We start from the raw sequence: 60,948 nt of genomic DNA, 5'->3' as shown, positions 1-60,948 counted from the left end.
GGCAGGTGGCTAGTGGGGAGCACATACCAGCCAAATGTCATGGAAAAAACAGGACATCCCCTTTTTCTCACAAGATCACAAAGGCCATTTTGGGTGCCACGCTCTTGCCCGAGAAAGTGCTTTTGGGGGGAGTGAGATCGCGGCGCAGGTCACATGACTCACCCGGGAGCGCATCCCAGAAGATGCATGTCCCAAAGTGGGACGGCCATTTTGTGTTGTGGCATTTCACTATGGCAGCCATTTGATGACTGGCACCCACAATTTTTCAGAGTACCAAATGTGCCCTGGTCCCAAAAAGTTGGCTTATGATTTGACACCCTGTACCCACTTAAGTTGCATACCAGCACACTGAGGGAAGCAGTACTCTATCAATGTGGGTGTACATTCTAGGTGATTCAAGGACCCAGGGCTTTTATAAGCTTCTAGTTACAAATGCTTTTACACACCTGTTCAATGACTTAGACTCAGGTTACCCAAGTAAAACTACTATCATATGAAAGCAAAGTGCTCTGCTTCTGGAAAACCACGTTAAAAGTTTTCACCAAACTCCTAGAGGAAGAGGCCGCTTTTGAAATGAAGTTACATTTAATTGTCAGAGTATTTGACTACTTTTTACAATGTAACACAATCCAAAAATTCCTACATTTCCAGTCAGAGACAAATACATATAAATTGATAGCTTTGTTTTGCATTACAGGAAAAGTGCAGTAGAATATGTACAGAGCCGTTTGCATAACTCACCGGCAGAACAGGTCACTACAGACAAAGTGTTTACTAGAAAGCAGATCTCCCATTATGCATTTATCTAGCCATTTAAACATGGATACCATTTTCAAGTTTGCGCTGATAAATGCTGTAAAGGAGACACACACAATGCTCTTGCATCAGTTCTGCTCAGTTTGTTATTAAGCCCCTTGTTTTAATGTATTATCACTCTGCATAGAATTCTAGCTATACTATACCTTGATTGCCATGATTGCAATTTTTGCCTGCTCCAAGTACAGTTGCTTTTCAATTTTTACAAGTGATAGTACATTCACAGGACCCACCCCCTTCTTTAAAGGACACCCATCTATTTCTGCATCCATCCTTTTTCAACCCTGGTTTGAAGAATCTTGCTAGAGGGTTAATGGTCAACACACTAGATGCATTTTTTTAAAAAAAATCACTTCCAAGGTGTTGCTTGTGTGTCTCTCGGCTATGACCACAGCCAGCCTGCATGGACATTAAGAGTCAGTCATTACACTTTTGGAACCTCCCCATAACAAGTCAAAGATGGTTTTGAATGATCTTCATAACAATTCAAACATGCTTTCACTTTGACATTGCTGGAGGCGTGTGAAAATGAGTTCTGTCCGGTTTTAAAGCTTGCAGGCTGGGAGATGTACAAGAGACCATTTTATGTTCTAGGTGACTCAGTGCTGTGAATTCATATCCCGGTTCTTTCCCCTTGTGTGGAGGTGAATACTAGTCTGTGCAGTTTCTCATCCTAGAAGGAAGTTCAGTAAAAGCCCCATTTACAGCCAAGGTTCATCCAAGCCTTGACAAAATGTGAACTTGGCTGAAGGCCTAAGAGACACCACAGTGTTCAGTTAGTTAAATCCACTTGGGCTGAAGTTCGCCACCCAATTCCAGTTTGGTCTCTGGCAGATTCCTTCCTCAGCTTTCGATGGCTACAATCCAAGGACTCATTGCACCATACTGCAATCCAAAAGTGGATGGCGAATGAGGCAGATAATGCATGCAGAGTGAAGACAGTAACAGGGGAGGGTATCCAGTTATTCATCACATCCTTGCACCATGGGCAGTCCAGTTATTCCTCTGCTGGTTTGCACTCATTCCTGGGTCAAGAGAACAAGAGGGAGATGGTTAGCACTACTGGGCTGAGTCACATGAAACTTGCTCTCTTGGGGTTTGTTGTGTGGAACTACTGAAAAGTAATGGGTTAAGAATGGGATGTACAAACGGGAGTAGATATAGCAGCAGCAGCATGCAAAAAGTCAATCTTTACCATCACTTTTTTTTCACTATGTGGCTCAGAATATGGTAGTCCTGTAAATGGCTGGTATGAAGATAGCACTGAATGTTGTTGTAACTGTACCTGGTATGTAGGTAGCTACTTAAGCAGCTGGACTGGTGACTGGGCGTAGTTGCCGAGACCATATAACACCGGTCCTGAAAGACCTACATTGGCTCCCAGTACATTTCCGAGCACAATTCAAAGTGTTGGTGCTGACCTTTAAAGCCCTAAACGGCCTCAGCCCAGTATACCTGAAGGAGCATCTCCACCCCCATCATTCAGCTCCGAGGGCCTTCTGGCGGTTCCCTCACTGCGAGAAGTGAGGTTACAGGGAACCAGGCAGAGGGCCTTCTCGGTAGTGGCGCCCGCCCTGTGGAACGTCCTCCCACCAGATGTCAAGGAAATAAACAACTATCCGACTTTTAGAAGACATCTGAAGGCAGCCCTGTTTAGGGAAGTTTGATGTTTTATCATGTTTTTAATATTCTGTTCCCCAGAGTGGCTGGGAAAACCCAGCCAGATGGGCAGGGTATAAATAAATTATTATTAATAATTATTTATTATTATTATTATTATTAATTAATTAATCCATTGGTCCAGATAGTGCAGTATATTCTACACAGTCTGGCAGCTGCCCTCTAGGTTTCCAGGAAGGAATCTTTTCCAAGCCTACATAAAGATGCTGGGGACTGAACCAAAGACCATTCACATGCGAACCAGATCTTTTGAGCTAATAGCCATCTCCTTACTTAGCACCATATCTATATTGAGCAACATTAAGGGCCAAAACTGGTGTCCATCCTGCTCTGGGCAAGGTTTACTTCCCACCAAAGCAGTATGCATATTTTGTTCTGGGTGCTTCTTGATCCTTTACCAGCTTGCCTGCTACCACCATTTGTGGATGTAACCTAAACCAAAGCTCCATGCTCCGATGACCTCACAGCTGGTTTTCTATCATGCTTTGGGACTGCCCCTTAGTGCAGGACTCAACCACTAGAATGTCCATTGGTACAGCCAGGGTTGTGACTTTGGTAGCCTGTTCACATCTGTGTGCAATGTAAGGAGCTCACAGTCCCAACTTTTATAAAGCCCTAAATGACACAACACCAATTGTGGTGGTTTGAATCCTGGTCTCCCAGATCCTAGCTCAAGACTCTTAACCACTAACCCACATTGACTCTCCACACAGTTGCCTCTTTTACCTCCTAGCATGGCCCCTGTTTTGCCTTTTTTAGATCGTGTCAGGTTCAGGATCAACAGCCACCCCTCTAAGAGACACTTACCTATCAAGCTTACGCAAACGGGTTTCCAAAAGGATCGCCAAATGGAGCAGAAGCCAGCTGGTTTGGTACGGCAGTCTAGAAAGGAGGAGACTGCTTTATTTATGCACAATTGGGAAGTCTTTTTGCAGGAAAGTTGCAAATACTTGAATACCCTATGCTTGCCAGTTGTGTCGAGTTGGCAAATATCTTGTTTGATCTGCAGGATCTAAGCTTCTCACATCCAGCAAGGTTGCAGCAGCTTGTTCAGAGGCAGTTCATGCTTCTTAAGTGAGAGTTGTGGTTGGGACATCAACTCCCATCACCAGCTGCAATATCTAGAGTACAGATCTCTTGCAGGTGACGGGCGATGCAAGCAACAGTTCCATTCAAGGCACCTTCAGAAACTGGGTGTTGGGTATTGTGTTATTGTGTTTGTGTGTGTGTGTGTGTGTGTGTGTGTGTGTGAGAGAGAGAGAGAGAGAGAGAGAGAGCCAGCCCACACCCTCCAAGGTGAAGGGCCTGTTGGGTATTGTGTTATTGTGTGTGTGTGTGTGTGTGTGTGTGTGTGTGTGTGTGTGTGTGTACACACAGAGAGAGAGATAGGGGAGGTGGAGGAGGAAAAAGAATGCACAGTGCTTCCAATATGACACCATATACTATGGTGGTTTGGTCTTACAGCAAAGTGTTGCTCATGCCACTGAATTATGCAAACATACAACCCCTGCCAATTATGTTGGTCAAGGATCAGTGCAGTCTGCTGGCTGTTGGCTAACAAGCACGTTGCTTGAGTATGCCTTCCATTCTAACCACGGGTCGAAGGGTGCTTGATTATTCTTACATCTATCCTCTTTTTTAAAAAAAATAAATGCATGGAGCCTTCAATGAATAAGCCATAGCGGTTGGTGTTAACACACTCTTATCTGTACAGACTGCCAGCTTTAAGCTACACTATAAACACCTTTGATCATGCTGTCATGGTCGAATAGCAAGGGCCAAGACAGATAATTTTACAGTTATCCTGCCACCTGCACTTGGGTTAACTGGGGACAATGCCAGCTTTTGTTAGAAGGCAATAGGACCCCAGGGGTGCTTCAACTCTGGAGAAAGAAGTGGTCCATAATTTACAGCCAACAGAAGTACAGCCATGGATAGATAGAAGTGGAGTTTGCTCTGCCACTTACCGAGTTTAGCGATGGAACAGCGAAAGGGTCTGTCTTGAAAGGGTTTTCAAATAGGTCTTCAGCAGGCTTGGCAGTTGGCACAGCATTTGGCCTGAGAACAGGATTTGGTGGCACTGCAATGCAGAACAGACTTATTTTTAAACCACAAGAAACTGTAAGCCACCCATTTCACATAACACAGCAAACACAGCCACACTTGGCACCAAGTGCTGTGTTTTTCTGCTGAGGGCACACATTGCAGGTGTATCAGTGTACATCACCATTTAGTTTACACAGCCAATATGGCACCTGGGGGGATGGACTGTGCCCACAGAGGCCTTCTCTGGGGCCCATAAAGTCCTCTTACCATCATCACCCTGAAATTGGTCACTGAAGCAAGCTTTCTACTTCAGTTGTGGTGTAGCATGGCACCCACAATTGTTCCTCCAGTTTTCAAACATGCCCACAAGCCTAAAAAGATCATGCTAACCATCTGCCCATCCCAGGTTAAAGCACACATCCACCTGCCCCAGAGACTACTTAAAAATATGCATCATGTCCACTAAAATACAGTGGAACCTTGGTTTTTGAGCACCTCAGAAGCCAAACGTTTGGGAAGCCGAATGCCGAAAATACGGAAGTAAATGCTTCCGTTTTCGAACATGCCTTGGAAGCCAAACAGCTTCCGCTGCATGTTTTTCAATTTTCTCAATGGAAATTCCCAACAGCCCTTTGCGCCTCAGTTGTCAGATGTTTCAGAAGTAGAACGGTCTTCCAGAACGGATTACGTTCGACAACCAAGGTTCCACTGTATGCGTATTCTGTGAGGGGAGGAGAAAGGTCACTTCTTTAAAGGTTCCCTCAAGGAATATAGCAGATTTACCACCAGTTTTTGTAGCCAGCCAGCTAGCTTCAAAGTCATCGTGGTCAGCCAACTCTTGAGGAACCCCCACTTTGTTACTGAAATAACTGGCAAAGGCTCCAGAAGCTTCCGACAGACCTTGTTGTTGCTGCTGCTCTGCCCTCCTCGCAGGCACGGCGGGCAGTTTCGCCAGCTGGAAGTCTTTGAACATGGCTTTTACATCCTTTATTTCCTTATCACCGAGTGGATCCAAAGCAGTGAAGGCGTCACTTTCCTTCTTGGGCAACTCCTTCTGAGGTGCAGTTCTGGGAGGCAACTGAGGAGGGCTTCTAGCAGGCAACAGAGAGGGGCCCTGGGATGCGAGCGGAGGTGGGAATATGGCGGGCTGGAAAGGGTTGCCAGTGCTGGAGGGCTGGACCCACGCATTAGGAGGAGGACCCCGTACAGGCTGACCCCAGAGATCGGGAGCTGGAGCCTGGATCGGGGCTCCCAAGGACAATGGTGGCTGACTCCAGCTGGGAGCTTGTGGAGCAGCGTCAAAGCCAAGAGGCTGAGGGAAGCTTGCTGGCTGAACACCCAGAACAGATCCAGGAAAGGCTGAAGAAGGCTGGTTGAAGATTGCAGGTTGGGGACCCCAGGCTGGTGTTGGAGAAGCAGTTGTGGGAAGGCCACCTGGGGAGAAAAAGCCCACACATTGATTAAGTTATGCTGCTCTCTCATCAGGCAACTCCACAAACACCTTAGTTGGGGGGGGGGAGTACGTTTCCGAGCACAATTCAAAGTGTTGGTGCTGACCTTTAAAGCCCTAAACAGCCTCGGCCCAGTATACCTGAAGGAGCATCTCCATCCCCATCGTTCAGCCCAGACACTGAGGTCCAGCTCTGAGGGCCTTCTGTTGGTTCTCTACCTGAGAGAAGTGAGGTTACAGGGAACCATGCAGAGGGCCTTCTCGGTGGTGGTACCTAACCTGTGGAAGGCCCTCCCATCAGATGTCAAGGAAATAAACAACTACATGACTTTTATAAGACATCTGAAGGCAGCCCTGCTTTGTTGTTGGTTTAGCTGTGTCTGCCTCTTTGTGACCCCATGGACCAGAGCACGCCAGGCACTCCTGTCTTCCACTGCCTCCCGCAGCTTGGTCAAACTCATGTTCGTAGCTTCAAGAACACTATCCAAGCATCTCGTCCTCTGTCGTCCCCTTCTCCTTGTGCCCTCCATCTTTCCCAACATCAGGGTCTTTTCCAGGGAGTCTTCTCTTCTCAAGAGGTGGCCAAAGTATTGGAGCCTCAGCTTCAGGATCTGAAGCTTAGGGAAGTTTAAAATGTTTGATGTTTTATTGTGTTTTTAATATTCTGTTTGGAGCCATCCAGAGTGTCTGGGATACCTGGCCAGATGGGCAGGGTATAAGTAATAAATTATTATTATTGTACATACCAGCACAAAGTTTATATTTATCTGTATTAAAGACACAAGAGCCCCGCTAGATCAGGGCATAGGCCTATCTAGGCCAGCATACTTCTCACAGTGGCCAATCAGATGGGAAACCTGCAAACCTGTTTGATGTATTACAGTATTTTAATATTTTTTTTGGAAGCCACCCAGAGTGGCTGGGGAAGCCCAGCCCGATGGGCGGGGTATAAATAAATTATTATTATTATTATTATTATTATTATTATTATTATTATTAGCGCCTGAGCAGCTACAGTGTTCTCCCCACTTGAAATTCCCAGAAAACTGAAGACATTAAATTGCTTTGCAATGAAGGTACACACAGATCCATCAACATGGCCTTGCAGATGTTGGGAGCACAACCCCACAACCCATTGGCCACACTGACTGGTGCTCATGGGACTTGTAGTCCAAGAACAGGATTCCCCATCCCTGCCTCAAGGAAAGAACAGACTTCACTAACCTAGTACAGGCATGGGTGCTGCTACAGGAGCACTAGTGTTGAAGAGGTCTAGAGGATTGGTCTGTGCAGGTGGAGGCGGCACTGCAGTTGTCAGAGTGCTTGTTGCAGGAGCAAAGATGCCTGAGCCAAACAGGTCACTACTGGCTGAACCCTGGAAATGTGTTGGTGGGGAAGACACATCAGGCATAATGGTTATATATGTACAGGAAGTTAAACATTGCCCAGATTGCTATTACAAGCACTACAACCCCACCAAACTGTCCTATAGGCTGAATGGCTGAAGAATCCTATAGCGTGCATCTAAGTTAAATCAATTATTATTAAAGGTGAGTGTGGGCTCCCATCTGCAGCAGAGATGGAGAACCTGACGTTTTAGACTCCAGTACCCATCAGGCCCAGCCAGCATGGTCAACGGTCAGGGACAATGGGTTTTGTAGTCCAGCGACTTCTGGAGGGCAGCAAGTTACCCACCTTTGATCAACAATATTCTCTTGTCAATTCTGTATGGTAGCAACCAAGAAGGGCTGCAGCCAAATAGAGATATTTTATGCAAGGCTGATGCAATACCTTGACACCTTGTTACTGAACTACACCAATGATCTCCCCAAAACTACATTCAACACATGCATTAGGAGTTTAAGCGTCTTACTTACCAGAGCTACAGAGACATGGCAGCATTAGGAGGAGAGAGGAAAGTTAGGATTAGAAAGAATGATTGATGTACACAGAAAGCCAAGCCACAGAGTTTAAGGTTTGCTATGGCTATGACCGACAGCTTATAAGAGGACCGAAGGCAAGCTAGTTCTCTGCCAGCAGAGGTTTTGTTGAGGAAAGGGGAGGGAAATCCCTTCACCTAGTCCAAGTAGGAAAACATGCATGTCACCACTCTGTGCATGCACCATTGTTCACCTTAACAGTCCTCCTTCCTCTTCCTGGCTTGGTGCTTTGGGGAGGTGGGCTAATCGTGATAGAGTCATGCGACATCAATTGGCCGTTGCTATCGGAGTCTAGCCGTAATCCATTTTGCACCGGTAATCCTTTGGAAGAGCTCTCCAGAAAGACATTTACTGGAGATGTGGCAGGGAAGCCGTTCTGTTCTCTCTCCGGCACCCCATTTGGAGTCCTCGCGGCTAGTTGGGCAGGCTTACTCTCAAGCAGCCACTGGCTGGCCGGCATTTCCTGCTTGCCAGTTCGGTTGGAGATCTGGTCAAACTCTTGCCCAAAGTAGTCTACATCCCCATTCATACCACTGCTCCCCATGGGGCTAGTCACAACACTTCCCATCTTCTGGCTGGGAGGCTTCAGAGAAGAATCGATTGGGGGCTGCGCCAATTGGTCGGGTTGCGTGAAAGGGTCATCCCTGAAAGGGTCGGGATTTGGGGTGGGGAAGAAGCTGAGATTTGCAGAGAAAGCATTGTCAGGCAAGAAAGGTGGCTGCAGCTTGGACAGTGGTAGGGGAGGCGCGATGTCATTCAAGAAAATATCCTCCTCTTTGAGAGAAGTCGGAGGGGCCTCAATTTCAGAATTTAAATCCACTAACAGGATCTCTTTATCCTCCTCCTATTAGGTTTGAGAGAGAAGACTGATTAGCAGAAGAGACACTGTAGACAATGTGCAAGAGAGTCTCATGTGCTTATTAAAAATCACAGAGCAAGCAGAATGGCAATGGACTCCAGCAATTCTTAAAATAAGAAACCTATGACCTACACACTCCCGTGCCCTCGCATTTGATAGGTAACCCTATAGTGAATTTTGTGCACTTATTGGACAATCAACCAGGAGATTTGAAGATCAGGAGCATCAATTTTGAAATTGTGGTAAAGGAAGAATGCTTACACAATGTTGAGTGGAGTCTGGTTCATTAGGGCAAATGGAAACCACTAACCTCAGTCTGCTCTGGGCCAACCCCCATGGGCCTACCTTTGTATTTAGGTTCAGCCCAGGGGGTATCCCCAGATATCAACTTCTTCCTCCTCATGGATAGGACCCCTAATGCCATGGTGGCCTGTCTGGAAAAACCACAAGTACTTGCTCCCAAGAGCTGCAATCTTCCCAAAGGCATCTGACTAGGAAGCCTGAACATGGCGGAAATTGTGGTCACAGAAATCCAACCAGGATTCTCAGTGCTTCGTACTTCTAGTTTCCTTCTCAACCCTTGCTCGGAATATCAGAGAAGCACATTGTACTTTTGCATATATTCCCTGTCCCAGTGCATCCAGCTACATGTATGTAGGGATTTGAAAATACTGATTCACAGCTTTGATTCTGGTGGCAGTGTTTGAATCCCTGAATAGTGCATTTAGTATGGCTGAGCCAATCTCTAAAGCATATTCTCTTCCACTAAGCTAAGGTAACATGTATGGTGCCCTCCAGGTACTCCCCACCAGTTGCAGTGAGCATGGCCAATGGCCAGGGATGATGGGAGTTGAAGGGCACCATTTTAGCTACCCCTCTACTAAGCCAATGCCATCTTGCCAACATGGCAATTCCTAATAGGTACAAATGGCCAATGGGCCTAATTTCAAGCACCTTACTCTTGGGGGTGAGACTGTGTTCACATTTCTATATGGAAAAGTTCAATCATATGGGTAGGTAGTCAACTGCTCATCTGAAACCACCCCTAAGCATCCAAGACAGGCCAGTTCTTAGAAGATTCCTCCTACCATTAAGTCATTTAAAAAGCTAGCAACAGTACAAAGCCAATTCTACTCACTGAGGGGCTGTTCAGGTCAGGTGGTGTAGACATGTCTCCAAACAGATCCATCTGCTCCACACCCTTTAAGAACAAAATGGTCAGAAAATTAAAATCTATCATACACTTCAGCCTGCAAGGTCATTTGAGTCTAACCAAGAGCATGCTTGGAAGCCTAAGTCTCTGTGGTCTACTTCTCTGTAGTAGTTCAGTTTGCTGAGTCAATCAACTGGCTGCTCATCTGTGAAACCTCTCTTGAAACCTTGGGTGTGGTCTCAAAGCAGAAGAGGCCACTATTTTGTTGAAGTCAACCAGGGCTGGTCAGTGCTTGGGGGGGGAGGGGGAGGCATGATACAGAAGAAAAAAGGAATCACATACCAGCTTTATTTTGTCGGCTCGTTCAGTAGCTGTTTCATCACTGCCATTCTGAAACAAAGGAGATGGGGGGGGGAGAGTGAGTGAGTGTGTGTTTTGGTCTCAGATACTCAATAAGAATAAGCTTTCCCCATTTTCACACATTAAGCAGCAAATGTACTTAAGAGCCTAACAGGCAATTGCATTTGATTTTCAGGCCTAAAGACTTTTTTGTTTATTACCTCAACAGGTTTATTGGCCTCTTCGTTCTGAAAAAAAGAAGAAGAAGACATCACGCCATCAACATTTATAGAAAGCTTTATATATTTGCCCATGTTTACTCTGATGGGCGGGACACGGGTGGCGCTGTGGGTAAAACCTCAGTGCCTAGGACTTGTCGATCGTATGGTTGGCAGTTCGAATCCCCGTAGCAGGGTGAGCTCCCATCTTTCGGTCCCAGCTCCTGCCCACCTAGCAGTTCGAAAGCACCTCTAAGTGCAAGTAGATAAATAGGTACCGCTTTATAGTGGGAAGGTAAATGGCGTTTCCGTGTGCTGCACTGGAGCTGGCTCGCCAGAGCAGCTTCGTCACGCTGGCCACGTGACCCGGAAGTGTCTCCAGACAGCGCTGGCCCCCGGCCTCTTAAGTGAGATGAGCGCACAACCCTAGAGTCGGACACGACTGGCCCGTACGGGCAGGGGTACCTTTACCTTTACCTTTACCTTACTCTGATGGGCAGCAGTTGCCCAGACACTGTCCAAGGCCAATGTCTGCCCCATCACCTGCTACCTGAACTAGAGCATGCACAACTTATGGATGGGATCTGCTTGGTGCAAGGTATGTTCTACAGCTCTGTCTGCATGGGAAGGAGCAGACTGAGGAACCTCCAAGCTTCCTAGTCTGTCCTTTAACCTGTGCTCAATTTCCTTCAGGCTAGACTGATACTTTTAGGGTTGCTGACCTTGTTTCCTACTTCCTTTTTTACACCCTCACCCTGGAACAGATGTTCCAACCCAAATAGATGAATTCATTTTCCTTTTTACCCCATTACCTTGTTGAGTGGACTTATCTGGGAGTAAGTAGTATTGCCAAGTTTAGACAGGCTCCTTCCAGCCGTGTCAGATTTATCTTAGATCAACCAAGTTCATGGTTCAGTCACTGCCACTTTAGATCAATAGCAGGTTTCATTTATCTTAGGTATGGCTACTGAGCAGCATAAAAATCTGAAAACTTAACAACAGGCAGCATTACCTTTTGCTTGTCACCCTCTTCTTTTTTCTTCATGTTATAGATTACTTGGAATAGATCCTTCAAATCTACTACTAGAGGTTCAGCCTAGAAGAGAGTAACAGGCAGTGAGTGAGTGAATGGACAGGACTTAGATTTCCACTTTGTGGCAGAATTCACAATTCAGCTCATTTCCAAATGGAGTGGAATAGAATTCAAGGAACAGAATTCAAGGCCTATACTAGTGGCATTTTCTCCCAGTGTTCCATTTCCCTGCTGTGATTAGAGTTCCCTAGATTTTACTTTCTTGGGCTCCATGATCACTGCAGGTGGTGACAGCAGTCACAAAATTAAAAGATGCCTTCTTCTTGGGAGAAAAGTGATGCCAAACCTAGATAGCACCTTAAAAAGCAGAGACATCACCTTGCTGACAAAGATCCATATAGTTAAAGCTATGGTTCGCCCTGTAGTGATGTATGGCAATGAGAGCTGGACCATAAATAAGGCTGATCACCAAAGAATTGATGCTTTTGAATTATGGTGCTGGAGGAGACTCTTGAGAGTCCCATGGACTGCAAGAAGATCAAATGCATCCATTCTGAAGGAAATCAGCCCTGAGTGCTCACTGGAAGGACAGATCCTGAAGCTGAGGCTCCAATACTTTGGCCACCTCATGAGAAGAGAAGACTCCCTGGAAAAGACCCTGATGTTGGGAAAGATTGAGGGCACAAGGAGAAGGGGACGACAGAAGACGAGATGGCTGGACAGTGTTCTCGAAGCTACCAGCATGAGTCTGACCAAACTGCGGGAGGCAGTGGAAGACAGGAGTGCCTGGCGTGCTCTGGTCCATGGGGTCACGACGAGTCGGACATGACTAAATGACTAAACAACAACAAATGCCCAAACAGGCTGAGAGTTGGTGATTGGCCCATGGCTCCCCAATGAGCTTCATGACCGAGTGGGGATTTAAACCCTGGTCTCCCAGGTCTTAGTCCCTAACCACTACACCACACTGGTCTTGCTCAACATTTCTCTAACCCTTGCAACCTATTACAGTGGTGCCCCGCAAGACAAATGCCTCGCAAGACGGAAAACCCGCTAGACGAAAGGGTTTTCCGTTTTGGAGGTGCTTCGCAAAACGAATTTCCTATGGGCTTGCTTCGCAAGACGAAAATGTCTTGCAAGTTCTTGCGGGGTTTTTTCCCTTCCCCCCTTTATCTAAGCCGCTAAGCCGCTAATAGCGCTAATCCGCTAAGCCGTCAATTTGCTTGCTTCGCAAGACGAAAAAACCGCTAGACGAAGAGACTCGCGGAACGGATTAATTTCGTCTTGCGAGGCACCACTGTAGATATGTAGCAAATGCCAAGCCTCAGAGATAAGCAATTTAATAGTACATCTAAGCTTCCAAGTTGGTAGCCAAAACACTTGTGGCAACCGATTCCCCAGTTTTAACCACACTTGAAAATTTTGTCAATCCTGCAATTTAAGTAGAGAGCGACAGCTTCCATTTGCAATTTTGTACTGTGCAGCATTGAACATGCACCCAGAATGCTACTTTGAAGAGCAGCACATCGGCACCCCTGGTCCCACGATGTAAAGTTTTACCTGCTGTGCTGTTTTGATGGCGAAGAACTGGTGCTGCCCTTCTCCTCCACAAACGTAGCCAAAGGCACGGTTGTCAGTCACATCCCGGGCTATAAAGGATATTTTGTTGACTGGATGCTCATGCTCAATAACCTGGAATCAAAGTGGATGACATGGTGCCAGACTTTTAACTCTTGAAAATGTGTAAACCTTGCACTGGTGGTCTTGTAGGCCACCCTTTACTCAACCCAGAGGCAGAGCATCCCCCAACAGGTGCCTATTCTTCTTCTGTTTGAAGATCTACAGCAGAGATCACTACCCTTTTATGTCATTGGTCCCACTGAACTGCTCTTACACAAGTCAAGAATCCTCCACCCCAAGTCCAAAGTCAACCTTCCAAGCCCATGATTCTAGTCCTGTTCTATGGTGCAGCAGGGAGCACTGATATGAGAACAACTTGTTCATGTTTGAAATTTGACTTCCCCATAAAGACTGCTGCCAGTCCAGATCGCTTTTGTTTCAGCACTCCCCATTCAACCAAGTATTCAGCATCATTAGAGCTCAAGTATTTTAGGCTCTCTGTGTGAGGCGTGCAACTCTGGACCGTATCTCAGAACTGGGAAGATTCTAACAATAGCACAGATATTGTTAGGAGTAGTTTGTGCTTTATGGTAAAGTTTTACTCTTCGGCTTAGAAGTAAACACTAAGTCATGGACACACACACAAACACATACACTCCAGTTTTGACTGGAAGCTGCCTGTTTCCTACATAGCCTTTAGCCCAAGAAAAACAGAATGCCCCAATTAAAATTTTCACTTGGTGTTCATCAGCCAGAATTTCCTAGATAGGGCTGAAATGACCTGTGAGATGAGTCAAGGTTTGCTAGAAAAGCTGCAGCGGTCCCCACACTAGAGGTTTGGCACTAGAGTTTGGTCCATTATGCGATACTTCACCTGGATGGGTAATTAACTAAATGGATAACTTAACTGGCCTGGGCCAGTTTCTGCATTTCTTTGAAATGTTTCCAGTGGGAAAGCTGCTGTTTGGTTCAGTGTGTTTTTAGAAATTTCTTCACCCCAACAAGTTTTAGGTTAGATTGGCACCACTTCTTTTTGTTTGTTTGTTTGCTTAGAGAGAATGGACAGTTTCTCCTAATGGATTCAAGCTTGACCTCCTCTGAACTTACCCCTGTCTTCTCATCTATGACTTTGATCCCAGCAAGAGAGATGTTCACCCATATTTTCTGTTTGTGCTGTCCTTGAGAACGGGCTGCTACCGCCATTCCCTACAATTGGAACAGCAAAGACACTTTGGTATTCAAGTCGTACTGTCAATATAAACTTCTTGCAGCTTACGGCTATCACTTAGGGTCAGGGATGGAGAATCCATTTCCCTCCCAGATGTTTGACTCCAACTCTCCATTAGCCAACATGGCCACTGACCAGTGGATAATGCAATCTTCATTTCAGCATATCTGAATTTCCCTATATCTGAGTTATGAAAATGCCAAGTCGAATACCAGCTATATACTGCTCCCCAGTTCCCTCACATTTTAGGATTTACTGCATGATTGGGTGGGTGGGGGATTGTCTTGCAACTGTTGTCTTGCATTCCAGGTCAGTAAAACTTAGAAACTCAAAAGTGTTTGTTGACAAGCAGCCCCCAGGCATTACCACCACACCTAGAGGTTATTCAGAGGGTCATTCAGTACATGAATTTACCAGCACTGTTACAATACATAAGCAAGAACTCATTTGTCTTAATGAAGTTGTTCTGCAGGAGGAAATGAACAAAATTCCGACATGAGGTGGTGGCATTCCACCTAAGAAGCTAAATGGAACAAACCTGAGCCCCAAAACAGCATGCAAGTTCCATCTACAGCACAATGTTCTAGCAATGTTTCCACTTAACCTGAATTTTTCGACTTTGCCACTTTATAGATATTGTTATCTAAATCGGCACTATAAGCAACCTGCAGGTATGTGCTTGGATCCATTCTCCACTAGTTTAAGATACCTGAGGAAAGGTTGTATAATTGTCATTGCTAAAATAACTTCTAGGAACTGCAGTTTTGCAAGGATGCCATTAGTAATCCCTAGCCCCCATGAAGCTACAGTCATCATCTGGCACCATAAAAAAATGAAGAAGCAGGAAATACGAGAGACTCACCTTCAGCTTCATCATTGAATCCTGACTCATCTTGTCTCCCCTTGCTTCTGGGACATCATCAATACCAATCAGTTTGGCCTTGTATCTTACACCATCACCTTGAAATCTGGCCAAGAGAAATTCTTCTGTCTTTTCCGGTCCTGAAAAACCAGTTTTATGGTCATGTGCTTTTGTTTGACCTGCACAGGCTATTAAAAAATCAGAACCTGCATCTCTGTTCATTCCTAACAATGCAATTTAATATAGTGCTATGTTTCACCATCAGCTATACCAACATTCAGTGTGTAACCATCGTTTCATCTCCACACTGGCAGTGGAATGCTCTTGGGTAAGAGTAGGGTCGATCAACTCACAAACATTTTAGGTGTAAAGAGCCAGAGTTAGCGGCAGATTCCTTGCCCACTGTCTGCTTACTCACGGATCCGTCTGTGACTTTGCAATCCAAGGCAAAGCCCCTAGGTGGCAGCCTTCTGCCAAACTCCTGCTTGTCAGCTTATTTCAATGCTCTGGTTTATGACTCCTTTTAAATCAAAAACCAGTTGGGCAGGTGGGAGTCTCCACGATTTTGTGTACTAACCCATCAGAAGGACTAATGATGGACAGGCTTTGTGAATGTAAGGTTGCAAGGTTGAGAACTAATTGACTAAATTGCCTGTCATCGAGTATTTACCACAGCAACTGCTGCTTGTTTTCAGCAACTCTTAATTATTGGCAACTCCTTAGGAACAGGGGTCAGCAAACTTTTCCAGGAGGGGGCGGGTCCACTGTCCGTCAGACCTTGTGGGGGGCTGGACCCACTGCCTCCCGAAAGCACCCCCCCTCCCGAAAGGTCCCCCCACCTACGGCACTCACGCTGCAGCCAATGCTGCCTCTTATTTGGCAGCGTCAGTGTCCTCTGTCTCGGCGGGGCACAGAGCCCATGCCAGTGCTGCTTCCTTGCCGCTCAGCCGCTTCCTTCTGCTTGGCCACCTTAGTGGGAAAGGAAGGGATGGTACCCAGATGCCGCTGGCCTGGGTGGCAGAGGCAGCCTCCGCGCTGCTGCCACTTCCTTCCCACTTGGCCACTTCCTCCTGCTTGGCCGCCTCAGCGGGAAGGAAGGGGCAGCATCCAGAGGCGTCCATGGCTTCTGAATCAGAAACTGTGCCAGTGTCACTGCCCACCCAGAGGCATCCACGGCTTTTGATTGGCTGCAGGAGCTTCCTACAGCCAATCAGAAGCCGTGCTGCGGAAGTCAGTCTCCGCGCAGCAAGGCCTCTGCACCACGCCTGTTTAGCGTGGGGACTGACCGCAAGGTTTGCGGGCTAGATTAGCAAGCCCGGTGGGCCGTATCTGGCCCGCGGGCCTTAGTTTGACAACCTCTGCCTTAGGAGCTGCAGAGCTGTCCTGCCTCCTGGTGCCACTCCTGCCTTACCTTTCTTCTTCTCCTTTTTGAAAGGCTGTGTTTTTGGTGGTGCCTGTTGCTGGGCAGGCGGACTGTTTCCACTAGTTGCTTCCACTTCATTCGACATGGTGAGAGAGGCCAGTCTCAACTCCAGGAGCAAATTGGTAACGTGACTGGAATCCAGCTAGCAGCGGACAGGCATACTAATCTGACCTTCAGGAGACAAAAATTGGGATTCAATTCAGTGTTGCCACTGTGTTGCACTGAAGAGTTACAAGGCATAATTTTCAAGAATAAAATGATACTTTATATCAGGACTATTTGTTTATTCAGCACAGCACTACAGAAGGCGGTCCTTATCTGTTACTTGAGCCTTTTGAACTGGAGTTGCACAGTGACTAAAACTGGACCTATTATATGCAAAACATATACATATATGCAAAACATATACATATATGCAAAACATATACATAGATAATTTTTTTTTAAATTCTTTTGCTTTTATATATTTTTTCTGGAAGCCACCCAGTCAGAAGGGCAACATATAATTTTTTTATTATTCTGTTCTCTGCCACTGAGCTTATGTTCCTTCAACAATAAGTTTAGGATGCAGTGAAGAATTACTCATGAAGACTTGATGTGATTCAGTTACAAAGATCCTGGCATGCCGTATAACAAACGCCTTCATTTTGCAGAATGATGGTTGCATCCACGATATGGGTACAAACCTGGGGAGCTTAGCAGGCCCCATTCAGAGTTTACAGTAGTGGTAGAATTTAGATTAAGTGGGGACACCTGTTGAGGCTGGGAATGTGTGTACAATCTAGCCCCACCAATACGAAAGGACATGGCACTTTAAGACCATCACACATGGACCAAGGACTCTTGCACACTCCCCGCCATCCTGCCGCTGGGTAAATAGAGGTTCTCAAAGGTATTTCTTATGAAACACATCCGCCAATCACTTCATTTGACTGTGGATCACAGTCTGCAGCCGATATGCTGAAGGGAGATATTCCAGACATTCTGCTGCACAAACGAAGCATGTGCCTTTGCCTAGTATTAGCTTGCATAGGAATGAACGTGGGTGGAATCAATGATGCTGGCCCTTCCATCTCCTGTTTGTTGCCATCTGTTAGCAGAATAACATCATGCTAACAGATTTGCTAGCAAGCAACTAACCTACCCAAGGCACAAACATTGCAAGCTATAATCTTGTCTTTCATTCACTTTTGAGACTCCACTGGTTTTGAGGGGGGGTGGGGGGCTTTCTCCAAGTGAATTGAAGACAGGGGTCTGTTGCAGAGGAGAGATCAAACAGCAGTAAACCAGTCATCAAGACACATGTTTCAAGTAGTTACTGAGGTTGCACATTCCTGCGTATAGGGACCTCATTCTGGTTTGTGCAAAGGAGTTCATTAAGCTTCCCTAGGGCTCTTCAGAATGCTACCTTTAGCCATTAGTTTAGGGAAACTTTGTAAGTTATGGCACACAAATGCAGCAGATCCCAATTCCTTAGAAGTCATGGACGGGGAATAATATTACGCAGTCCTAGGATAGCTACACCATTTTAAAACATGGAATGGTCATCTGTACACTCCTTGAGAACTCTTATCCCCTAGCTACCACCCCCACTGTTTTTTACACAATGGGAGTGTTATTTGAATGTGGTAGGTGGATTGGGCTTTCAGTGGTACAGCCCCAGAAAGGCTCCACTAGTTCTACAGGCATTGAACATGACTAGTTCTACAGGCATTGAACAGCTGCAAGCCTTTGGACACCTACAGTTTTCAGGCCAGGAAGGTCACTATTAGCTATGCAATGTCCATATGCACAAGACCTGGCCTTCATTCCTGTTACAGGTATTTGGTTCAGCTTTGAAATGCCGGCTGGTGTTGGCAGAGCTACTTTTGCTGAGCTTGACCTCCTAGAAATTCTAGTTGAGGCTGTATTTCAAAGTATTTAGGGCATGGGATGCAGGCATCACATGCTTGTGGTCTTGGGGGGGGGGTGTTTACTTTTGAGTAGCCCCGCTCTGCAGACTTGCAATACAGCAAAACTGCAATACAGCACTGCATCAGTGGACCAGAGAGTCACTTGTTCAGCCATTTGTGGAAGATGTTTCAACTGATAACATACAGCCTCAAACAGTCCAAAGCCTTCACAAGACACTTCAAGCCCTGCACCTTAAGATTCAAGTGTTATGGAGAATATAATTCAGTGTTTTACTATGCAGTCTATTCTTACTACACAGCACTGGGAATCTGATGCAAGGCAGGTACCCTATCAACATACTGGTAGCTATACTGAGTAAGGGACACATTTGTTTTAAGCACCAGACAGCTGCATGCTCAAGTTAGGACAATCAATGGCAGCAGCAGGGCCATCCACATGCTTTTGCACAGAGGTGGACCAATTCCAAGCCTAAGGGTGGGATTTGGAAGGGATTCTGGACTTGTCAGTATCTGTACAAGCCCCTCCTTGCTCCAGAATACCACAAAGGCTACACTTCCATCTGCTCCATAGTCTACTTTCCACAGCCCCCATTTTAATCTAGAAAAACAAGCCTATTCATTTGTTTTAAATCTTCAAGACGCACCGCCAGTTTTATAATTAGGTATGTTACGGCATTTTATTATGTGTGCAATTTTTGTTGCATGCCACGTGAATATTTTATATGAGGGAGCCACCTATAAATATTTGTAGAAACAAATAAAATTAAATGAACAGCTTCATTTATTTTTCTAGAGACCCATTTTCTCTTCAAGATGGAATGCTTACTTCTTGCTTGCTGTTTGTTATCACTCAACTGAAGCAAGCGGAATGCTGACCAGGTTGTTTAGGGGTACAAAGGTTGCCGTTTCACAAAGTTAATATTTTAGTGATTGAGATTCCTTTGATACTCTTCAGCCAAGTAGATAGAGACCAAGAAACACAGTTTCCCTCCTAGGTAGAGCTCTCAGGCTCCTTTAATTTCAGCTGAAGGAACTCATTGCACCAGCAGGCACCATGAGATTAGCGGGAAATGGTCAGAGGCCAGGCAGCCTGAAGATCTGCGTTGAGGTGGCACAAATATGGTCCATACCTTTGCACTCTTTTGCTTGGCCATGGCACCCAAGTCCCTCATCATCTTTGCAACTGAAATGTTGCAAAGATGTAAAACTACTACCTGTCTTAACACCTTTGTAAATACTACAATTGCTAAGGTGAGAGAACCTGTTTTTTGTTGTTGTTTTTTTAAGGTGTGGCGGTATGGAGTTCACAAAATGGGCTTAAATCCACTTGGGATGTACCTTAACAGTGTTTTTTTTAAAAAAATTAATAAGCAGTTCTGCTTTGTGCCATGTGTTAACAGGGCACAAGGCAGAGGTTCAAAAGGTGATTTGACATCATGTGACCACTCCTTAGAATGTAGCTGTACCTGAGCAAGTTCTCAATCCTGTTACTCTCCATTCTTCTATTAAGCACAAATTCTGATCTTTTGTCTCATGACCACATGCATGCTAACGGCTGTATGAGTCAAGGAAAGAACACAGATGTTATTCAACTGGTTGCTTCTACATTTGGAGGAATAGCAGGGGAAGGGCCCCCCCCAACTCCCCCCCCCAACTGCTTCTTCAGTTGGAGTAAACACTACTGGGAGAAGCAGCCAGAAGGCTGCCAGCTACTTTCAGTAGGTTGCAGGGGGGCATCACATGGGTCCATGGCCTAGAACCGTAACATGTTCTAGATCAGTGTCTTGTGACTGTTTTCTTCTCAAAACAGATGCAGCTATGTTAAGCGTGCTCATTTAAAACACTGTCATCCGTTTAGCAGTTTTAAACGACTATGGATGCCTAGGTGATAAACTACCCAAAGTCAGTGTTCTGTCTAGTTCTACCCAACATCTCCCTCAAGGTCCCAAAGGATCTCCTCTTTTGAAGGCATGTCCACTGGCATTTGAACAAATGCTCCTACGAATGGAGAAGTGAAGCAGAATAGAAGCAAAACTGATCTTCCAGGACAACATTTTGTAGATTCAGACTCCAAAGGTAGTCTTAAAACCATGATTGCTAGGTCTGTATGTTTTGCTTCCCCTTTCTTGGTACAATTACAATCAGCAGGCCTGCTCATGTTCGCAGCCTACATGCTCGCAGCTCACCCAGCACACTGCAAGCCTGTTACACTTTTTGAAGAGGCACAATACTTTTTGGGAATCCCCCAATAAATCCCAAGCACAAATTGCTTATGGGCTGCACCAGCGTTGGAAAATAAAGCCACGCAACATTTGCCTTGGCACTTCCTTTGGTGAGCAGATCAAGAAAATGCACCAGCGCCAACCAATAGCTGAGTGCCAAAGTATGTTTTTCCAGTTTTATCTGGGCAGGTCAGTCAACAGCTTTCAGGTAGTTTTTTTGCCAGTTTCCAGATGCAAAGCTATCCTGAGTCTAGGACAAGTAGATTTCTATGTCCTAAGGAGCCTCTTTTGCCTGAGACACAGATGATAAATAGGTTTCAATACATTGGGATTTAGAGATGCAGTTATATACCAGCCCCACATTTCTCAAAACCCTTTTGGAGAAAAGAGACAACCCTAATGTTCTTCCTAGGGAGGGGGAGAAATTCGATTCAGTTTGTATTTCAGTCTGCATTTGGAAAGGTGGACTTTCTCAACTGACACTTCCTGAAGCGAAGCAATATGCAAAGAATACACACAGCTGTCCTGCAAAATTTGCACTTCTGAATTTTTCATTGCAACTACTCTAGTCAGCTAAAGGGAACAGACACATATGTACAGTATAAGCGCTCCAATGTCTGGAAAAAACTGGATCCAGAAGGTGGCATTCCTGAAAGTGTTATTTATTCATTTTAGATGCATACCCCATATTTCAAACACTCAAAGAAGCTTAATACACAAGCACACAGAGGATCTTGCCAAATACAAAGTCAAGCCATGGACCTGCCTATACCAATACTGTGGTATCCTGAGATACCAGAGGTTGAAATAGTGGCCTTTTCACACATGGAAAGCATGTGCTCTGCCACTGAGCCAAGAGATCCTTCACTGAAGAATGAGCAGCTGAACCTGACAGGATGAAGACGACTCACCTCACCTCCATTCTATACCACTTTGAGCAAGCTGTAACTGTGGGGGCTTGTTTGCCCCTTGAAAAGTCTGCACAAAGCTTAGTTTTCCATAGGAATGCTCCTATGAAACACCGACTTTACCCACAGCCTGGGACTCAGCAAAAAGCACTGTAACTTTTGAAGGTAGAAGCTACCCAAAAATCCCTCTTTCCTTTGGAAGAGGAAAGGGAGCAGCCCAATATTGTCCATAGCAGCTTCTTAAGAGAAAGTTGCTTGGGGGACGTAGAAGCTACTAGCTCACCCTACCCAACAGTCAGCCCTTAATACTGTTCGAAGGAGTCTCAACACACAGCAAGGAATGTTATTTACACTATTCCTAATCCCAGCTACATATATTTTTTATTGTGTTTGGAGTAGGGCTGAAGCACCACGTTGCAAAACCATGCCCAAAGAGCTGTGATTTTGTATGAAGCCTAGCCGAGTTGGATCTGCAGCACAATAGCACATTCATGTGCCTTGACCTGCTAGGACACTTACAAATACAAATTCTGCTGAAAACTCAGCCTTGAGTAGGGCAAACCCCCTTCAGAGTGTGCAGCAGGGAAATGCAGCAAGCTGCCAGTGGCAGAGGAAGAGCAATATCTTCCATTGCCAGCTCAGCCCCATTCCTCTGCAGTCCCCTTTGCCTCTCACCAGTGCTGCACAAGTGGCCACAGATGCCAGTACAAACATGGAAGGAATGGAACAAGAACAGTGAGTTGGAGAAAGGAAGCTTGGTGTGGGTCTGTAGTGAGTGCCAGGGGTTAGACTGAGGCCTGTATTTGGCTTTAGGCTGGAGCTGGGGGTAGCTGCTGAGATGCCCTCCAGATGCTGTGGACTACGACTCTTGAGCACTGGCCAAACTGGCAGGGGTCAATGGAAGTTGTAGACTTCTGGAGGATGCCATGTTTGCTATTCCTGGGCCAGAGGCTCCACATAACTAGGCTGTATTAACCTTGCTACTGTTAGCAAAGCCACTTAAATAATGCAGGTGGTGTCCTGGGAGCCGGTGTGGTGTAGTGGATAAGAGCGGTAGTCTCGTAATCTGGTGAACCGGGTTTGCGTCTCCGCTCCTCCACATGCAGCTGCTAGTGGGCTAGTCACACTTCTCTGAAGTCTCTCAGCCTCACTCACCTGACAGTGTGTTTGTTGTGGGGGAGGAAGGAAAAGGAGAATGTTAGCCGCTTTGAGACTCCTTCGGGTAGTGATAAAGCAGGATATCAAATCCAAACTCTTCTTCCAGAGAGAAAATAAATCCTGGTAACAATTGACTAAGCAAAGCCAGTGTATAATGAGAGAAGACACAAACAGTGGGCAGAAACAGCCAAGGGACTGCCGCAGGACTATGCTGCTCTGCTTGCAAGCGTCCAACAATGCTAACCCCTGGCATCAGCCCATCACACACACACAGCTTCTAGAAGAACACCCTTCTTTTTAGATGTACTGTGTCAATAACATGCCAGCCGATTAAGTGTCCTTTAACCGAGCAACAGCTCTATGAACCATCTGTCCACTGCGTTCATATCAGTACTTGTTGTTTACCATCACAAGTTATGTTAGAGAGATGGGAAAATGTCTTATTATGCAAGTTGCCATTGTTGGTTTCCCCCACCACTGGTGATCAATGAGCCATGTGGCTAGAGTTCAACCCAAGGTGTTTCACTGCCAAATGGGAAGGATGGTGGTGGGTTGTCCATTTGGGCAAATGGGGCACTGCCCACCAACCTCAGCCAGCCCCCACCTGCCTTCTTTTCTACCACAACCAGTCCAGGGGGTAGCCTTGACTTCCTCCTCCCAAGCCTCAATGTTGCCCTTGTAGAACGCTGTGTTGAGGAAAATGGGAGAAAACTAGAATCGTTGTGTCCGTCTGATTGATTCTGGCTCTGCTTACTGTTGGGCTCCTTTGTCTTCTGATCAATGGATGCCAGCCACCACTGGTGAAGGACAAAATGCTCCTCCTCATTCTATGGATAGACTGGCAGGCCTTACCTTACCCTCAGTGATAGCAATTGAACAGCATCCTCTTCCAGTGCAAGGTAGGCCATATGCCACACAATTCTTCCCTGAAACCTTGCCACAGCATCCCAGCCATCTTCTACCCAAGGACACTGCCTCACTGTGCCCAATGACTGTGCCGGCCCCCAAATCCAGGCTTACAGCCTTCACCATGCTTGCAGAAAATTGTAAGGGTCTCAGTGGAGTTGCCCTTCTTCTAGGCCTCACTTGTAATTCATGAAGTACTACAGGGTAGGAGGTTTTAAGTTCCAAGAACCAAAAGCACTTTCAGAGACACATCTGCTTTCCATACATTTATCCAGAACAGGATCTTAAAAATCTTTTATATTACTACATTTAAAGCATTAGAGACTTTTAAAAAGGTAAGAGATTAAGTGTTGCTATTTTGGATACTCGTGGATGGCAAGAAATGTATCTGAGTTACACAAGCTGGGTTTTTAAGTAACTACATATTACCTAAAAGACAGCAAAGTAGCCGCAAGCAGGAGGGCATTAAGCCACAATCTAAGGCAGCGGCTCTCAACCTGTGGGTACCCAGATGTTGGACTACAACTCCCATCATCCCTGAGCTCTGGCCTTGCTAGGTAGGGGTGATGGGAGTTGTAGTTCAGCATCATCTGGGGACCCACAAGTTGAGAAAGGCTGATCTAAGGAGTATGCTATCACCTTGAAATGCAGGAATCTCAACTAAAGCATTCTTGACAGATGGCCATCCAACCTTTGTTTAAAAACCTCCAAGGAGAGACCACCAACTTCTGAGGGAATTCGTTCCACTGTCAAACTGCTCTTACCATCAGAAAGTTCTTCCTGGTGTTTAGTCGGAATCTCCTTTCTTGCAATTTGAAGCCATTGGTTTGGGTCTTACCTTTCAGAGCAGGAGAAAACAAGCATGCTCCACCTGCCATGTGACAGCCCTTGAGATATTTGAAGATGGCTATCACATCTCCTCTCAGTCTCCTCTTTTCCAGGCTAATAATATTAATAAATTATTTATACCCTGCCCTCCCCAGTCAAGACCGGCCTCAGGGTGGCTAACACCAGGTAAAAACAATTTATTAAAATACAACTTAAAAACAAGATTAAGTACAACATTAAAATGCAGCCTTATTTCAGTAGAAACTCAAATCAAAAACTTTTTGGGGATGAAAAAGTCAAATCTTCACCAAGGCTAACTATCCAGACCGGTCCTACATAGGCCAGAAAAAAGCCAGGGAAGTCCCCAAATTAGGAGTTCCATCACAGAAGAAGAAAGGAAAAAGGAAAGAGGGGGAGGGGATCAAGTTGATTCCAAGTCAAAGGCCAGGCAGAACAACTCTGTCTTATATTCTTAATTCTCTCAACAGTTCCTCAGAAGGCTTGGTTTCCAGACCATCCTGTGGACATGTTCCAACTTGTCAATATCCTTCTTAAATTGTGGTGCCCAGAACTGGACACAGTATTTCAGGCATGGTCTGACCAGGCAGAAAAGAGTGGGACTATTAGCATTTTTTGCAGCTGTTGACTCATGCTAAGCTTGCACTCCACTAAGACCCCTAGATCCTTTTCACATGTAATACGGGAAAGACTTCTAAAACCAAGTATTTTCTGGGTCTGCTCAACCCCTGCTTCCTGAAGCCAGTTAGACTTTCCCTTCATCAAGCACCAAGGGGAGACCTGCACTTTACTACCTATTAGAAAATAGGTTATTATTTGCCAAAAAGCAAGGGGAAACTACATTTGTCCTTTACCCATCCCTACATAGGGTCTGGCTTTCAGTATTAAGATAGATTCACTGTACTTTACAAAGGAGCATTTTTTTCATCTGGTCTGCAATGTCCTGGAAACAGCAACTAAGGAGTGTGATCCGGAATAGAAAGGAATAACTGCACCTCCCACTAGAGATAACACTGACAGTTTTATCCTTTGCTCAGCCATGTGCATGAATTCAGTATTACTTGGTTGCATTCCACTTGAGTAGAATATAGCACTAGCAATTATGTCAAGTATTTGCAAAGACAGCATTATCTATTGTGCCTATTCTACTAAGTGTCATGGTATGCATAGGTCCAGGCAAGACAAAGAGAGGGGGACAGTCATTCCTGAAGCTACCTATTTCAAGGGGGAGGGGGAGGCAAGTTGCAAAGCTGATGCTGAAGACACAATGCATTTCTTGTACACTATTCCTGAATGCCGATTAGCATACATCCTCTGAAAGAGTGGGGTCAAAGGATTCCCATTATTGGTACCCAGAGTAAGTTGAATATACAAGCTGCTTATTACTTTTTTTGGAGGGGGTGGGGAGCTTACATGAAACCTTCCTCCAAATTCCTATCCAAAAATTGATTTAATTTTTAGTTAGTATTTCCAATATTTAATACTGAAAAACATTTGTTCTGAGTGCTTTCAAGTGTTCACAAACACTTCACAATCTAGTTACAGCCATCCTGTAAGGGAGCCTTGACAAACCTGCTGCTCTCCACAAATTGTTTAGGAAGCCTATGAGTTGGAGGCACCAGGTTGGGCACGCCTACCTTATTATCCCCTAAATTGCAGGTGGGGGAGACTTAGGCCAGAAGAGAACAGATTTCCTACGTCTACCTAGCACGTTTCCAGAAGAGGCAAGATATCAGACACATTATTCTTGATTCATAGCTCAGGATGGGATCCAATCAAGTAATACCAGTAGACCCATTACATCAATGGACTTAAACATTCACTCACGAATAACTTAAGCTCATTTATTTCAATAGGTCTACTCCAAGTATGACTTAAGATATCATCTAAGGCAGCACACTATACCAGAGCCTCTCTGAACCTTTGGCCCCCAGATGTTGTTGGACTACAACTCCCATCATCCCTGACCACTAGTCCTGCTAGCTAGGGATGATGTGAGTTGTAGTCCAATGACATCTGAGGACCCAAGATTGAGAAAGGCTGTTATACCAGCTTAGCTTTACTTTTAAGTGGTTCACTGCATTTTGATTTTTGTAAGGTGCGTTAGAATACATGTATTCTTAAAAAGCACTATAAGTGAATGACACCATTTCCTCAAACAGCAGATGAGGTGATAAACCCATGCCTGGGCAAGAGCTCAGTGACAGAAGCATCTGCTTTGCATGTAGAAGCTCCCAGATTCAAACCCTGACATCTGCAAACAGGGCTGGAGGGAAACCTCTATGAAATCCTGGAGAACCACTGCAAGTCAATATAGACAAGAATGGGCTAGATGAAACAATGGTTTGATTCTGCGCAAGGGCAGCTTCTTATGGTGAGAGCACCCCATGCTGTCAACATCTGTGGCATGGGAATTACATGGTGTCCACATAAAACCAGGATTACTCTGGCAACTTCGCCTGCTCCCATCTTTGTTCTTTCTAGCAGTTAAAAGCCAAGAGTGATCTAAAAAAGGTTCAGAAGGCACCTACCAAATTATGTCGAGTTTATCATTACCAAAAGCAACCTCCTTGCAGCACGTAAGATTTTATACCATTTTGACTGCCACAAACTTCCTCATCCTATACCTAAAGTTAATGCAAATGATTCTCTAGAAGCAATGAGACTACAGTTAATGGGAATCCTCTGGGCAGAGGAAATTATTTTAAGTCTGTAGTGCACAGATACCATATGTTCCAAATGCTTATTTTCTGGTAACTGTTCCTATTTTGCAAGATGTTAAGGGTTCCTTAACCATTAATGTTCTACACAACACCACCCACCCACCCCGGGAATGCCATCTTGCGGTGCATGCCTGTATGTATGTATGTATGTATGTAACAACAACAACAACAACAACAACAACAACAACAACAACAACAACAACTTACACCCCACCCATCTGGCTGGGCCTCCCCAGCCACTCTGGGCGGCTTCCAGCAGAATATTAAAAACAATAAAACATTAAACATTAAAAACTTCCCTAAACAGGTCCAGGGGCTTAGCTAGCTGCTCTGGCACCCAGAGCGGTGGGGGCAGGGTACCACAGCGATCCATGCATGGGGGCACCACACGAGGGTGCCATGGCGATCTGCACATGGGGGCGCCACACGAGGGCACTGTGGTGATCCACGCACGGGGGCACCATGGCGAGGCACCCACGGAGTCCACCTGGCAGACGCAAGTCCCACACTGCTGTTTCGGGAGCGGGGGTCCCGAGCCACGCATCAATCCTAGGAGAGACGCGTGGCTCGGGTGTGCTACAGGCCAGGCCCCGCGGTAAGTGATGCCCCCCTCAGTGTACTATTTTGTCACCCCCCCTCAAGGATGACACCCGGGGTGGGCCACCCCCCTCAGACCTCCCCTCCTTCACCCCTGAACAGGACTGCCTTCAGATGTCTCCTAAAAGTCAGATAGTTGTTTATTTCCTTGACATCTGGTGGGAGGGCATTCCACCACCAAGAAGGCCCCATTACATGGGTTAGGTGCTTCCCAGCCACTCACTTCAACAGCCTATTTAAATCCAACAGCATGGTGCAGCTTCTCTGTTGAAGACAACGAGATCCACTGAAGTTAGGTTTATGGGTACATTTTGCAACATTCCTTGCTTCAGGAACCAGGGCAGGATGATCTAGGGCACAGTACAGGGATAAAGAACAGAGGGTGCAAAGGGCAGCTTTCATCATTGCACTGTAAATGGGGCCTCAGCTGGACAATTTCAGACTCTGGATTTAATGGTCTTCCTGGGGGACCCCTCTGTAGAGGGCATTGCAAGCTACATCACAATACAATTATGTCAGCCCTGAACCTGATGCCGATTTTGTGGTCCTCCTGCTCATTGTGGGAGGGGCCCCGGTCATGGGTACTTGCCTATATTTGATCTGAAATATTGGCAGGGAAACAATGATGTCCATGCTCAACAATGCTACAGGTGGGCCATTATCTTCCTTTTGTGCGCTAGAAGAGGCCGAATTAACACCTGGCTATATATTATATGCAGACTTGTACAACTAAACCCAGATGCTGCTGTTCTAGGTTGCTTCACACTTACCACACTGTTTAGTCATCCCATAGCACTTTCACAAAACTATACTTGGCAAGGTCTGTTGCAACTGGCACAGCTCTGGATTTTGCACTCAGTTCCAGCTGCCTGTAAAAAAGGTTTTTAACTTGAGGCCTAGAATCCCACCAAACGCAGAGGAATTCCAATCACGCTACCATGAGAATGACTTGGGTGACTGGGAGTCATCTCTCATTGAAAGATGCCAATGGTTTTCTAACAGTTTTAAGGCACTTCTGTGAACTGGCTCCCAGGTTGCTAGACACTAAGGCGGCTTAAGCACCCACACATTTAAAGCACATGGTGTCTCCCAAAGAATCCTGGAAATTTTACCTCTCACAGCACTACAATTCCCAGCACCCTTAGCAAACCAGACTTCCCAGATTTCTTTGGAGAAGTCATGTTCTTTAAGTGTAAGCTGTGTGCACAGCTTGAGTCAAGCATCCCAGTCAAAATCATGGGACAGACATTCTTGGAAGTACAGCTGCCTAGAGAGTCTTTTAGCAAGTAAAAAACTCCAGTGGAAGAGAGTCAAGTCATTTCATTAAAAAGGGCTAAACAGTTGTGACAGTGTTGGCTGCAAAAACCACCCTGACAGCAAGAGATCTTTCCTCTGTTGTAAGAACACTAAGAACTAGCCAACCACTTAGATGAATCCCATTTGGGTCACCTCCCACGTCCTGCTTTCACTTCCATGGGGTGATTATGCGGCCAGCGCTTCCTATCAAGTGTTCCACATTTTTAGCTGTCATAGCCAACAACATCAGTGACAGAGTAACACAAACCTTCTAGGTTATATATGGAGAAAGCTCAGCAATCAGGGAGTTCAACAGTATATAGCCATGTATTTCCCTTAATAAAATGGTCCCCCTGGAAAAAAATGTTTAGGGTTACAGGTAAATGGTTGAAGTAAAGTCAGTTTATAACACACAAGCTTAGAACTATAATATATATTTACAGCAGTAGGAAAGAGACCGGGAGACTAGAATATGTGCTCAGTCTGCTTTCCAGGTACTAACTGCTGCTGCTAAACTTCGAAGTTCCTTGCTATCCCTTCCAATGGCTCTTCATCTTTTAATTTAGATGTTGACCACAGCCCTTCAAACAGAGGATTCTCTCAAAAGGAGGACCTATGCCTGGGACTATTCTCCCCAGCCCTCAATAGCTGCAAGCCCAGCTATGGCAAGTTAATGGGGAAGAAACATAAGGATTATGCAGCAAGAGCCAGGAAATATACCCTGGGTGGTTTCCAGATTGGGGTGAGCAGCTATGTTTAGAACGCCATAACGAAGTTTGACCAAATTGCAGGATTTGCCTGTATTAATCCAGAAGGAATGCATCACTGGAATTCTGCTCTGCCTTTGTCACATGGCCTGCTATGTCAGCGCCAGAAAGTTCTTGCTTTTGGCCTTGAATCAAATAATGCAAGGTCTATTCATTGCTGGCATGTGGGCCCCAGAATTATAACATTGTTGTGTGAACCAAATGCATTACAGAATTTGCAGATCTCAGGATGATTGTGTCAGTAGCCAATCAAGAGTATACAGTATTAGCAGCAGCCAAGCAACAGTGTATTAGCACCCCTGTAAGCTAACTGCTCTGCAACTGCAAGTGGAATTTGTAGGTACTGCGGTTAGCTTTCATTTCAACGATTATCCTGCCAAGCAAGAGGAACTGGCTGCACTTAGTAGCCGGCTTCAACATAACAGATCTAACTGGTGAATTCTCTCGCACACAGTTCCTTGCAAAGACCACATCTGCGGCCACCAGACAGCTTTACAGAACATCTGAGGTTATCAGCTGGTGCATCCTGGAACATACAGCAAAACATACATGCCTTTCCTTCCAAGTCAGGGTAAGGAGCACCATCCTTTGGCTGAGACCTATGCTTCAATAGCTCCCCCCATTTTATTACTCAGTTGCATTCTGAACTGCTGAGCAGGCAGTGATGGAGAATTGACAGCCAATGTTTTGTCCTTAGCTGGCCCTGTTACATGGTTAGTAGTAAAGTCCTGAGAAGTTCAATATTTAAAGAGGAGCAGCACACAATCTGCTACCTTCTCCCATCAAGTAACAATATTTCTGCAGAAATAGCTTCTTGTCAAGTTTGCATTAATATGGGGGGGGGGGCACTTCAATACTTTCCGGGAAGTCGTCTCAGCCCAGCGCAAGTTTCTGTTCCTCCTCCCCACCCTTAATCCAAGCTGCCATCCCATCAAAACCCTCATTTCCAGTTAAGGCAACTTCTCAGAAGGATTAGGGGCATCATGCCATGTTACAGAGGTCCCCTTACTTCCATAAAACGAGATTTCTGCCAAAGGCAACTTCTGCCTCAGCCATCTGAAATAATTCCATTAGAACACTGCTGAGTGGCATGCCCCACTTGGAACAAACAACCTCAAGCAAGGATTATTCGAGAACATTTAATTAGGGGCTCTTTTCCTACTCAGGGAGCACCAATCTAGCCAACCAGTCAGTGAATTCTACACCCCCCCCCACCAGTGGCTAGGGTAATGAACATGCACACTACCAGGTTAAAAACCTCATGCTTTTGGAAGATGTCTGTTGATTAATGCATATGCACATCCACATATACATTTAACAAGAGCTGGGGTGTTTTTTTCCAAGCAGATATTGGCCTGGTGATGAACTCTGCTTATCCCAGATACACAGAGCGTGATAAGATAACTCATTAGGTTAAGCGTTCCCATTTGACATTTCATCTTCTTGCTGTGACCGAAGGAATGACTAGGCATTTCCCCGCCTTAAAGAATGCTGTGACTCCACAAGATCTCATATGGCTCCTCAAAAGGGGCAGCTGATTAATAAAATGGCTTTGCCTTATCTGCCACAGAAATTTTAAGCCCACCCCTAAGCTTAAAGGGGTAATAAAAGTTCTGGATTTCAGTCAAGTTGGACTCCTAGATCAGAGGCTTGCTTGCAAGTTCTACAGTCCTGTTAAGACATAATGTTTATTAACCACAGTTAAGCATTACACCTGCAGAGAGAAAGGTCTAGGCATTCTTACTTTTTCCGCTTGCAAGGCAGGTTTTTTAAAATTTATTTAAAAGCCTCCATGATAAGAGTTTGACCTGTTTGCTATCTAAGAATGATACAGCAGAAAAGGAATAGGGATTGGGAGGGAGGAGGAAAAAAGCAAGTCACAGTAGCTTTGCCTGAAATGCTTCTACCTCTGCAAACTCTACTTTCATTCAAACAAGCAGGTGGATAGCAAAAAAAAAAAGGAAAAAAAAAAGGAAAAAAAGACGGTTCAGCCAATTAGTTACACTAAAACTACTAGAAGTGGAACATGAAACCCTCCTTTCAGCCCATCTACACTTGATCCCATTAACAGAAGCCATGGCTTTTTGGCTATTTGGTGATTAGCCTACCACACCTCTCCTCCTTACACCTGTGAATACAACTCACCTGCTCCTCATCTTCCATTAGTTCCTTTTCTGCAGAAACATGCATTTCTATTTTAGGGCAATAATTGTTTGGCAGCACCACCACCCTGCTTCAAACCAAGTGCTGGAAAGATGTCTACATGCCGATACTGATGGCATTCCATCAAGGGCTTTCTGGGGCCAACAATTTTATTTCTTTACAGCACATTGATCCTGCTCTTTAGTCAAAGGTCAAGCATATGACAATCCCTCTCCATGCTTACAAAAGGAAAAGGGATTGGGAGGAAGGAAACCAACTCTGGCACTAGAAAGATTTCAAGGAGAAACTGCCAAAAGTCACTAGTCTATCAGCAAAGCAGATGGGGAAGTCTGGCAGATCCACCTTCTATAGCCTGACGGAATGACTGCTGATCGAGTTGAAGGAACTCAGTGAAGCAAATTGATATAAATAAGGGTTTTGAGACTGCATGCTTCTAGAGTTGCCATGTTTCACTGGTCTTGTGCCTCAACAAGTCAGCCAAGGCTTTGGACATGAAAGGTGAGGTTTCTTGGTATGGAACTAAGCTTGTATATGCTCTGCTGATCCTGGAGGCCAAGAAAGTGGCAAACCTTTCTTCATACACAAGACATGAACCTGTTGGCCACATTAGTCCTACGTTCTTCAGATACTTTTCAATATCTCCCTCCCCACAACCATAGTTGACAAGACTCAACCCCTTTCCCCTGAAACCATAATGGCTTCAAGTATTTCATTCAGCTTTCCAGAGTGCTGTATTTTTTTTTATTTTTTTGCTGTACATATTTTCTTGCCCTACAAATTCTCTTCCAGATGCATGTGTATTAAATCCAATATTTTATCCTCTAGGAAATTATTTTTCCTCCTACCTCTGGGAGGGGGAGAGAAGAAAGGCAACACAATCCCAGAACTCCAGAGGTTTTAAAAATGTTAACTAGCCTTTCCAAACCACCCTATACCAAGAACTCCTGGGATAAGCCCTTGGGGCAAGTTGTTAAGTCACACACTAAACCACCCATTCAGCCAGGGTTTGGGGACTTATTACTTTCTATTGTTTTCCCACATGCTTTTAAATGGACCACTGTTTCCACCTGGGTAAGGAAGAAGTTACAGGAGCATTTGACACCTGGGAAGGTGCCCTACTCTAGGGAAAGCTGCCACGTTTAGGACACAAGCCAGGGATCACAAAAACCATTACCCATGACATTTTCCAGGGCCCAGTTCAAGTCTAACCAATCAGCGAGGCACTGCAGATGCAAACAAGAGATAGCCAACATGGGACAACAGATGCACTCTAGCTCCACTCATCCTTGAATAGTGCTGTGCAGAGGATACCCTTGTGCCAACTGAATAGCAATGTCTCAAGGGATGCTTCCTCCGACTTTCCGCGGCTTAATTGCTCCCTTATTTTATTCAGCTTGCTCAAACCAAGCTCTCCAGCACGACCATTTCAATGGCAAGATTTATTGTTTTGTATACATTTGCCTGCCTTGACCTAGCCCCCTTCCATTGCTTGTTTATTTTCCTAGGATTCCGCTCTCCCCGCACCCCTTCCTAAGAAATGCCGGGAGTCCTGGTCTCTTAAAGGGGTAGCTGTGGCAGGGACATTCTCCTCAAGCCGGATTGCTACATTTACACTACAGGCAAAACACCACATTTAGAACTGGCTACTTTGTCGCCCTCCCCACTCATTCCATTACTCCACCATACAATTGCGGCAAGATTAAACTCAAATAGTAGTAGTAGTAGTAGTAGTAATAATAACAACAATAATAATAACAATAACAATAATAATAGCAGCTCCCAGCACTCTTGGCTGCAAGGTGATTTTTTTTTAATAAAAAAAAGCAAGCTAAGGAAACACTGTAGGTATTGTACAGAAAGCAACCCAGCATTAGAGAGTGGAATGCAAATTCCCAATTCAAGAGGCCAAAATATAGCCATTGTTTCCTGCCTCCCAGGTCTGGCAAGGCCACCTGGAGACCTTCGGAGGCGCAGCTGCCTTGGGGACCGACCGAGACCCAGCGTGTGTGTAGGGTATGTTTTTGGCGCGTGTGCGTTTGCGTGTGCGTGTGAACCCTGTTCAGAACAGGCCCCTTCGAGCGGACAGCAGCCACCCCTCGGAGGCTCCCCGGCTGCCTGGCGGCGAGGCAGCTCGTCCGGTCGATCCCGAAGCTCCGCCGGTCTCGTCGTGCCTCCCCAGGAGACCTCCTGGGAGGTGGGGAAGGCAAAACGCGGACATGTCACTCGGACGCCTCCGAGAAGCCGCGGTCGTGGCTGCAAACAGACCTTGCAAACCGGAGCCTCCCTGCCTGCCTGCCTGCCTGCCTGCCTCCCCTACCGAAAGCGCGTTCCTTACCAGCCTCAGCGCCGCGCCTCTCCCCACATGATCCCGCCACGGGAAGCCGGCAAGCGCCCTGACGCAGCGGCGGCTCCGCTTAAATATTGAGCCCCGCGCGAGCCTTCGGCGGCCTGAGCCACTCACAGCGAGAGAGATGGTTTTAATCAGCTGCTGGCAGCTGAGCACTGCCCAGGAATGCGCGCCGATGTTTTTGCTGCCTCGGCTCGGGCGACTCCCCCTCAACGTGTCTTGCGCTCCCAAACTTAACTCCTTCCTTCCCGGAGAGGAAGGAGATGGGGAGTGGGGGTGGGAAACAGTCCGGCGCCGCGCGTGCTGGAGGGGTCAGTGGTTAGAGGCAGTGCCGGATTTAGGTATAAGCTAAACAAGCTATAGTTTGGGGCCCCACACTCTTGGGGCCCCCCAAAAAAATTAAAGGGCAAAAAACCCTAGGTGTACATTTCCAACATATAAGATAAAAAACAAAATAAAACCTACAGTGTTTTGTGTTGTGTAGGCTCCTGTGATGTCAGTAATGGGTCCGCCTGCTCCCTAAAATATCACTGGTTTGCTCATTTCTCTATATAGGGTGCCTACATTCTGCATGGACTGGTTGCATGGCAACATGTGCAAAGGGCTTTAGATATTAGGTCCATAAATTGCCATATAGCATATATTCAACACAAAAACCAGCAACAATTTGTTGTTGACAAAGGACAGCTGGACATATAAAGGGCCCCATTACCTCCAGTAGCTTAGGGCCTCATCAAACCTAAATCCGGCCCTGGCTGGAGGGGTCAGTGGTTACAGCAAGCAGGGAGGGGGAGCTGGAACTGGGGCTGGCAGGGAAAGAAGGGTTTGGCAGAGTTTAGGATCTGGACATTATGAATGGGACAAATTCATAGGAGCCCAGGGAGCTGCCCAAACCGAGTCCCCAATGGCACAGCAATAAAACTGCCAGCAGGTTTGCAAAACTAAACAGGGTCCATCCAGTTTGGTTTCAGATTGGATGGGTGGGGTGTGGGTTGAGAGTCTTGCACTGCACGGGGCTGGACTAGATGACCCCTCGTGGTCCCTTCAACTCTACATTTCTATGATTCTAAGTATTGCCCATCTGGCAATATCATTTGCACTGATTGATAGTGGCTCTCCAGGGTTTCTTGCAGAGGGCAGCCCTACCCAGAGGTGCCAGGGATCGAACCTGGGACATTAGACGTGCAAAGCAAGTGCTCCACTGCGGAGCTATGGCCCTTCCCTCTTATGATGGGCTTTCTGCCATTTCCTTGAAATCTATAGGGCAGGGGGGCTGTATTTGAGAAGTTTATGCAGAGGCAGAACTAGACTTTATTTCACCTGGGTCAAAGACCCAGTTTGGCACCCTCCCCACATGCATTTGCGCGCTCTCTCTCTCTCTCTCTCTCTCTCTCTCTCACACACACACACACACACACACACACACAGGCTGGGAGCCTCAATGGTTTCAAAAAAAACCTGGCTCTGTGAGATGCTTGGTTCAGGATCAGGGCCCCAATCACTTTGCTTTCTTTCCTTTGCACTCTTCAACCTAGCATACTTTATTAAAGGTAAAGGAAAAGGGTCCCCTGACCATTAGGTCCAGTCATGGCCGACTCTGGGGTTGCGGCACTCATCTCGCTTTATTGGCCGAGGGAGCCGGCGTACAGCTTCCAGGTCATGTGGCCGGCATGACTAAGCCACTTCTGGTGAACCAGAGCAGCACACAGAAATGCTGTTTTCCTTCCCACCGGAGCGGTACCTATTTATCTACTTGCACTTTCACGTGCTTTCGAACTGCTAGGTTGGCAGGAGCAGGGACCGAGCAACAGGAGCTCACCCCATTGCGGGGATTTGTACCACCAACCTTCTGATTGGCAAGCCCTAGGATCTGTGGTTTAACCCACAGTGCCACCTGTGTCCCTGCATCCTTCATTGTATTCCATCAAATTCAATGGGATTTAAAAGGGCCTGTAGATGAGTAACAGCTCAATCCTATTAATGGCTTCTCAAAGCAGTTCAGTGTTGCTTGCTCCCAGGATTGTGGTCATAATGTTAAAAGTCATTCGTAGTTTGGGATATTTGGTTTGTGTGTGTGTGCGTGCGTGCAAATGATGGCTAGGAGCCAACTCCTAGGGGCCAAGGTCCCTTCGCTCCCCATAAAACATTTGAGGGGACCAGGCCCTCTACAAAGTTAATGGACACTGTCATTCAAATGGTGGGTGCACACCAGGTCTTGTGATTGATTATGTAGGGGCAGGGCTTACCTGGGCCCTCCCAATATTTATTCAAGTTGGCACCACCCACCTGACAAAGTTGCTACATGGGATCATTGGCAAGGGGGAGGGGGGGAGAGATGAAAGATCTGACACCAACTGTGACTTTCCCATCCCTGCCTTACAAGGCTGTTTTTCCAGCTTGCTTCTGTTCTGTGCCTGTCATGTGCTTAGTCATTGGTCCATTCCATCCTGGTTTTTGTGGATTTTTAAAGTTGGAAAATTTGCATTTAAATTGCATGCAATTTCTAACACACATCTAATTCCTCTTTGTGTACATTTACTTGTTTTGAGGATTATTAGAAAATGCATGTAAAACACTTTGAAGACTTAAAAGTGCCATACAAATGTTGTGTATTGTCATTATGGTGTGGTTTATTTATATGCTGCTTTTTACCTCAAGGTTCCCAAAGGAGTGAACAACAATATACATTAATACAAATGAGATATATAATAAAAGTACAATGTATCAATTAATCAAAGCAAAATAAAATAGCATTGGAATTCAGCCATGGATACAGATTGTGTAATAGGATTTGATTCTCACTAGGTGCACTGGAAATTGCAGAAATGTCCATTCTTACTTTGGTTGTTTGGGGGAGGGAAGAAGTAATCAGAACCACCTTGTTGGCATTTCTCCCTACACACCCGGTTAAGTCAACCCCCCTCAAAATAGTGCCATCATAGCTTATGTACATAGAGGTTTCAACTATCTCAAGAGTGGTGGTGGTGGTGGTGGTGGTGGTGGTTATTGTTGTTGTTGTTTAGTCATTTAGTCATGTCTGACTCTTCGTGACCCCCTGGACCAGAGCATGCCAGACACTCCTGTCTTCCACTGCCTCCCGCAGTTTGGTCAAACTCATGCTGGTAGCTTCGAGAACACTGTCCAACCATCTTGGCCTCTGTTGTCCCCTTCTCCTTGTGCCCTCCATCTTTCCCAACATCAGGGTCTTTTCCAGGGAGTCTTCTCTTCTCATGAGGTGGCCAAAGTATTGGAGCCTTGGCTTCAGGATCTGTCCTTCCAGTGAGCACTCATGGCTGATTTCCTTAAGAATGGATGCATTTGATCTTCTTGCAGTCCATGGGACTCTCAAGAGTCTCCTCCAGCACCATAATTCAAAAGCATCAATTAGCTGTCTCATTACTACTACCACTACTGTTGCTATAAGTGTTACATGTTCCCCACATCTCTGAGCAGTGGGTCGGGCAGGGCTTAGTTTTCTTTGGTTGAGAGACTACTGTAGACTCATGGTGTCTTATTAACTAATCTACAAGTACAACACAAGTGGAGGCAACTGGCACTCCTTCGAGGCAGGAGATCCCCCAGAGAGGAACCTGGGCAGCTCTCCAAGACTGCACCCTCACTTCTGGCTAACTCCAATACCTGCAGTTGGAAACTTGGGTCCCCCCCCCCTCTTTTTCTTTCATTGTGTCTAACTCTCTCTTCCAAACTGCAAACACCTTTTTCACACCTTGTCTCTGGACCCCCTCCTCCGCTGGAGGGATGCTGCCTCCTACAAACTCTTGATGGGTGTCTCATTCAAAAACACAGAGATTACCAGCTATCAGGACACAATTGCCTAACCAATTTATGCTCAATGATGCAACATTAATCAGCTTTTCTGGGCTATTATCCAGTAATCTTCCTAACAAAGCAGCCAAAACAATAGGTTATAGGCTGATGTCCTCCAGAGCTGAGCCAGGATTAAACAAGAAACTCTTGCTCTGCCTCCAACATTAGAAATATATGTAGACAGAGGTGGGGAATCTGCAACCCTTTGGGTGCTGCTGGACAATGCATAGCCAATGTTTGGGGATGATGGGAGTTGAACTCCAGCAGTATTTAAAGGTAAAGGGACCCCTCACCGTTAGGTCCAGTTGCGGACGACTCTGGGGTTGTGGCACTCATCTCACTTTATTGGCTGAGGGAGCTGGTGTACAGCTTCTGGGTCATGTGGCCAGCATGACTAAGCCGCTTCTGGCAAACAAGAGCAGCGCTTGGAATCACTGTTTACCTTCCTGCCAAAGCGGTACCTATTCATCTACTTGCACTTTGACATGCTTTCGAACTGCTAGATGGGCAGGAGCAGGGACTGAGCAATGGGAGCTCACCCCGTCGCAGGGATTCAAACTGCCGACCTTCAGATCAGCAAGCCCTAGGCTCTGTGGTTTAACCCACAGTGCCACCTGCATCCACCCAGCACTATTTAGAAGGCCACCAATTCCCCACTGCTGCTAAAAAGAAAGACATTCTACACATGCTCAGAGGCACTCCCCTGAGCCATGAAACAGAAAGTTCTGATGCTAAGCCCGGCAAGCCCCCATCCCAGATTCAGTATCCCTTATCCCAGGTATGAGGAACCTGTGACCCTCCAGATGTTGTTGGACAACAACTCCCCATCATCCAAGCCATTCTGATTGCAGTGGATGAAAATTGCAGCCCGATAACATCTGAAGGGCCATAAACTCTCGAACCCCACCTTCCTTCTTTGCAAAGCAGCCTGTATCACTCTTTTCTCAGAATACTAGAACTTGAGTTCATCTGGTGATTGGGTTCATTCGGGACTGACAAAGAGGAAGTAGTCCTACACGCTGTGTGTAATCAGATTGTGAAATTTGCTGCCATGAGATCCGGTCGTGGACACCAACTTAGATGGCTTTAAAGGACAAATGGGGGCTGCTAATCATGAAGTCTGTATGTTATCTCCAGGATTCTAAGCAGCACCATTTTCATAGAATCATAGGGTTGCATGGGACCCTGACGATCATCTCTAGTCCAGTCCCCGCAGTGCAGGAATATGCAGCTGTTCCATATGGGGATCAAACCTGCAACCTTGGCATTACTAGCACCACACTCCTAACCAACTGAGATATCCAGGCATAACACTATTATATGCCTGTATGATATCTATCATACAGTGTATATGCTGTCTCTATACAATCTCTCCAGGGTTAGAAACAATATCATTCTCATAATATGTGCCACTGTTTTGATCCAGCAGTGGGATAACTCCTTTGGAAATGGTTTGGAGCTTTGAAACCCTTGTAGTTGTTTTGTTTTGTTTTTGGCTAAATATTAACAAGTCACCTCAGACTTAATCTTTTTCAGATTTTTCATGTAGAGCCATTGAATTCTGTCGGAATTAAACTCTTATACGATATGTTACAGGATTGTGCCCATCACCTCTTATGAAGAGTATATGAAACAGGTTTAGCAGTCTTCAATGGTATATGGCATGGGATACATGCACTTCAAAGATACATGTCTTTTAAGAGCATTTAAGGCAGATGCGTTAAGATAATTATAGCAAATTGGGGGGATTAAAAAAGAAGATGAAGGCTTGTTTATTAAGTAATGAAAATGAGAACTACTCATTGAAGAAGAACAATTATATATAAAATGGACAAAGACATTGCAAAAAGTTAAAGATGACATAAAAAAGCCGGAAGAAGGAAGGAGGGAAGTCAGCTTGGGAGAGCAAGAACAAATGTGAAATATAATGTATGTGTATGTATAGTATGTTACTAAAAATTCAATACAGATCATCTAAAAAAAGGGGGGGGGAAGAAAATGAGAATTACTGTACCTGTAGCCTGTGGGAGGAGTTTTGGGGGAGGGCAGTAAGCAATGGAGAATACCACAGTCTCCTGGAATGAACCGAACTCAGAAACCTGAACTCAGGCGAGTCACCTTGGTTCATAGCAATGAAGTGGGAGGAGTATATCTGGTGAAATATTAAACCAATTGATAGGTCCACACTGCTAGAATTACTTTATAGATAGATAAGAGGGACAGCGGTGACATGAGAAGACTGGGAGGTGATATGATAGCCACCTTCAACTATCCAAAGGGCTGTCACATGAAAGATGGAGCAAACTTGTTTTCTCCTGCTCCAGAGGATAGGACCCAAACCAGTGGCCTCAAGTTACAAGAAAGGAGACTTAATATCAGGAAGAATGTTCTGATGGTAAGAGCTGTTTGAGCATGGAATGGGCTCCTTCAGAAGGTGGTGGACTCTCCTTCCTTGGAGGTTTTTAAGCAGAGGTTAACTGGCCATCCGTCATGGATGCTTTGGTTGAGATTCCAGCATTGCAGGGGGTTTGGACTGGATGACCCTCAGGGTCTCTTCCAACTCTACAATTCTATTCCAATAACTAGCAATCTGTGTGTTTATGTGTGAGCTGCTCCATCTCTAAGCAGTGCTCATTCATTATGACAGACACAATCCCACATATGGATGCACTCTGCAGATCTCATAATGAGTATGTGTAAGGTAGTGACCTCAGGGTAGGACTTGGGGGAAGAGGTGGAGGGGCCCACTCCACAACATGTACATCAGGGCTCCAAAACACAGTAGGACTGGCTTGCCATAAGACCATTAAGTACAGAGAAGTACCACCATACCCAAAATGTACTGGAACAGAGTAGCCAAGTCACATATAGGATGGTGGCAACATGAGAATGAGCCTTTTCTCTAGTGGCTCCCCATTGATAGAATGCTCTCCCCAGGGAGGTTTGCCTGATGCCTTTATTATATAGTTATAGATGCCAGGAGACCCTCCCTGGGGACAGCACTTCATTAATCAGTCAATCACCTAATTAAGGTGTCTGTGGGAAGAAGGGAGTTATTGTTTTGTTGGTTTGGTTTGATTATTTGCTTGTGTTTTATATTGTATTTTATTCTGCGAACCTCCCTGCTGAGATCTTTTGATTAAGGGTGTAGTAGTAGTAGTAATAGTAAATAATCCAAATCCAACCAAATAATTGTGGCAGAAAAGCCTTCAAGTGCCTCTCCCCTTCCCAGGCAGTAAAAAATGGACTTCATTAAATTGCCTTTGGGTTGTATCCAGCTAACATGTCCTGCCAGTGCAAGGATTTCCACTTGTGCAACGAGACCTCCTCACTTTTCTTTCTCCTGTAAAAAGGTAACAATGCAGAAACGGCCACCCTATATCCCTCCAATTTGTACATACAGAATGCTAAAGGCTGGGTTATGGTGCTTCAAACCATTTCCCTGGCTCAAATTAAGCCCCACCGGAGAGCCAGAAAAATCAGGCTATAAAAAGCAAGTGTGGGGAAAAAGAGGAAGTGATGCAAGTAAATCTGAAGAACAGGCAGACACTGCAATCCAGGATGTGAATGTATGCTGCGCCATCAAGTTGCAGATTATTTGGGGTAGATTATTTCTTGTGAAATCTGATGGCCGAATTACCCTAGCAGCCCCCCCCCCCGAAAGGGACCAGCATTGTGGCTGCAAATGCGAATGTCAATGCAACCTTAAAAACATTGTAGTGATGCTATTTGTTTTCATTATCAACTTCACGAGGTTCATATACTGCATGGTTAAAATAAAAACCTCAAAGTGGTTTACAGGAAGAATAAAACAGTGAAAGGCAAACAGTTAAAAATAGCTATTTGAAACATTAAAAAAGTAATCAAAATAAATGATAAGCTAAAATCCTGATTAAAACACATGTCAATATTCTGCATGTGTCAGGACACATTTGCCTAAACTGAAAGGTTTTTCTCAGGCGCTGGAAAGAGTATAGGAAGGTGCCGCCCTGATGTCTATAACAGACTGCAAGTTCTTTGCTGCTTAATGTATTTATTTAATTACATTTAATTAAGTCATTATATGCTATAATGCAATTAATTATATTTAAGTGTCACCCTTTCCCCCAAAGGAGGTCAGATGTACAGCATAAAGTAACAGAATACAAATCAATTATGTTAATGCCTAAAATGCATAGAACGTCTGGGGAAACCTTTTCAGCCTTGGGGCCACATTCACTTCTGCAAATCCTTCTGGGAGCCATATGCCAATGGTGGGCTGGGCCAGGAGCAACAATGCGTGGAGCAATGACTGTAAATTTTACCTTTGTATAGTAGGCCAGTTTCTCCTCTTTATCGTCCTTCCAGGAATGCAAGAATACATCATCAGAGTTCAAGGATACATCGCAGCAAGTCAAAAAAACTTAGGAGCAACGCAGGGTCAGCGAGAGGAGAGGCCTGGGGAAACTTCCAAGGGCCACATAGCAAGGCCAGAGGGGCCTGAGATTCCTCATCTCTCTCTCTCTCTCTCTCTCTCTCTCTCTCTCTCTCTCTCTCACTCACACACACACACACACACACACACACAGTGCAGGTCAGCCATATTGGCAGTTTACTCAATTTTCCTAGTGTTTCCGTAGTAGTTAATTTCTACTTTATATTGGAACTTTCATATTCAGTGCTCAGATCCATGTTATTTGATTCCCCCCCCCCAAAAAAAAATCATTTGCAATCCCCTTTGCCAGGAAAATTGTGGGAGTGAAGGGACATTTGGGGCAGTATATGCTTCTTTCCTGCCATTTTCATGAGGGAATCATGGGGGACCAGAAGCGCCTATGTGGAGAAAAGGTGGAGGAGTAGCAAAGTTGTCCAATGAGGCTTGTTCTTGTGTCACACTGTATTCAGGGGCGGAGGAAGGGGCGGGGGGGCGGGTCGCCCCAGGTGTCACCACTGAGGGGGGTGTCAAAATGCTGGGCGGCACTCATCACTGGGCCTGCAGTGAGCCTGAGCCACGCATCTCTCCTGGGAGTGACACAGTGGCTTGGGCGCTCACAATCTCTGTGCTGCCCCAAATGGTCCACCCACCGCTTCCCCCTCAGCTGTAGGGCAGCTGAGTGGGAGGAAGCAGACAGACTCCTTGGAGCCCCTGTGGAGCGTCCGGCCCCGGTTGGCCCCGCACCACAGGCAGTTGACCCCGCTCCTGGGCACAGGGCACTCACACCACCCCAGGCGCCCAATCTATTTGCTTGGCCGCTGAAAAAATTAGCGTGGCATGCTGGTGGATTGGCAAAGAAAGCCACAGTTCCATAATGTAACAGGTACTTCAGTGTGAAAGGAACATTAGAAAATGGAACAGATGTGCTAGCATTGTAACTAGGAAAACAAACGTAATATTTTGCATGTTCGAATACACCCCAGGGCCTCAATGGGAGCAACTTGCATGCCAACAGAAAAATGTCCCAGAGTATTCAGGAATCCCTTAGATTACACAATTTTTTAGGAGTGGAGCATCTTAATGCATCCTCTTGCTGTAAAGGGGGATCAGTCACAACCAGTCTAAACTTCACCAAGGCATGATCTATCAGTGACAGCAGAGTGACATTGCCCCTACCTCCAACCCAACTGGTGGCAAAACTGAGATTTTGCAATCTTCATTGGGCCATTGATGTACCAAGACAGTCACATGGATGCTATGGTAGGCATGAAGTCCTGATCTAAATAAGACAAGGTGGGTCTGGGGTTCTCCAACACCACACCTGAGACCATCTCTGTCGTCTCAGTCAGGGATGCTGCTGAGCAGTTGGGTACGTAATACACCAACAAAATCCCCTTCTTGTCATTCTAGCCAGGTAAAAATTTTCACTCCTCATCCCCAGGTGGACTGGGTTCCTGGTGAAGGACCTAGAATAACTGCAATGCTGTTGCTGTACAGAGTAGCCAGGCAGCAAAGCTGGGTCAAACCTGGTCACCTCATCTCATCTACCCAATTCTTGGTAGTACACACCAGATGATCAGGCGTCCTCAAACTCGGCCCTCCAGATGTTTTTGTTCTACAACTCCCATGATCCCTAGCTAGCAAGACCAGTGGTCAGGGATGATGGGAAGTGTAGTCTCAAAACATCTGGAGGGCTGAGTTTGAGGAAGCCTGATCTACATTATCTACAATCGTAGCATGGATGAGGGTTGTTATTGTGAACTGACCAACAGCACCACCAGATAGGATTGTGCGTTAGCATGGTAGCTCAAGCCTGATTGGTTGAGGGACGGCCCAGAGAAGGCAAGAACTTCCAAACCCTTATTGCCTCCTCTCCAGTGATGGCATAGAATCATAGAATCATAGAATCATAGAATCATAGAGTTGGAAGAGACCACAAGGGCCATCGAGTCCAACCCCCTGCCAAGCATGGTTGATCCCTTGCAGCAGACACCCTCCTGTCAATGGCCTGGCCAGTAGTGGCATCCCGGGAGTCATGATGCTGTCTCTTCACCCAGTCATATCTCTTTTCAGACCCACAACGCATATAAATAAAAATAAAAATTTGAGGAGGGAACTTTGAGGTGTGAGGAGAACTAACCTGGGACTAGTTGCTGTTTTGTTTTGTATTTTTTTTTACATTTCATTCTGCTGCTATTATTATTCCAAAATAGTCGTGTTTTTGAGCTGGAAGCTTTCCCGCATGGAGGACTCTTGTTGCCGACAAGTGCTTAAACGTAATCCTCTCCTGCCTTGCCCACCCATGTCTAATCTTCATTCAGAATGAAATCCCAATGAGCAGAATAATCGCCGGTTTAGACAGTATTAACATTCAGAAAGCAACAAAGAAAATTGCCAGTGGTGCCATTTGTCAGCTGCAAGTAAGATTGACGGGCTGGAAAAGTTAAATTTGCAGGAGTGAACCTTGGCAACCATCTCGCCCCTGCAACCGCTATGCTTAAAAGTAACAAAAGAGGGGTTCAGATGAACCCCCTTCTGCATTAAGGCAGGGGCAGGGAACACTTTCAGTCTGAGGGCCACATTTCCTTTCAGCCAGCCTTCCAAGGGCCTCATGCCATTGATGGGCATGGCCAGAGGCAAAGAGTGGATGGAGCAATGAGCTCTTACCTTTGTGCATTAGTCTAGGTTCCAGTCACACACAATCCAGAGATTTCTACACCTGTACACACCTCCAGCGAGGTAAGCATGAGGTGTTATCACACTTCAAGGACACAGTGCAGCCAGGCAAAGGCACTGGAAGAGAGAACAGAGGAAGGGCAGTAAGGGAAGCGGTCTGGGAATATGGCGTGGCCATGGATAATTTTATGGGCCAGATAAAAAGGCTTGGGGGGCCACATTTTACACCTGAGGCTGGGGTTTCCCATCTCTGCATTCTCTAAAGCAGGCTTTCTCAACCTGTGGCTCCCCAGATGTTGCTGAACTACAACTCCCATCACCCCTAGCTAGCAAGGCCAGAGCTCAGGGATGATGGGAGCTGTAGTCCAACAACATCTGGGGACCCACAGGTTCAGAACCGCTGCTCTAAAGGCTTGTGTCGGACATACCAGGCCATACAGGATAGTCCCTCTCCTTCATTGCGCCTGCTGGTCACTGTAGCTGCTGAAAATCTTAAAGACGCCCTTTGATGGGGAGAAGAAACAAGTCCCTTGACATTTCTGTACACCAGAGAATTCGAGACTTCTTTGGTAAACCACACTCTTGCCTTTCGCTGATGAATCATTTCACTGTTAGTCCATTCATCTTTTTTTTCTAGAATCAAGTGACATCAGCTAAGTTATTTTTTCCCAACACACGTCTGCATTTCCCCACCTTCTTAATTATGGTTAACATAGAAGGAACTTCTACTGTTGGTCTGCCCATCTCAGTATTGTCTACACTGACTGACAGCAACTCTCCAGGGTTCCAGGCAGGACTATTTCCGGCTCTGTCTGGAGATGGAAGCTGGGAGCTTCTGTGTGCAAAATAGGTCTTCTCCACCAAGGTCCACCCTGGCTTTCATTTTACAGAAGATGTTACAGCACTTCAAATAATGGTTAAAATTCAGATTAGCCGATGGGATTTGTGGCCTATGCCTGGTGGAAATGTGTCGAATGCTGATAACGCTTCTTGCTTTTCTGGATGGAGGACAGAGAAGGGGGTTTAGAAACTTACCTGCTGCACAAAGGCAAGATTTACATGCGCTGCTCCATCAGCATATGACCCTGGCCATGCTTGACACTGGCATGTGGCCCTTAGAAGGCTGCTCAGAACAAAATGTGGCCCTCTGCCTCAAAATGGTTCCCCAGCCTTTTTATGTGTTTTAGCCATTAACTGAATTCACTCCCGACCCCTGGCATAAAGATATGTTTCTAAAAAGAGAGACAGGTTTTTGTCCAAATCCCATTGGGTTCCATTTAAAGGTAAAGGTAAAGGACCCCTGACAGTTAAGTCCAGTCACGAACGACTCTGGGGTTGCAGCGCTCATCTCGCTTTACTGGCCAAGGGAGCCAGCGTTTGTCCGCAGACAGTTTTTCCGGGTCATGGGGCCACCATGACTAAGCCGCTTCTGGCAAAACCAGAGCAGCACACGGAAATGCCATTTACCTTCCCGCCGGAGTGGTACCTATTTGTCTACTTGCACTTTGATGTGCTTTTGAACTGCTATGTTGGCAGGAGCTGGGACCGAGCAACGTGAGCTTACCCCATTGCGCGGATTCAAACCGCGACCTTCTGATCGGCAAGACCTAGGCTCAGTGATTTAGACCACAGCGCCATCTGCATCCCTGGGTTCCATTTAGGGGTAGGGAAATGGTGCAACTTTTCATTTGACGGCTGTGTTTTGCTTTGTGTATTATTTCAGAAAGTGCAAATTGGGTTGGTTCACCTTTTAAATGTGATTGGAATTCAATTTCTCCCCCATTCCATAGTTCCATTAGCTCCATAACACATCGTTTTGCAAAGCTCCGTACAAAACTGATGCACTCTTGGAGCAAGACACCCATTTTGTTCTGGACCTATCTGTAAAAAAAAAAGAAAACAAAAAAAAAAAAAGAGTGTGGATTTGATAATTGCCATGTTAGGAATTTTGAGTTGCGGCGGCAGCAGGGTGGGGGGCAGAGGGGGATTACAAGGATTTGTTTCTCTTCCAAACTGGTCTTTTGGAGGAATGTGCCTTTAAGGGTTACTATAGCAATGCTGGCTGCTATTGAAACTGTAAACATTAATGATGACTTGGAAGCTGACCCTGCAAAAACATTTCTCTCCTTTGGAGCAAGACTTGCAACAACACTGCCATAATATGCAACTCCTACTGTGAACACCAGGATTCAGAGATTTTCTTTTCTTAAAAAAAGAAAGAAAGCGAAAGAAAATGGAATGCCTTAATGCCTTGACATCCTAGATAGATAGTTCAATTCCAGCAACGGGAAAATAATACATTCTAATTTTATAAGAAACCAAAGTTCCTGCTTCAGCATATTTTGAGAATTCCGCATGTATTTTGGGAGTCTGCAAGGCTGCATTTAAAAAACACACACACACCATGTGCCTGCCAAGTTCCAAATCTCCCCCCTTGTTCCTTTTCCCTTCTCTTTTGAAAACTTGAATGTCAAGACTCAAGTTAAGCCCGTGGCTGGAGCTGAATCCTTTATAGGCTGGATGTCAGGCAGAAGCTGTCGTTTCATTGTTTTTGGAGAGGGCAGAAACAAAGAGATTCTAGTGTAGTAGTGGGGAAGGAAGATTTACGGCAAGACCCAAGACTGCTCTTCAACATTGCTAGAACTGCCAGCTGGCTATGGCTTTGTTGGGCAGATTGCTAGCTATTAGAATCATAGAGTTGGAAACTACCCCAAGTCCAATCTAGTCCAACCCTCCTTCTGCAATGTAGGAATCTCAAATAAAGCATCCTTGACAGATGGCCATCGCACCTTGTTTAACCTCCAGTGAAGGAGAGTCCACCACCTTCTGAGGAAGTCCATCCCACTGTCGAACAGCTCTTACTGTCAGAAAGTTATCCCTGACGTTTAGTTGGAATTTCCTTTCTCATAAACTGAAGCCATTGGTTTGGGTCTTACTTTTCGGAGCAGGAGAAAACAAGCTTGCTACATCTTCCATGGAACAGACCTTGAGATATTTGAAGATGGCTATCATATCTCCTTTCCAGGCTTACTCTGTGGTGGTTGGTTGGCATTTCATCCCTGTGAGAGAAACATTTAGGAAAAGGGTCGGGGACTGTTTGCAGCCTGAGGGCCGAATTCCCTTCTGGATAACCTTCCAGGGGCCACATGCAGGTTGTGGGTGTGGAGTCAGAAGCAAAAGTGGATGCAGCAACAAATGTACATTTTGTCTTCGTACAGTAAACTGGTTTCTACACATACCCTTCTCAACCCTCCGTTCAAGCAAGAAAGAGGCATTATCAGAGTTCAAGAGCATGTTCCAGTCAGGCCTGGGCAAAGTCCCAAGGGGCCAGACCGAGAGAACTGGAGGGCCACATTGGCCACTGGGCCTGAGGTTTCCTATCCCTGACACACAGGTCTAGAAGCAGGAATCCACCTAAGTCCTGCTCCTCTACTTAAAGCTGGGGGATAGTACCAAAATCTCTTAGGAGGCTCAAAGATCTTAGTAGCCACCCTCCAGCCCACATCCTTCCACCTCGTTCTGCATTGATCTGCAGACCAAGATGCTCTTTAGCAAAGTGCATAACAGTATATAGTGTGTTAATGGTTTGCCATCCGTATCTTGATAATCCTGGGATTTGTGCCAAGTGGCTCTCTTGAATGAATGAGCCTTTGAATTACTTCCAGAAGGGTAGACACAGATAATATTGACTGGAGGTTTTTTGGTGTTGGCATCTTTGCTTTTCCAAAACCATTTTCATCACAACGCAATTTCCATTAACGCTGCTGAATCATTACAATTGGAAGCCACCCAGACAAGGAGACGTCTTAAACGGAGAATTAAAAATTGAGAAGCTTACATCATCGGGTGCAGAACAACGCAAAGGCTCACATGAGAGTCTGGATGAATTCAATGAGGGAGGGGGGAAAAGCAGAGGGGTGGTGGAATGGGAGGACAATTGGTTCAGGAGCAGAAGGAGTTAAAGAAGAACCACAGATCTGAAAATAGGGGAGTTCTGTTTACACACTGGCAAAAATCGGCTTCAGAATTGGAACCAGTGACTGAAAAGAAACTTCTAGGGAGGTGAAGTGAATGAATCACCCGTATTAGAGACCGGGACAAGTCAGAACCAACCTCGCTTCCCTCAAAATTGCATTAGTTCTTGTATTTAGGGTTTTTAATTTGGCCTTTCAGACTTAAGCTGTTAGCTACAAGCCATGATCTGGGCTTGATGCTGTTCTCCTGGGGTGAACTTTCCATTTGTATGCTAATGCATGTTTAATCAGAGCTCACTTAGCTGCACAAAGGAAGAGTTAATTGAAATTCTCCAAGGGGATTTAGAAACAAACAAGGTACAATCCTGCCTTAATAAAAACATAAATGATGGGCTAATTATATATTAATGGGGTTACAATTAAGACAGAAAAAGAGATAGCATCGATGAAAACTATTTTTCTTATACCACCCACCTTGTGTGTGTCCCCCCCAAATTTGTTTTCGATATTAGGGTAACTAGTGAAAATTGGGTCAAGTTCCAGAGGTGTTGAGAGTGAATCCCACAGTTAGCTTTCTAAGGATTGTCACACCAAGTTGTTCAGTAGTGGGTCTTCGGTTTGTGTTCTACACATGCCTATTGGCAAGTTATTATTTTGGCAGATTGCTTTCAAAGTGTTGGGTTAACCTCAGCCTTGCCCTCCTTCATTCATCAGGGAAGTGTCCACTTATTTATAATGATCTTAGAAACAATGATATTCAACCATTGTTAAGATCGCAGAAAAGAAGGTCATCTCTTGCAAAGACTTGTATTTTGCGGTCTGATGTACATATCCTTCAGAATATCTAAATTTCTTTCTAAGCTCTACATAAAACTTAAAGCGGCTATGGGAAAGGATTTATCATTTAAAGCTTAAGGAGTACAAATGTAAGGCACTACTACTACTACTACTACTATTTTCATGTGTATAAAAGCTGTTTGCTAAAACACAGCAAACTGACTGACTGTAATTATATTGTTGCATGCCACCCCAATCTCTGAGCAGTGAGAGATTCCAAGAGTTCCAGAGTTCCTGTTTCCTTCAGAATTAGGGGCAGCGGAGATTGTGGTTTATTTATGCATATATAAAACATGAGCCTACAATGTAGACAGGGCCCTCTTTAGCATATGTGCCGCCGGGGTGCAAAGATCGAATGATCATGTGTTGCTATACATTGTGAATTGCAAATGAATACAGAATCCAATTAAATGCATACAATGAAGGGGGGACTTGCCCCCAACCAGCAGACAATGGCAATGAATAGGTGTAAGAAGATCAAATACCTGGTAGCATACCTTACAGTCTATCACGGTGGGACAGGTTGCAGAGAATGGTTGGTCTCTCCCCCCACCCCCATTTCTATACCGCTTTATATTTTTAAGAAAAATCTCAAAGCAGTTTATAGCGTATTAAAACATCAATAAAACAATCCGGAATCAAACATTTCTGAAGAAAGACAAATATAAAATACAGTCAAAGCAACATAATTAACAAGAAACTAAAATATTATCTTAAAGGTTTCAAATACATATTTAACACAAACAAGTTTAAACAAAAAAATCTTTAATATTTAAAAAAAAAATGCTAAGTGAAGTCAAATATAAAATGCACATTTAAAACAGCATAATTAACAAGAGAATAAAATATTATCATGACACGGTGGTTTGGCAGGCACAAAAAGATGGGGCAAAATAAACCAATAATTAGGATTTATTGTCAGGCATAGTGAGGTCCCTCTGGTCTCACCAGGTGCCTATTTAGTAGGTCTGGGTGAGTCTGGGTCCCGCCCCCAAGGCCAGGTGGAAAGGGCCTTGCAGGAAGCAGCCTTTACAACTCACAGCTGGGCGATGGTTGGCTTGCCACTCAAGGATCTGGGCAATCAATATAATCCCATGCTGGTTTCTAAGTATCAGCATTTTAAATGCCTGATTCATGTTTATTTATTCAGTTGCATATTCTGTTCAGCCTACATCTGTGTGTGCAGGTGAAAAAGACCGGATATTGTTTGGTTCTGTGATAATATTGCCAAAGCAAATATGAGGACCAAGCTGGAATCCAAGCTAGTGGTAAAATATACCTTCCTCCAGAACAAGGATTTGGAACTTGCAGCCCTCTAGATGCTGTTGGACTCCAACTCCCATCAGCTCCAGCCAACAAAGCCAATGGCCAGGGATTATGGGAGATGTAGTCCAACATCATTTTGAGGACCACAGGCCCCCCTTCCCTTCTCTAGAAGGATCGTCTTTGCGGATAGGCTATGGACCCTTGATGATGTGCTGGAGATGCTTTGGTTGAGAACTTTAATGATAAATGGCATTCTGTTACCTTCTCGACTGGACCTATAGCTGCCTAGTCTTATTGACCTAGTTCTTCACTTCCCCAGATAGTATGGTCATTCCGAGCACCACCATCTTATTTATTGTAGTTTTAATACAGAAGATATTTCCAACTTTTTCATATTTTCTCTTTCTTCAAAGGGAACTGGACATGATGTTATCTCAACTTTAGTATCTCCCCAACACAAAACCACTTCCAAACAGGGGGAACAAGATAAGTATCCAGCTGATCATCATTCCATAGTGTTTAACTAGAAGACAGATGTGTTGTTTGTTTGGATCAGATGTCTCAGTGTTTTGTGCTAATACCCCAAGGCTATTGCTTTATCTGAAAGTGCTCCTTTCCTGAAGCAGGAAAGCCAAGCACATCCTTTTGAAAGCACGGGCTGAGGTTTCTGCCATAAGCTTTCACTTTAAAATGAAAAAGAGCATTTAATAAAGGGCAAATAATTTCATGCCCGAGGTTCTGAGCCTTGCATATAAAATAAAGCTGAGGATGTTAGGCCAACTTAACACATGGCTTATAACAGTAGAAGAACTTGCATGACCTGAACCTCGTTGTGTAGTGAAGCCAATAGCTAAGCCATTTCTCTTTAGATTAATGCAGGGGTAGGCAGAAGGTAGATCAGGATCTACTAGAACAAGGATAGCCAATTGGATGCTTTCCATTTATTGTTGGACTATGACCCCCATCATCCTTAACCATTGTCTATGGTAGCTGTGGCTGATTGGAATCCTACAGTGACTCAGGTCACCAACTTTGCTGCCCTTGTAAGAGTAGATCCTTGGGTAATTTTCTGTAGATCGGTGAGGATTTTGGATTCCCACTTGTTTAACAGCAGCAACAAACTGACTTATTAAAACCTAAATGAAGAAAGCTAACCAGGAGCAGGCTTTTGTGTAGAAGTTCTGTGAGCTCATTTCAGTTTGCATACTAAAATAAAATTATAGGCTCTGAATGTGCTAAAAGTTCTTTAATTCTAACAAATATTCTTTTGCACCTGGCTCTGTTTGGTGGATCTTAAGAGTACTGGTAAAAAGAACAAAGTACAGCTGACAAGTCACAAGTCACCTCTATTATTATGCCACAGCATTCCACAAGTAAATGAGTAAGACTTCGGGAATGGTCAGAGAAATGGAGTGATGTATTTACGCTTGCAGCCATTTGGTCCACCTATCACCTATAAGGCAAGGGTAGCCAACGTGAAGCCCTCTAGATGTTGTGGACTATAACTCACATCAGTCCCAGCCAGCATAGCCAACGATGACGAATTGTGGGACTTGTACTTCAAAACGTCTGGAGATCAGCATATTGTCAACACCTGACGTCAACAAATGATAACATCTGGGAACTGTCTGGATGCTTTTATAGGGAGTATGAGAAAACAAATATGGATCATATAAAGTTGCCAGGTTGCATATGTGTATATATGCATACAGATAAACAAATAGTATCAATTGATATTGGTTAGGATTAATCTAGCTAATCTAGTTCCATCAGCAGAAGCCTTGTTCAAGGACTTCTGCTTGCACAGCAGGGCTTTCCACCTTTTCCTCCCCCAAGCGCCCCCAAAATTGGCTCTGGGGAGTGTTGGGAGAACATTCTGAATAGTGCATTGGGGAAGAGAGTCGGGATTGCTCCATCTGGCAAGTTTGCTGATGGAGTGATTAGAAGCGTGTGACGTTGAATTCTTCCCATTGTGTTTTCATGACTCAGACTGTATTTCGTAATGAATTTTAACTCCTGCTAGCTTAGTATAACTGAAATGACTTGCTGCTTTATTTTCTTCATTTATTACTACATTGATATCTCACCCTTTCCCCTAAAAGCTACATCTCTCTCTCCCCCCATCTCATCCTTACAACAAGCCTCCGCAGTAAGAGGATTGACTTCCCCTAATCTATATGTTGTCCAATTCTGTTGCTTTAAGGGAGGTTTCCTCCTGCTGATTCCTGGAGCTCGGGAGGCTCCGAGTTGCTGAAAACCCCAGTGAAAAGAGTGGGTTAGTGGTCCATGCCACAATGGCTGCTTTCTCTCCCTTGGAAATATTTTTAGCTAGATATTCTAAAATAATCTTATGGGATTGTTTTGTTATTGCATTCCAGTTCTAAATAGGAAGCAGATTCATGCATTTTCCTGGAGTTGGCATCAAGGCAGAAACAAGGCAGTAATAATCAGAATGGCTTTGGAGACCACAGCGGAGCGGTTTACCGCCAACGCCATGATCAGCGAAAACTGGCACACTGCCTCCTCCTTTCTGCCTTCAGTGATATTATGGAATTTAAAGACAACTGCCTCAGGGCAGCTGCGAAGAGTTACCAAGCATTTTCATGGAACTGAAAAATATTGTGCATTTGATCTAGAATGGATTGGGGGGGGGGAATCATGAAACAGGATCTCATCTTTTCTTAACCAAGTAAATCGTCAGCAGAGCCCAGCATTCAAAGTCACTGGGGACCAATGGTGAAGCTTTCCAATCACTCAATAAAGTTTTCAGGAGCAGGTTTGGTATTTGGAAAGAGAGAGAGAGAGAGAGAGGAGGGAGGGAAGGAGTCTTCCCCTGTGTTTTGACTCCTTAATGGAACAGATTCCCCGCATTTCCCCCTTTCCCCCCAAACATCTTCGTATTTCAAAGCAGTACGATCTGCTTGCCAGAAGCAAAGAAAATGGTTCAGTTTGTACTTTCGACAAGGGGAAAAAATTCCATTCAGATGAAGAACTTGTTCTTTCTCGATCCAAGGGCCGTAAGAGAGGCTGTTTCTATACCCTTTTCCGGTTGTTGGATGAGGAGTCATTTGTTGGGAATGAGGGCTTGCAAGCACTGCTGAACCCATCAGGAACAGAACTCATTTGGGAAACAGAATGAAGAGAAAAGCCATTCACAGCAATATAGAAAAGCTTAATTTAAACTAGTGCAGTGGCGTAGCGTGGGGGGTGCCAGGGGTGCCGGCCGCACCGGGCGCAACTTGGGCAGGGGCGCACTCGCACTAGCAGCTCTCTGCCCCTACTAAAATCCACTGGTTAGGGAGCCCGCGCTCGCTCGGCTTGGCGAGGAGGTCGCAGAAGGGGGAGAGCAAAGCCTTCTGCCGCTGGCAAAAAAAGGAGAGGAAGCCGGGCGGGCGGGCGGGCTGGCTGGCTCGCGGGGGTCTGGCTGCGCCTGCTGCTGCCGTTGCCGCTGCTGCCGGGCTTTGACAGCTTGGCTAAGCGGAGGGAGAGGTAATTGCGTTTCTCTTTCCACTGGCCGCCTGGGTAGTGAGCCGAGCGGAGCAGGGAGTCTGGCGAGGGGGCGGGAAGAGACTTTCCCCCCTTTTTCCCACCTCGCCTGGTCAAAAAGGAGAGCAGAGTCTCCTCAGGGTGCCCTCAGGCAGGGCAGGGCAGGGCAAGGCAAGCAGAGCGAGGAGGAGAGAGAGGGGAAGGGGGGGGAGCAGCCAGGAAACGACGCGGTGTGGAGGGGGAATCAATTAAGGAGAAAAGCCTCGCTGCTGCTGCTGCTTGGGAGAGTAAATTACTGTACTTGCCTTGCCCCGGGTTAGGGGGCGCAAATTATTTGCCTTGCCCCGGGTTGGGGGGCGCAAATTACTTGCCTTGCCCCGGGTGCTGATAACCCACGCTACGCCGCTGAACTAGTGACAAGAGAAACATGTTTCCTGGAGAAACATGTAATCGCCAACCTCCGTGCATGATCATTAATGACTTTCCCGTAAGAGAGCGAGCAAGTTATGGCATTCCAGACATGTCTGCAAATATTACCCCAGCCTATTTATTACTTGGTGGCCTGAAATCACATTATATGGACTTCTGAAGGTCAGCAAGTTATAGAGACTTCCAGTCACTTGTTAACTATTTGCTTTTCATTCATCACTGCAGTAAAACAATAACTTCTGAGACTCGTCTGCATAAAGTCGTGACGTGCGGAGTTGATAGACCAGAAAGGAGCAGGCAGCAGGTTGCAAAATGCATGAGGGTGAATTGCAAAATCTAGCAGTGAATCCAGCCACACACCTTGAGCCGCAGTCAGCAAAAATCAGGTGGAAGGCTTTGCATTTTAGGCTGCTGCTGCTGAGGCATTGTGAATGGGAATGTTCTCCTTACCTAGGACAAGCATTTGGCCGAGTCCTTTCTGACATGCTATTTCTCTATGGCTGCATTTAGTAGTAGGGGGTCTCACGGGAGCTCCTATTCTGGTGTAAAAAAATGGTGGTCACCAACTGATCAGAGCCACTGGAGGCCTCCTGTGAGTTTCCATCCCCTGAAAATTGTGTGGCACTCTTGAAAATCACCAAAATGTCCCCCCTCCAATTTTTCAGCTAGTAAATGGGGTGACAGAACTGCAGAGACCATTAAAGGTAAAGGTAAAGGGAACCCTGACCATTAGGTCCAGTCGTGACCGACTCTGGGGTTGCGCACTCATCTCGCTCTATAGGCCGAGGGAGCCGGCACACAGCTTCTAGGTCATGTGGCCAGCATGACTAAGCCGCTTCTGGCGAACCAGAGCAGCACACGGAAACACCGTTTACCTTCCCGCCGGAGCGGTACCTATTTATCTACTTGCACATGATGTGCTTTTGAAGTGCTAGGTTGGCAGGAGCAGGGACCGAGCTACGGGAGCTCACCCCGTCATGGGGATTCGAACCGCCGACCTTCTGATCGGCAAGTCCTAGGCTCTATGATTTAACCCACAGAGACCATTAGAGCTCAGTTAAATCCAGATTTTTGTTGTTGAACAAGCAGCCCTGTTATTCTTCCTTCCAACTGGTGTTAGTTTGAAACCATTTGGCACAATTCCCCTATGCCTCGAGCCCAAAGACATTCTACGCTATCAATGCATTTTGATCCCAGGTATCACATGAAATGAATTGGTCACGAGACAGTGTGATGATGTCAGACTGCAGGACAACCATATCTCATGGTACGTAATGATGTCATGCTATCACCATGAACATCATTAAACAGAGCCAGGGATTCCAACCAGAAACCACTTTAAAAATGGGAATGTACTACATTATGTCTTGATGGATTGCATGATGACATCAGAAGCTTAAGTGAAGGACTGCACAATTCAAATTGTCTGCAGAATGAATGGGAAGTGAAAGATGGTCACAGAGAACAAAGGCCCACAAGGGGGGACAACATAATGGGGGGAAAAAAAAAAGAGGTTTGAAAGACAGTAAGGGGGATTCAGTTTGTCCCTAATTGAATCCACTTGTTTTAATGCAATATTGGGTTTGAATTCTTAAGTGCTGTCTGCCTAAGATAAATGAACTTGGCGTTGCTTCTTTGCTGTAGTGGAGATGATGAAGTCATTAATGCAGAATGTTGCTTTGGGACAGCTGCCTCCTGCTTTGAAAAAATAAACTTGTCAGCTTTGCTTCAAGATTCATATTCTATAAATGCCTCAGCTCTGGCTGATTGGAATTCACGTAGCAGCAGGAACCAACCTTTGACACCGTAATAATGTCAGTCCACCATATTTCCAGCGCTCAAAGACTTTGGCGATGTTTTCTTTTAATCTCCTAGCAAATTACAGGATCAAATTCCTAAAGCAAAGAAGAGAATGAAAAGTTATACCTACTTTTATGGGTATTGGGTTGGATCCAGACTTAAGAACATAAAATCCAAGCATTCTGGACATGAATTTAAAATATTAATATCCTGACTTTTAATCTCCTGCCTAGTAACCTGTATTTTGCTCCCAGGAGTACATAACCCCACATAATTCTCACCAATATGTATCACGACCACTGACTCACCCCCAGCCTTATCTACCAGACCCATCTAAAAGTGACATGAGAATTGCAACCTTTGAAGTAGGCAGGAAAGCTACCATGCAGTCTGCATGTATCTTTGCAGTTTTATATTGTAGAAATATCCTTGGACGATGGGAAGCATATAAATTTAATTAATAAATAAATGTCCACCACAAATCCAGCTATCTACGTCCCTAATGATTGAATCAACTGCTACCAGAAGGCATTGCCAGGGTCCCTTCTAGGTGATCATTTGCCTTTTCCTTAGAGTGACTCCTTTTCCAAGACCTTCCTTCTCCGTGACTTTGTGGGAGTTGACACCCAACACCACCACCACCACATCCCTGAGGGACTCATCCACCAACCCCTCTGATTCTGTCAGCTTCTTTAAGCCAGATGTTGTCGTTTAGTCGTTTAGACTCTTTGTGACCCCATGGACCAGAGCACGCCAGGCACTCCTCTCTTCCACTGCCTACCGCAGTTTGGTCAAACTCATGTTAGTAGCTTCAAGAACACTGTCCAACCATCTCGTCCTCTGTCGTCCCCTTCTCCTTGTGCCCTCAATCTTTTCCAGCATCAGGGTCTTTTCCAGGGAGTCTTCTTTTCTCATGAGGTGGCCAAAGTATTGGAGCCTCAGCTTCAGGATCTGTCCTTCCAGTGAGCACTCAGGGCTGATTTCCTTAAATCAGATACCTTGGCCTAAAGGAAGCAAATGTGTTCCCTGAAGGCCAGGAGCTTATTGCATCAAGCACACCTCCATGACTTCTGCTCAGCAGGAAGATATACCTGACACTCTGTAGAATATACTGGATAGCACACACCCCACACACAAACACATGTGCGGCGTTGGTGATCCTTGACCATTCATGTTTCAGTTCTTTCATGTATTTCTTTCATAAAATTTATATACTGCTTAATTGCAGAAAAAACCCACAGAGTGATTTACAATAAAACTTAGGACTAAAAAAGTTACAACCATAATTTTGCAGGCTCATTCCGTTTTTGCTGTGTAGCGGTGTGTTTTTTTTGGTTGCTATTTTGGATGGCCTGATTCAGGGCATGCATCATGTGATATCATTCCCTTTCCTCCCAGCAAAGATGGTTCTTTAACTAGAACATGATTTATTTGTGTTGGGACCTGTCCAATCGTACTAAATGGAGCTGTAGTCCAAGAGACTTGGCCGCTCTGCCTCTTCCAATTTGGACTCCCCTGCTTCCATTGTTCTTACAGTAAGGCAGCACAGTCATTTAAGGTTCTGAGCTGCTCTTTGCCAAATACCATTATCCTTTATTAGTAAGAGATAGGCTTTGCAGAGACTCCGAAATGCTCCACTTTCTCTTGCTATCACTGGCCATCTTGAGCACACGCTTGTCAAAGTTCTTTGCTCCTGATTCAGCAAAAGCCAGAAGCTGAACCGGTTGTGGGGGGAAGAAACCACCCTTAATTTACATTGGGCTATTTGTGTTTGCAGAGGTGGCCTTCAGGGAATGCATCCAAGTGATCTAGAGAAAATGTATTTCGCAAAGAAAAAGGAAACAGCAGGAGCATCCTGTATTTCTCTGCTGTTCAGCAGGAGCTCCTGCCAACATCAACATCAACCACTCTCAGTTACATTTTCCCTTGTTTTTACATTGTGCGTTTGGGCTTACCGTCAGCAATTGATTGTTGTCTCACCATCCCACTCCGATGTTGATTATAGGCATTTGCAGAGGCACCCTCCAACATCCCACAAAACAGGGACATTGTGTAATAACCTCACATACAGTTTGCTTGCTGAATTCAGTGGGCTTAATCCTTAGGCAAAGGTGCACAAGACTGCAGCATAAGGGCCAAGCTATATGCAACATGCAAGATGCAACCCTAAACCTTAGGAGACCCTAACCCCACTGGCCTGAGAGTAAGCCCCATTGAAATCAACAGGACTTGCTTCTAAGTCAACATAGGAAGCTGCTGTATATTGAGGCAAGCCATTGGTCCATCTTGTTCTCTGTTGTCCATGGTGACTTGCAGTGGCTTTCCATGAATTCAGGCAGGGATGCCTCTCCCAGGCCTACCTGGAGATGGAAAGCAGATGATCTACCTCTGAACTATGGTCCGTTCCTTAATGAGTCACATTATTATTATTATTATTATTATTATTATTATTATTATTATTATTGATTTCATTTATGAATCACTTCCCACGAGGAATCCAGAACTCAATGGGCTAGTCTCCAGGTACACATACATTGGGTGGCAAGGTAAATCATGTCTAATTCTGCCCCTCCCCAATCATTTTATTTATTTCAAAATGCAGTCATTGAGGCTCCAGTCCACAGCAGAAGATCTGCATGAAGCAAAAGGGCTTCTTAACCTCTTCACTGCCTGATCTTTTTCTGCTAAAAATTCCTCCCCAAAATTTCTCCCTCACCCCATTTTCAGAACAACACCTCTTTCTCTACATTGGAAATAGAAGCATTGGGAGCAGGGAGATTTAGCAGAAAAATCACTGGAGAAGCAGCTTTAAGAATGTTTCCCTCGCTACTTTTTCTTTTTAATTACCCAAGGCATCCTGGGTAGGAATGGATTTATTTGCTGATTTTTCAGGTCTTGTCGAAGTTCCCGTCTTAAATTGAATTCACATTTCTGCAGCAATCTGTGATTTTCTATATTAAAAAAATCATTATGAAAATTCACCAGCATTTCAGTTTGAATGTCTCCTAATAAGCTCATTTCTGTATTCCGTTTTGACAAATATAGACATTTTTGAAAGTAATTTCCTGTAATGTACTGCATGTTTTCATATTGTTTTCATGAATGCATTGTCTTTATGCACACTTTTCCCTAATATGTGCATTTTTGTTAACGTTCTTTCAGGAGCGAGTCAGCAATAAATCACACAGAGTAAGTGAAGTCAACTCTTTATTAGAAGAATCAGGATCTGCTCAGGAATGTCAAGCCTAATGAGCACAGCATCTCTTCTTTGGTAGGTATTGCCCCATGAGACAGTTATAGAGCCTGAAGGTGTGGACATGCAAGGGAATGTTTGGTCCAGGCAGTCGAAACTTCCTGTTCCTCCTGGCCTGGAGCATCCTTCCTTGCATGTGACTAGTAGGTGGGTGTGACCTTTCCAGACCTGGTAAAAGGCCAAGTCACGCTGCTACCTTCCTCTTTTTTCGACCTTCCTGTTCGCCCTGTCTGCTTCCTGCATCACCTTGACTGTACTGCTGGCTACCACAGCAGTTCCCCAGGTTATCTCCCATATGGGGTAAACCTGTTTGTAAATAATAATAATAATAATAATAATAATAATAATAATAATAATAATAAATTTTATTTATATCCTGCCCTCCCCAGCCGAAGCCGGGCTCAGGGCGGCTAACAACAATAAAACACGTTTGTTACATGTTTGTAACTTTAAGCCTAAAGCCTTCAGGGAT

The 60,948-nt window shown here is 45.3% G+C and overlaps 1 protein-coding gene across 3 annotated transcripts; it reads right to left on the bottom strand.

Annotated features, from left to right (window-relative positions):
- Positions 1-562: 562 nt before the first annotated feature.
- On the bottom strand, positions 563-34,698 carry DAB2 (DAB adaptor protein 2). Of its 3 annotated transcripts, none has more exons than XM_081881449.1 (15): positions 34,502-34,698; positions 16,656-16,838; positions 15,245-15,384; positions 14,262-14,360; positions 13,095-13,226; positions 11,514-11,597; positions 10,505-10,531; positions 10,287-10,334; positions 9,930-9,992; positions 8,126-8,776; positions 7,217-7,367; positions 5,326-5,976; positions 4,464-4,576; positions 3,304-3,378; positions 563-1,841 (listed from the first exon to the last, which is right to left on the bottom strand). In XM_081881449.1, the coding sequence occupies exons 2-14, from the start codon at positions 16,750-16,752 to the stop codon at positions 3,313-3,315; spliced, it is 2,322 nt and encodes a 773-aa protein (XP_081737575.1). In that variant the 5' UTR covers positions 16,753-16,838; positions 34,502-34,698; the 3' UTR covers positions 563-1,841; positions 3,304-3,312. The 3 variants fall into 3 exon arrangements, with proteins under 3 accessions (XP_081737575.1, XP_081737576.1, XP_081737577.1); XM_081881450.1 differs by having other exon boundaries at positions 5,443-5,976; XM_081881451.1 differs by lacking the exon at positions 8,126-8,776 and having other exon boundaries at positions 34,502-34,693.
- Between the last annotated feature and the right edge of the window lie 26,250 nt (positions 34,699-60,948).

Source organism: Podarcis erhardii (genome assembly GCF_964252035.2).
Source record: "Podarcis erhardii genome assembly, chromosome: 11".
In the NCBI taxonomy this organism is placed as follows: Eukaryota; Metazoa; Chordata; class Lepidosauria; order Squamata; family Lacertidae; genus Podarcis; species Podarcis erhardii.
This window is presented reverse-complemented; position numbering and strand designations above follow the sequence as displayed.

What these genes read in the sequence shown, in the direction of transcription:
- DAB2 (XM_081881449.1), bottom strand. Translation starts at nt 16,752, where the DNA reads ATGTCGAATGAAGTGGAAGCAACTAGTGGAAACAGTCCGCCTGCCCAG. An exon ending in AGGCCAATAAACCTGTTGAG is followed by an intron (nt 10,335 to 10,504) that starts GTAATAAACAAA and finishes CCTTTGTTTCAG; the next exon opens with AATGGCAGTGATGAAACAGC. An exon ending in GAGCCGACAAAATAAAGCTG is followed by an intron (nt 9,993 to 10,286) that starts GTATGTGATTCC and finishes TTGTTCTTAAAG; the next exon opens with GGTGTGGAGCAGATGGATCT.